Genomic DNA, 72,089 nt, shown 5'->3' with positions numbered 1-72,089 from the left:
TAAAAATTCACCTAAAGTTTTAACAATAAATAACACACACTGCTTTATTTACATGCTTGATTCTATTTACATGATTTGGACAGCGTTGTGGCTAGTTCAAAAATTAAATATGACAATTCAATATGAAGAATGCCAATAATCATTTCATTTTTTTAAAAAATGTAGCAGCACTTCATGAATCAAATCTAATCAACTGAGAAAGCAATGAAATGTTTCCTTTACGATCATATAATTCAAAGACTATAAATTCTCTGAAATGTTGTGAAGGCTTAAAGTTAGTCCATTATTTCAAAATGTTTTTTAATCACACTAAATTATGAAGCTTTTAATTTCAAAATAATCATATATGAAATTGCACATCTCCTGAAGTGAAAAAAATTCATTTTCAGAATAATTTTTCATCTGACTTTTATTCAAAAGGTCAGCTATGTCTGAGAGAAGAAAAATGTATTATAGATATGCTAACAATACTGTATCTTTTCTTTTTCCTTTTTATTTATGCAATACATTAACAAATTACTGTACAAGAATCACATAATTCAGAGTTATAGAGAACAAAACATGAAAGTCACTTTACATTACTATAAACCCCTGACTCTCTCTCCTGGAAGAAACGCCTATGAACAATTTAGGGTATCCTATGCATTCTCATTTCTCCTCTTTCCCCCACCCCATTTTTTTTAACTAGCACTAGAGATTTATTTAATATAGCCACTAATCTCCAAAGAAAACTATTTACACATATTGACCACAAAATTTTACACCATCATTTCATTTCAATTTCTCAAAAAAATTAACATCTAGAATATGAAAATACAGACTGAAAAAGCAACAAACACTTGTGTACCCATCCCTTTGCATAAGCAATGAATACCAAAATATTTCAAAGCTTGTGGATACATTTCACAGTTGCTAATTCTTCCAACCTCCCCATCCCAGAGGCAGTTGCTCTTATGAAATGATGATTTCTCACTTATAGAATAATTATGTATCACTAAAAATGTACATTGGTTTGCATATCTTAACTTATATGAATGGCACTGAAACACCTGTATTCTTTTGCAGTTTTTTCATTCAAAATTATGCTTGTGAGGTTTGCCTATGTTAATTCATATAGCTGTGGTTCATTAATTTTCACTACTAAATGGTATTCCATTGTGTGTTAGGGGAGGGGGTGGTTTTGTGTACATACATACATCTAGGTTGGTTTCAATATTCAAAAAGAAACATACACCCCAATGTTCATTGCAGCACTATTTACAATAGCCAGAACATGGAAGCAACCTAAATGTCCATCAACAGAGGAATGGCCAAAGAAGATGTGGCACATATATACAATGGAATACTACTCAGCCCTTAAAAGGAATGAAACTGAGTTATGTGTAGAGATATGGATGGACCTGGTGTCTGTCATACAGAGTCAAGTAACGCAGAAAGAAAAAAACAAGTATCGTATACTAACGCATATATGTGGAATCCAGAAAAATGGTACAGATGAACCTATTTGTAGGGCAGGAATAGAGAGACACAGACATAGAAAACAGACGTGTGGACACGGGCTTGGGGAGGGCAGGTTGGACGAATTGGGAGATTAGGATTGACATATACACACTACCATGTGTAAAACAGATAGCTAGCGGGAGCCTGCTGTATAGCACAGGGAGCTCAGCTCTGTGCTCTGTGATGACCTAGAGGGGTGGGATCAGGGGGAGTGGGAGAGAGGTCCAAGAGGGAGAGGATATATGTATACATATAGCTGATTCATTTAGTTGTACAGCAGAAACTAACACAACATTGTAAAGCAACTATACTCCAATTAAAAAAAAAATAGTGCTACAAAAGCTTATACATACAGTCAGCCCTCTACATCTGTGGATTCAACCAACCACAGATTTGGAAATGCCACAGATGAGGAAAGCTGTCTGTACTATGCCATTTTATGTAAGGGACTTGAGCATCCACAAATTTAGTATCTGAGGACGAGTCCTGGAACCAATCCCCCACATACTGAAGGATGACTGTATCTCCTTTATTGTGCCAATGTTTCCCTAGAGCCCACAAGGGGAATAGGCTGGGCCAGTTAGTGTGTGTGTCTTCAACTTTGCTAAATGTGGTCCAATTTTACTCCAAAGGTTAAACATTTACCTTTTCACCTGAAATGTTTGAGAGTTCCCTTTGCTCCACATGCTCAAAAATTGTTACTGGGCTTCCCTGGTGGTGCAGTGGTTGAGAATCTGCCTGCCAATGTAGGGGACACGGGTTCGAGCCCTGGCCTGGGAAGATCCCACATGCCGCGGAGCAGCTGGGCCCGTGAGCCACAATTACTGAGCCTGCGCGTCTGGAGCCTGTGCTCTGCAACAAGAGAGGCCGTGATAGTGAGAGGCCCGCGCACCGCGATGAAGAGTGGCCCCCACTTGCCGCAACTACAGAAAGCCCTCGCACAGAAACGAAGACCCAACACAGCCATAAATAAATAAATAAATTTTAAAAGGTATGGGCAAACAAAACACTGTTTAAAAAAAAAAAATTGTTACTGTCAGAATTTAAAAGTTTTCATCAATTTGGTATGTAAGAAATAATGGCTTTAATATACATTTTTCTGATTATCTTTGTAAAACAATACCTTTCGAAGTTAAAATTTAATGCAAAAACCTGCAAAGGTCCGATATCTACTAATCTCTTTTGCATAAAAGGAGAAGAGATGAGCACATTCAATACAATTCTACATTGGTTAACAGAATAAAGTAATGTAACTTATCTATAATATTACTTATCTATACACTTACCTTATACCTCTTTTCTGTGGCTTAAATTCTGTTTTTAAATTATTTTAAAATTGCTTTTAAAAAAATTCTCATTTAAATATGTTTTTTTAAAACACATCTAATAAGTAGGGGGTTTTGTCCATTTGTTTATTTTCTTGAATCATTTGGATTATTCTTACAAGTCATATTCTGTTTCTATCTGGACATGGCTTTGGTGGAGAAAAGGACTTTGATGACCTCCTATTTATATTTAGAGCTCTCTTTTTCTCTCTTTTCACAGGTGGATTATTCATTTTGAAAACTATCCACATTTTCCCGTTCGTGTACATACACAGTGCCATTGAAGTGCTTTGGGTGTATGAAACAACTCTACTGACAGGCCTAACGACGGGATGCCTCTCAACGGCACCATATGGTCGCCTTATCTTTCCACTCTGAGTTCACATTTCCTTATTAAGCTATTCTACAGGAATATTCTCTACATTTTTGTATTTATATAACTATATATATAACTTAATATACTATATAGTATATTTATACTAAAGGTTGTAAAGGTAAATATATGTATGTATACTCTATTATTCCTGTTTTGTATATTCTACCTTTTTTCCAGTATTCCTATACTCTATATATACTTCAGCCTATGCAGTTGAGCAGTCCTTCTTATAAATCTTTTACCAGCAAGATGAGGTTCCTATGTACCCCTGTTACAAAGTTCCTATCCACATTCAATAGGAAAATAAGTATTCCCAGAGCGTATTAAAAACAAAAACAAAACCACTAAAAGTTCTTCAGAAATTTACAATGTTAAAAAGTGACGCAGGGCTTCCCTGGTGGTGCAGTGGTTAAGAATCCGCCTGCCAATGCAGGGGACGCGGGTTCGAGCCCTGGTCCAGGAAGATCCCACATGCCGCGGAGCAGCTAAGCTCGTGCGCCACAACTACTGAGCCTGTGAGCCACAGCTACTGAAGCCCGCGTGCCTACAGCCTGTGCTCCACAACAAGAGAAGCCACTGCAATGAGAAGCCCACGCACCGCAACAAAGAGTAGCCCCCGCTCGCCACAACTAGAGAGAAGCCCGCGCACAGCAACAAAGACCCAACACAGCCAAAAACAAATAAATAAATAGATAAATTTATTTTTTAAAAAAAGTGATGCAAACAACTTTTCCTATGTGAAAATTGGAATAATGCGCAAACCGGCATGGGCTTTGCTCAGGAATCACATAAAAAATGATGTAGTCATCAACCCTCACCACTGAGAGAGGATGCTTTGGAGAACAAACTGAACGAGACTGGTTGCTGCCACTTAACCACTGAACTAACCATTCAACTAAGGGCTAGAGCCCTGACAATGTCTCTGCCTAACTTCTTCCTACTGAAATCCAATGGTTTTATTTATACTATGCTTCAAAGTAATGTGTGTGAACACACACACCCACATACCATTTTTTCCCACCAATTTTTTTCAGGACTGTTTGTTCAGATAATTTGAAACAAACAAACAAAACCTCTACAAACTGGTTCTTTGGAGAAACATTTTGATGAGCCAAGCTAGTTCTACCACTGCTGCTAATTTGGTCCCCAAACTGAATTCATATATCAATATATACAACTTACAATATTTTACATTTTTACTTTGTGATAAATGCACACTGATTTAAAATTATATGCACTGATATTTTCAAGTTCCTTTACACCATGTTCTGATCATGTAATTCCTGACATACACAGGAACTATCTTTATATTTGCAGTCCTAGATCATTCATGTTGGCAAATAGCCTACTGGTCATATTGCATAAACTGTCTTCAAATTTAGGTTTTAAAGATGGAGATAAACATGGCTTCATAGTCCTACATATGCAATAAATACCTGTCAGTTTAAGAAAATGAGCCTCAAGAATGAATTACATCTGCATGTCAGAAAACTCTAGCTAGAGTTCAGTTTACGAAAAAAATGAAGACAATTAACATTTCACATTGTCAACAGTGTAAAATGGTTAAGAAAACACTCATTTGTTGTCACTTATTTTAAAACTGTATTGCTACAGAGATTAGCATGCCATGCAAATTTCATGAACCTCCGCATTTTGTGCTCTAATTTTTTTTTTTTTTTAAACTACTGGAGGGTTTTTTTCAAAATTAAATCCAAAACAGCTAGGAAAACATGTTTGGCCATCTAGTATAATTTGGTTCATTTTCTTAATGCAATGATATATACCATTATCAAAATAAACCACGTATAATGAGAAAGGGAGGGGGGCAGTCTTATATATCTAGTCAAATATCTATATTAGGTGCTTATCATTTCTTAATGATAATATTACCCTAGACAAAGAAACTGTGTTGGAGTATAATGCCGACATAGATAAATCCATTTTTATTTTGTTTCTCTTTACAGATGCAACATGGCATATAGCAAAGCAAGTTTTTGCTCAAGGAACCTTACACATATACCTCCTGAGATCTTTTTCTGCAAAGGTTTTTTGCTTCAACAGTACCACCCTATCTATTCTCTCTTTTTAATTCAGTCCAGGATCATTGCCACTGAAGCCTTTCCTCTACTTCTAATTTAAGACTGGCTTTCTCTATACTTCTGGTTTAGAAATAATAAAAGAGAGAATTATTTTTAATTAATTAACTATTTTTTTATTGTTAAAAACTTTGAGTTAAAATTCCCTTATTTTATACACAAGGAAAGATGTAGAGAATTTCATCAAAATGACCCAACCGGCGCTCACGTTTCTTCTCTGCATCCAATCCTTGTCTCATAATGCCTTGCTGTTTGTCTTTAAATATAGCGTGTCTTCCCAACCCCAGCTTCATTCTAAAGTTTAATAAAAGCCCACTAAATCAATATACCTAGAAATCTGTTTTCCTTCTTTTACCTAAGATCATACACAATTGTAAACAAATTATCAACTAATTTTTTGATCAGCAAACTGGAGTACTGATCCCCGCTTCATTTCCTCATTGTATAAAACAGATGACTCACAAAATTCATCATCACAATTATAACTATTTCACAAACAGTATGAGAAAAAGCCATACGTTACATTCCTGAGCCTCTCTATGAAATTAAGTCCCTCTATGTAAATTCGATGTTGTGATGTTGGCTTGTAATACATGAACTAGGATACACTATCCATAAGCATGCTTCTATGTGGGAAATCTTGTACACGGGATGAACATAATTTATTGAAGATTTCCTGGAAGGCTCTATAAATTATATCCATCACATCAACCTCTGCTAAATTCATTTGTTACCAGTGAGCAGCTGAGTCACATCATGTTTTGGTGTGAGTTATTCAAGTCTTTGATGCTGGGCTGCAGCTGAGTCTTGTGAGACAAACCCACTGTCCTCACGTCTGGATGAATTTCTGTCAAAGAAACTACAAAGCACTTTTAACTACTCAGTCTATGTTCTACTGCTGTTTTTCCTTCCTTTCCTAACAAAGAAAGAAAAAAAAAGAGTAAGACATCAGATAGGAATGGGGATCCAGTAAGAATATATATCAAAATCATTTGCAACTGTAGAGTTCAATGTAACTATCAAGGATTATAAACTTGATGATCATAACCATGTGAAAGAAAAATGACTTTTGTCTTCATTCTTCACTTACAACATCCCTACCTACAAAAGCACAAATGAGTTCATTTAAATCTTTTTTCAAAGGATCATGTTTCCTGAGAAAATAAATGGTATTTCTAGGCTACATTCCTAAACAGATATCCTATGGTGTCTACCTAGGCAGAGTTTGAAATTCACCCAAATCAAATAAAAAAACCACATGAGTACAACTCAAAAAAGACAAAAAAACAAGGCACAGCTGTACCAAACTTTATAGCCAAAGGACCTGGTCAAAGACTCAGACATGAAAAAAATTGATGGAAATGTGGCTTGACTGACTTTGTCCTCTGGGGCCTCTAAGCTTCCCATGTGAGGGCTAATCCCCCCTAGACCTAACACAGTGGTGGTTTCATTAAAAAAGAGCATTGGATAGATACTCATCTTCAAGTCAGAGATAATCAATCATCATCTTGCTGGCCCTATTTCAGTCCAAAGCTAGACCTAGGAGCCTAGAGGTCTTTCAACAATCTAATCTTCAACTGAAAGTAACAGAAATTTAGAATAGCTTTTGACCTACAAGCAAGTTTTGCGAGATATATTTATAGTGTTGTCAGAAGCATCTAGGAGTCTATGAGATGATGTATTTGAATGAGTCTCACTTCAGCTAACCTTCCTAGGTTTTAGCAGTTATCTCCTTGCTAGTAATCAGTGCCTCAGCTTAGTAAAAGTGAAATTATCTGGAAAGTAAGCTTGAGAAACAAAGACACTCCCTGACAATATTTATAGGCAAAAATTCCAGCTAGTACAGAAATCTCATATTCATCTCTTTAATTATCAATACACACAAAAAAAGAAGGGGTCTGTTCTAGATTTCTTAGTTGTGACAAAATTCCTAGCCTTCACCGTTGGTTCATAGCTGTGATATTTCTTAAATAAAGCCTTCTGTCTCACTCTATTTTCCCTCTCTTCCAGTGTTCTCTAGCTTCATGTATGCAGTATTTGTGTCTTCCTCTCTCAAAATTATCATCTTCTTGATGATGGACCCATAGCTGGGATCTCTGTAGTCCCTGAAGTGTTACATTCTCTACAACAGAGAAGGTAACCATCTATTGGGAAAGGGACGATTTACTTTTGTTTCCATTTCCCCCAGTATGAGGCTTGGAATTTCACCTCTATTACCACTTTAGATACAAATAGTTTGGACTTAATGTAAGTTATTCATTTCTATATGATTTATCTTTCAAGTGCCTTTTCAGAGCTCCTGAAAAGATGTATTTCCTGTGACAGTGTGAAAATGAGTTGTAAAGTTAGTTACCAAGGGCAAAATGGAAAGAGTACTGGATGAAGAAAAGGCAAAACATGGGGTGAGGAAACATTGTGGGGAGGAGGCAGTTGTGGGCAAAAGATGTGGACAATCGCCACTCTCACTGTTGACCTTTCAAACTCATACACACACCCGTAGCAGAAGATTCATCAAGATCCGAATCTTCTCTTTGGAATAGAACATCGTCTTACCGAAGACTAGTGGGATTCATCATACATGGATGTAGATGGTGGGAGAAGTAATTCTGAAGTTTGAGATATCTGAAGGGAGGCAGACCCAGATGAGTGATTCTGGGCAGAGAGGGAACAAAGAGAAACTGGAGAAGAGAGTTTACCTCCTTGGCAATTTTGCCCGCTGTCGGCAGTACTTTTCCTTGGATCAGACGACAATAGCAGAAAGGACACAGAAGACAATTCTACCACTAAACAGTAACAACAACAAAGCCACTAAAGCAGCCCACTGTGTATGGGGGTGCTTCCCAAAGCCAGGCACCAACCTTTACCTACTGTACTAGCTGTTACTGTTTGATTTCTATCGAAGTTTAGGTCTACTCCTCTGCACTTCCCTCTGAAAAATGCTTTTCTAATTATGTTTCTGGTGGGTGTACCAGTCTTGGGACGCTAGGATTCTAAAGAAAGACATGATCACTGACCTATGCTGGGCCACGCTTGGTAGTGGACCTCATCATACACAAAAATAAAACGATTCAGAAATTGGCAAAGGGCCCAAGCAATTGGAACACTCTCTAGTATTTTCCAATCTGGCTGTAGAACAAAAGTGGCTTTATCCTTTCTAATAGCAAAACTATAACACTGTGAACCCTAGGGATGCAAATGATTGTAACCTTCACCTCATGGAGCCACATAAACAAAGAAAAAAGCAGGGACAAGAAGGGGAGAGAGGGACTCTGGCAGGGTTTGGGCATATACTTCTTAACCCTAGTGCTTTCCTAAGATTCAACTCAATGCTCCCTTCCTACACTTGGTTACATCAGTCAGTAATTCCATCTTTTTACTCACTTTGAATCTAAGTTCTTCAATTACAAACGTGCATTGAACATCTCATTGACTCCTCACAACATCAAGCCCCAATTTTATCAATGAAGAAATGGCAACTTAAGAAGGGTAAATATACAGTTAAATAACTTTCCTCAAGGTCGTGCAGCTAGTAAGCTGCTGCCCAGGTCCAACTTTCAGGCCCCGAACTCTTAACTTCTAGGTTTGTCAACCGGATCCTTAACTATCCTAGGCTTTGTTCTTTAAGGTTAACTTTATTGGCTTTTTCTTTTTTTTTTTTTTTTTAATCTCAAGAGGCTCAAATAACAAAGAAAATCACTTTGACTACTGCTAAATGCCATAAGCAAAAGCATTTTCCCACTGGTCCAAGTGCCTAAAGACTGCTGGAGGCTATCTGGTTTAAAACTCAATCTATTCTACGTTAAATTGGGCTTGTTAAATTGTTTACTGATTCTACCATGTGTATCTTGCTTGTCTGTTTAATATGAGGCTTTAATTATTTATGCATGACAATAAAAACATCATAAATGATACATGATTCCAACATTAATTTAAACTTTAAATCAGAGACAGTGCAGATTTAAGTCAGGGCACATGTACTTTTACACCTCTGTCCTCACCATAAAAAGATAGGAGCAATAGGAGGGCATTAGAATTAATACCCTAGAAAAAAAAAATGACAGCTTTCATAATTCTCAGGAAGGAAAAAAAAAAAAGGAATACTGCATCATTCCAAGCACAGTATAAAAATTCCTTACATGCTATTGCTACTGATATGTAAAAGCTAGGAGTTGAAATATCTGCCAAATGTGTAATCTATGAAAGAAAAACACTGTTGCATCGTATTTGTTCAGCCTGATACTACTCATGCAAAAAGGGTTAATCGTTCACTAGAGCATGAGCAATCAACCATTTTAGAACACTAAAATTACATTTGCGTTACACCTAGGGAAACAGAATGTAGTAGTTACCTTACGCGCAAGTCTCTGATGGAGTCAGAAATTATATATGAATTGCCTGAGCCCTGTGCTCATTTAAATCATGGTGTGTGACCACATAATCATATTCTCTTGCAAAGAAATAGAAAAGTATTTTTGTATTCGTAATCACTAAACAAATTAAATCTGACCTAAGTTTTATCACAAATTTTAGGATATTTCTATTCAAACAATAAATACTGATTATGAGCAATGTCTGGATATAAGAGAAATCAACTTGACCCAAATAAAATTAGCAAAGTACTGTCCCCAGTTGTAACAAAATAACAGTCTTTTTGCATCTACATGTCTCCTGTCTATAAAGCCCAGGATGGTGTAATGAAACACTCTTGTTCTTTCTCAGCCAGGAACAAGTTAAAGCTGACCTCAGATACCATAACATGGTTTCCAGAGAGGGGAATTCAATGCCCTCAGCTCTTCTGGAAAGCTGATAACGTTTCAAGGCAGACAGCAGGGAATCTGGCCCAGAGTGCTTTCTCTTTGGGTTTCATACAAAGATGCTGCCAGGTTGGATAGTGCTACCCATAGTAGGAAAGTAGGGCAGTATTCTTTCATGAAAGGCTACAATTAGACGAAAATCCTTCTGCATGCAAATTTTACTGGCTCCTTTATTTATCTACACATTTTTAATAAGGGATTGGTAATGTGTGCATGAGGTTGCCCTTTTTATCAACTGCTATTACCTGGCATCATTAGCTTAAGTTTTCTTCCTTCTTTACTTTTAATTATTCATCCAAATTAATGAATACTTTTAATTAATTCAAATCTGGGAACATATGAGGTAAGGCAAACCTCATTTATTTCTATGTAATCCCTAGCTGAGAAGTCTAGGATACAACTCACAGTAGGAAATCCCCAGAAGCCACCAAATGGTTGTAGAAAGATGGTGTCCATCTGGGCAAGCAAGTTCTTCATAACACAAAGCCACAGCATTGCCATCCAAAGCATACAGATCTCCTCTCGGTCAAAAAAGAATAGTACCTGAGTTTCAGAAACCTGTTAGCTTTTGATGAAGCTACTGATTCATGTTTCTGACAAAATCCCAATTATGAAAATACACATTCAAGAGATATTACGAGACAAGCTATTCAGTTGTTTCTGAAAATCAGTGGTTCTCAGCTTCTGTATTTTCTGTGAAAATACACATACACCATCACTGGGAGTCATATTAAAAATGTGTATTTCGGAGGTTCCAGAGATGCTGATTCAGTAGGACTGAAGTCCCTGTTTAACAGACATCACAGAGGATGGTGAGGATCACATTTTGAGAAGCACTTTTAGGGTCCTTAAGCTTCATTCATTTACAAAATCATATCAGAGAATCTACATCTGAACTAATTACTGTAATTTACCACGGAAGTGGCTTCATAGAATTGCAATTCATTGTCTTTCTTGACTTTTCTTAAAGGTTATCATGTGAAGTGATTCTGTGAAGAACCATTTTACCTTCTGCAAAGCTCAGATTGACAACATTATTCATTTCATGTTCACTGTTCTTTTTATAATGAGCAATATATTCCTCACAGCACTGTCTGAAAAATAAATTGTTTCTCCAAACAATCTGCTAATAAATTGTTAATCTGCTAAAAATAAATTGTTTCTCCAAACAATCTGCTACTGAGGGTTATACTTTATCACAACAATATTTACTTGCCTACCTGAAAATACAAGAAGAAACTTTGTTCTGAACCACAGTAACTTTCATTGACTCTTTACCCTGATTTTAATACCGTTTGTTCATCTTTAATCATAAATGTATCAAATCCTTTTTGGATGCAATTACATGAGTAGTAACAACTAAGATGGCAAAGGCAGATGTCATTTTGTAATGAATGTCTATTCATCAGGGCTGGAGATTTCAAGCAAGTTTGTTGACCCATTTACATAAATATTCAAAACCACAAACTGAAGTGGTACAAGCACAAAGTCAAGACAGCTTACCAAGGTACACCAATATGTTTAATATATTTATACACTTAGTTCCAGTAGCTCTGATAATGGCCTTTATTATGTTGTCCTGCTCTACCCTAGTAATATGATTACTAGCCCTAGTAATGAGTAGATACATTATGTCTAACAATGCTTCTCATCTCCTTCCCTGTAGGTGGGATTTTATATTCCTATTTGTACTTTATTCAAACCAAGGGCCATGACAAACTAGTACCACTCATCTAGATTCTGTCCACCTTGTAACATGTCTTCCTATGCCAAAACCTTGTACACACCACTGCCAGATTACTCTTTCTGGGGACTAATTCCAATAATACTCAGATTATTTAGCCTGGCATCAAAGGCCTTCTACAATCTTGATACAACTTGTCTTTCAAAGTCAATTTCCCACTATGCCTCCCATAAACATTCCAATCCAGCCAAACTCATTTTCTACTTTCTTCCCCCTCTTGCTGTCCCAGTCCCAGGTAGAATGCCATTTCGTTGGTCTTTAAACACTTCAATTAACACTTATCCTTGAAGCCATCAAAAACCCTTACAAGAAAAGTAATTTCTTTTCCCTCTATAACTCTCATAGCGCCTTTTTTGTTTTTCCTTACCACGTGTACATTTCATTCGCATTATTAGGGAATAGGTCTTATTCCCCCACAAGACAGAAAGCAGGATGCGTTATTATCGTAAGACAATCTAATATATTCTGTATCACACGGTGGGCAGACACTCAACCGTTTGTAGAATGAAGTGAACAAATTGCCTCATTTTCAAGAAACTGTTCACCAATTGTATTTGTCTCAGCAACATTATATACACCAAACATGCAAAGTAACCTGAGGGACACCGTGCCAACACAGGAATCAGTCAAGCAGGGCATGTATGTGACCTGCTGGTGCAGCGTTCCTCGTGTTCCTTGCGGAAAGTTCATGGATTCAGGGTCAGCAGCAGGTATACCTGTCTCCCTTGCCTCATGACACTCTGCGGGAGCCCAGAGCCCTCTCACAGGGTCAGACAGCTGACTCTGAAAGACAGTTATCTCCCAGTTGTGTTCTGCTGAGTGCCTTTTGAGCATTGTATGCTATGGTAGAATTTTGTCTCCCGCCCTAAACTGCCAGCTCAGCCTACGTGGGAATAAGTAGTAGGCTTCATACCAAGCCTTAAACTCGCAGATACAAGACATAGGACACTAGCAACAGGACTCATCATGTCAGGCATCTGCTGAGAAAAGCACTAGCCCCTGCCCCGGCATGATGGACTGTGGTCCAAGTCTAGTGGCTGACCGGGGCTATCAGCAAGAAGCTGTAACTGGTTTCTGTGGTGTTTGCAGGAGGCAACTCTTTGCAGAAAGAAGCTTGCAGGAGGATCAGTTTTTACACGAATTCACTCTTACCTTTCATATAGTCGTAGTTCTAAAACAACCTGAATTTTATTTGTTGTATAAAATCTGTATATTAGAGGACAGACCCAAGTTTGTACCATGCAAGCTACTCCCAGAACCTGATATATTTGTGTGAAACACCAGCTGGTGGGCATGAATCCTTTTCACTGCAGTAAAACTGATCAACAAGCTGAATCAGGAGAAATCCTAGCTTGGGTTGGTGCCTCGGGTGTCCTGATGACTCCACTTCCAAAGACACACAGTGGACCTTTCTCGAGATCTTCCTCAGGATACAAATGAAGGGGCTATCTCCTAAATAGTTTCACGATAAAGGGAAGTATTAACATTCACCTCCTAAGAGCTATCAAGACTTGTAAGTCCAAAGGATTCTGTTTTATCGTTGCTTTGAAGTCTAGAGAAGTAAGATTCAGGTTGTTATCAATTTTAATGGGCTAAAGATCAAAAGAACCACCATCTGAGTCAACCACGTATCTAACGACCGGCCCCATAGAGACATAGAGCATGTGGATTATTAACCAAAGTGCTCTAGGAGAAGGACCATGGTGCTCACAAACTATGGCCAAACTCATATCCTTATGAAATCCCCTCCTCGAAAAGCAAGAACGTAAGAAAGATAAAGATTTGCTCTGATAATAGCCAGGAAGTACAGTCAGAGCAGCTACCCTCTCCTCACCATCCAGAGGTAAGATTAAAAAGGGAAAGGACAACTTTGACTAATTTATGCAGGTTTATGGTTCAGGTGGGGGAAAACTATCAGAAACCTAAGTCCAGAAGTCCAGAGAGGGGCAGAAGCATCATCCCAAATCCCCAAGAGCAGGACTCCTGGCCATGATGCAGCAGAGGACCCAGCGAGGAATAGGGAGAGCCGCGAATGCTGAAGCACAGGTCCCCCAGCAACTGCAGCAGGGAGAAAGGAGAGGAAAAGGAGGTAAGGACAGAGGCCTGAGCTCGGACACATCCCAGCTCCCTGGATGATGGTCTGAAAGGTGCAGTCACAAGACACAGGACATCCTAGAGCATACAAAGCCCGGCACGCCTGCCAGGGCCAGCACCCCCAACCCCAGTGACCTCTGGCCCCTAAGCAAACCTTGGTCTGCTTAGTCGCTCCGAAGACTTAGAAATGGAATGCGCCTTTTCAAAACACATTTGCTGCTTCTGTTAAGTCCTTAACAACTGAAAAAAAAAATTAGTCATTATTTAGGATACATAGTTTCAAATAAATATTCAAGAGAACTCTGTTCATAATATTCTCAATGCTGGCAATGAAGATAATTGTTCGAAGAAGGAAGTAACCTGAATTTTTATCAATGAAAAATATATATCAAAAGGAACAATTTTTTAAACAAAATCATTGACTCCTTCCCTCGTTATTCGTAATTAGGAGGTATCAAATATTGCTATGTACAGTCCTCAGAAATTCTTAACTCTGTACACTGAAAGCACTGTATTTCTAGTACTATACTGAATATATACAATTTTTTCCGATATGCAGTTTCTGTAAAATTGTACAGCTTGACTGTAGCAGGATACAAATTCATAATTAAGATGATCCATGTTCCTAAGTTGATCACAGTATGTTTTCTGCTTTTGAGCAAAAGATGTAAGTTCTCATTTTCTTGGTTTACCAAGCTTTCTTTGTAAACTTTCTCTTTAAAAATTTAAGTACCTATTTGTATGGAAATATGTTAATATAAATGTTTCAGACATTACATGAAATTTCTACAAATCTTATATGTTCTGGTATAATGTTATAAGTCATAATTCTAGTTATTACTTTAAAATGTATATCTCAGAAATAACTAAATTTCCTTGTCAATTGCATTACTATGAACTTTCATCAAATCTTTAACCGTGGTCATTTTTAAGTCTTTTGTCATTTACAGACAGTTCTGGGTGTACTCTGATGCTTTTACAAATATGTTCCTATAAAAGGGTTTCATCTTCAAGGAATTCATGGAAAACACTCTGACAAGTACAGGTTTCTGGTAACTGACTATACTGCTGAACTGAATGAATAAGCATTTTCAGAACTCTAATGAAAAACTGATGAACTCATAAAAGTGCTAACAAAAGATCAAGATGAAAAAAAAATTAATTACATGGGACTGAGTGAACTGATGAGGATGATTATAATTTTTGTGACTTTCTGTTTGAATTAAAAAAAAAAAAATCCCCCCCCCAAAATAAACAAAAAATAAAAAATAAAAATAATACCACAAAAAAAAAAATTTAAGTACCCACTACTTTGAAACTTATATTGAATTCCATGTTGTCTCTGTAAATTGGCAGTATTCTATTTAAAGGGGGGGAGGGGTGGGGAGAGTTAGATTTTCCAGATGTTACGACTTCAAAAAAAAATCTATTATCTAAAAACTCTCTGCCACCAATTCAAAGTAGCCTGGCATTTCATTTACATTAAAAAAAAAAATGGAAAATTTTACTGAAGTACTTTTGAGTGAGTGTAAGACAGACGCTGATCTACTACTCTCTATTGCGTCACAACTGCTCAGCTAAAACTTTCTCTGGCCTTTAAATTAACAAATGGGGTATTTGCAATGATACAAACTCAAATTCTCCTTGCAGTTTTCTCAAGAACTGGAACATCCCCTATGAATAATTTATTTGTTTTCACCAAGATAATACTTTATGAAAATAAGCTTTTAACCGCTGGAAAAATAATCAGACTTTGATATTTCCTTTTTAAAATTTAAACCTATCCATAGGTATCTCAATTTCTAAAATACTTGAATATTATGCTCTCCTGTGCCACATTACCATTCCCTGTAGCGCAACATTTTAATAAGGTTTCACAATGATACCAACTCATCTGATGAAGCACAAGATAGGAAAGACAATGAAAGAGAAATGGGACAGGCAGAAGGACAGACGCTTATCTAAATTTTGTGGTATGGACACGAACATTCATGGCTGCCCATCAAATTTGAACAGCTTTTCAACGTTTTGATTGTTCCCCATGTTATGAGTCCCACCTTCATAAAGCAGAAATAACAGAACTTCTGGTGTTCCTGTGCAAGCATGCTGGGCAACACAGAGCAGGCTGCAGCCCCAGAAGTATTTTATGCCTAGCTCCTGACCTCTTTCCTCCAGGCTTGGCAGGATCCCATCCTGGTTCCTTTTGCAAAAAGAAAGACTCTATCATACATGGTTTATTTGTGGTTCTCTCATGTGTTTTCTTTTTTTATTTCCCTTTGCCATTTTTGAGGCTAAAAGAGGTCTCAGCACATAAAATTATCTGAACTCTTATTGCAGCAGAGAACTGCATGAGAAATATCACCCACTCCTAATGCATGATTTCCTAGCTACTGCAAATTTTAATACAGCATGTCAGTCTTTTTCGCAGTATTTCATGCTAGAATAAGCACACAATGAATGCGTGTGATAAGTCAAATGGGTTTTAGATCAATAGCTATAAATAATTAAAATCTACTCTCTGCAGAACATTTGATGGGATATTTACACAGTCTGAAAGCATTGTCCCTTCCCAGTATTCCATCCTCTTCTTCTCTACCTGATGCCCAAATAAACAAAAGTGAAATAAAAATATGCAATAGACATGCCTCACTTGAATGTATACACACATACTGAACACCACGTATAACAGTGCCAACATTATTCTGAGCAACCGTTTGAGCAGTATGGCTGATTCAAGGGGAAATTCAGTCCAAGTGAAGAGAAGTCTTTTTTACTTTCATGATCTTTAATTAGGTGGATCAATAGAATAGCTGTCACATTCTGGAAGGCCATTAAATCCACTAATTAGGACTTCCCTGGCAGCACAGTGGTCAAGAATCAGCCTGCCAATGCAGGGGACATGGGTTCGAGCCCTGGTCTGGGAAGATCACACATGCCGCAGAGCGACTGAGCCTGTGTGCCACAACTACTGTGAGCCACAACTACTGAGCCTGCGTCCTGCAACTACTGAAGCCCGCATGCCTAGAGCCCATGCTCTGCAACAAGAGAAGCCACCGTGATGAGAAGCCTGCGCACCGCAACAAAGAGTAGCCCCCACTCGCGACAACTAGAGAAAGTGCGTGCACAGCAACGAAGACCCAACGCAGCCAAAAATTAAAAAATAAAAAGAAATTTTTTAAAAGACGAAAACATTTTTAAAAATAAAAAAATAATATAAAATCCACTAATTAATCAAAAGTAAAGTTCAAAGCTTGGACTATATTTATTGTACTTCATTTTCTACCATTAGCACTTAGGACACTGAAGAGATTTCACTTCTAATTATATTCTTGTCTAATTAATTCTATGATGCCATAGTCTTGTTTTTATCATAAAGCAGTTACATATAATACCCACAACCACTAACACTGAGAAGGCACCAGGGTCAGGCACTACTGACCAAATTAGAACCCATCTCATTGAAATTGGGCCCACTATTCATCCTGGACCTCAGTTTTTCTCTGCTGTAGAGCATGGAGGTGTTAGTTTATGAAGCATTCTGGAAAAAAAGAACGCTGCTAAGCGGTATCACGAGATCATGGATTTAAAGTATCCCAGAATCAATCAGCTGGAAAGATCGTTTAGAAGGCCAAAGGCATTATAGAAATACTGCACTGAAGCATATTACTAATCCTTGTCCTCTGTTTTTATTAAGTTTAAAGTTACAGTTCCTTTCACTTTTATTATCTTTATCGCCCCCTGCCCAGAAAAAGAAAAAAAAAAAACCCACAAGACCTCTCAATTTTCTAATGTATGAAAGAAAAAAATATACATATACAGGAAACATGCATGTAGGTAGCTCTATGTCAAAGGATACTATAAATTTTAATTCAGAAATAGCTTTTGAGTGTAGCCTGTCTTTATTACCCTCTCCACCATAGCACACACCTTGTCATCCATTTAGCCAACAGGAATTTTTAAACACAAATTAGGTTCGAGGTACACAGAGACACAGTGATTAACGGGCATTGTCCTTATCCTCCAGTAACTTAGAGGAGACAGTTAAGAAAACTGTGAGATCAGAACAGCAATAAAATAAGCAAAATGTGATAGGACAGTAAGGATGACATATGCCTGGTAGGCGTACCTAACTCACATTGAGGAAGAGGTAGGAATCTTTGAGGAGGTGACTCTCATGTAGGTCTTGGAGATTAAGAATTAACCAAATGAAAACCCAGGTCGGGGGTGTGGAGGAGGGCAGCGACCACAAAGGCAAGGGGATGGGCATTCCAGGAGGAAGGAACACCATGCATACAAAGTTCAGAGAGGATGAAAAGCCTGCTTTGCTCCGAAACAATTTTTTAATGAAGGAATCAAGTTTTGTCTTTTGGTTTTTTGTTTGTTTGTTTCTTAAGGTAGGAATAAGACTTGGGAGTTCAAACGTTAAGAGCATACCAAAAAAAGGAGCTCAAACTATATCTTGTAGGTGGTGAAAAGCCATTGAAAAAAATTTAAAACAGAGAGTGTCATGATTGAGTTTTGATTTTTCATGGTTTGGGCAACAGCATGGCCAAAATACCCTATGTCCTGCACCACTGATTTCAAGATAGTGTCACTGACATCACTACACATGTGGATCTATTTCTGACTTAAGACTGGAGAAGAAGAGGAAAAAATAAAAAGAATATTATGTTGAGTGTTTACTGTGTTCCAGGTAATGTGCAGAGTGCATTTCTCCTAATGAACATCTTTACACATCTCAGGGCTAGCTACACCGTGTACTCCTTGGAGGCTGACCTCGTGAAAAATCCATCCTTACTACATCACAGTAGTTTGAACAGAAAAGTTTGCACAGAATTTTCTTAATGTTTTTTCCTAACAGTATTGCTTAGACTCCTGTATTCTACTTCCTGTAGTGAAGGTGTGATACTTTAAAATTTGGAGGCAGTTGGGGACGCTTACACAAATTCTGTCCATATCCTTAAAGCTAATGTGTTTTTAAGTGCTCTGAATTCCATCATGAGTCTTTTGGAAAAAGGCAATTAATGAGGGAGGGAGGTAATAAGGTTAAACAGAGGGTACTTGCAGAGAGTGGTAATTTTAGCACAATTGCCCTATTTTTCATCCCAGATTACTTAAATGACAAAAATAAAACAACAAAGCACTCGTCATGGAAAATAAAATGTGTTATGTGTCTCTTCACTATCATTATGTGGTAAACTTTTTCAGTGTAGGTTTCTGTCCAAATCCCACATCTAAATACCATTAACAATTCACTCCATGAAGACTATGATCTCACCCTGGGAATGAAGCAAGAAGAGGCAGAAACAAGGAAAAGGAGACTGCCAGGAAGCCAGGCCAAGGACAAAAATATGTAAAAAGAAGGAAGTGATGGAGAGAAGAAATAATAAACCTTGGGGAGAAAATGCCAAAAGGAAGATTTTTTAGAATTTTCTGTTTCTGAAATCAACAGGCTGAAAAAATAATCAGAATATGGGGCAGCTATTTAGTACTCTACAGGGTCAGAAGAAAAATTTAACTTAAAAATGAAATATTTCTGAACACTTACTATTAATAAAGAGTATCAAAATTTCCAGGGAATATTGCCAAGTTAGGTGCTTTCTATGACTTTTTTTTAACTTTTGAGGACTTTTGTAATAAATATATCACTTTGGGTTTACCATTTTAAAGCACAACATACAATTTAAATGATTTCCTTCTGCTCTAAAGTACATTTTTTTTCTGATACAAATGGTGCTAACTTTGTCCTTTACCTTGTCCATTTAGTATTTTTTGATTCAGATAAAGTTTTCATAAACATTTAAGCTATCAGCCCACAGTTGAAATTTGCTCAGGTATGTCAATGAAGTCAAGATAAAAATTTTTAAGGAGCCAAAATTGAGGCTAGTTTAATGAATACATATGCTAGTGTTATTTCAGCAGAATTTTACCTTTTACAGTTCAGAAGTGTTATTAATATATACTTAACACTTACCTATATACTTAGGTGTGTTCTATTAATCAGCAAGTTTTTTTAAAAAACCTTGCACTTCTGTGATTCTACTAGATAAATTTTAAAACTAATTCTGAATCACTCTAGAACCCAACAAGCTGTGACTTAAAAGTTAAATTGCTCTCCTCACAGGTCTGGTGGGCAGCGTATTTTTTTACACGTCAATTTTAATATGTTACTCTAATCCAATAGGTAAACTAGTCAAAGGATATGAAATAGCAAATACAAAAGAAAACCAACACAGGGGAAACACATTTTAACCTAAAATGACCTGTACTCTGAAAACTACAAAAGACCAAAGAAGAAAATTTAAGATGATATAAAAAAAATGGAAATATATTTGGATTGGAAGAATATTGTTAAAATGTCCACACTACCCAAAGCAATATACAGATTTAATGCAATCCCTATCAAAATATCCCTGACATTTTTCACAGAAAGGGAAAAAATAAACCACAAAACACCTAGAATTGCCAAAGCAACCTTGAGAATAAAGAACAAAGCTGGAGGTATCACACTCCCTGAGTTCAGACTACACTACAAAGCTACATTAATCAAATCAGCATGGTACTGGCACAAAAACTGACACATAAGTCATTGGAACAGAATAGAGAGCCCACAAATAAACCCATACACCTATGGTCAATTAATCTACGACAAGGGAGGCAAGAATAAACAGTGGAGAAAAGACACTATCTCTAATAAATCGTGACAGAAAAACTGGACAACTACACACAAAAGCATAAGATTAGAACATTTTCTCACACTATATATGAAAACAAACTCAAAATGGATTGAAGACCTAAATGTAAGACTGGAAACCATAAAACTCCTAGAAGAAAACATAGGCAGAATGTTCTTTGACATAAATTGTAGCATCATTTCTTTGGATCTGTCTCCTAAGGCAAAAGAAACAAAAGCAAAAAAACAAAACAAAAAAACAAATGGGACTTAATTAAACGTAAAAGCTTTTGCATGACAAAGGAAACCATCGACAAAATGAAAAGACAACCTAGGCAATGGTAGAAAATATTTGCAAATTATATGACCAACAAGGGATTAATATCCAAACTATATGAACAGCTCATAAAACTCAGTATGAAGAAAAAAAACCTGAACAACCCAATCAGAAAATGGGCAGAAGATTGGAATGGACATTTTTCCAAAGAAGACATACAGATGGCCAACAGGCACATGAAAGATGCTGAACATCACTAATCAGAGAAATCCAAATCAAAAACCACTAAAGAGGTATCACCTCACATCTGTCAGAACTGTAATAGAGAAGAACAAATCTGACTCCATATTGGATCTATTCTTTAGCTCTAACCCTTGCGCTCTGTTGCCTTTGCTTAGTCATACTGGCTCTGCACCTTTGTAAAAGAACGTGCCCTATAGCCTGAAATATACATTATAGCCCATTCTCAAGGCTCTGACCTTTAAAGGTTTAACACTTTTAGATATAAAAATTTGCAGAACAGAAAACAATTGCCTTGTTGGAGATTTATAGGAACATTGTGACCAGAACTACATGGACAGCTGCAGGAACAAAGGATTCTTGCAGCAAAAAGTTTTCAACAAGGAGCCATATCTCCTCCCCTTTTAGTGTAAAAGGAGCCTGAATTCTAACTGGGGTAAGATTGTTCTTTGGGATGCATTTCCACCATCTTCTCAGTCTGCTGGCTTTCGGAATAAAGCCACTATTCTTTGCCCCAACAACTCATCTCTCGATTTACTGGCCTGTTGTGCAGTGAGCAGCATGAGCTTGAACTCAGTAACAAAATGGCTATCATCAAGAAGTCTAAAAATAACAAAAGTTAGCCAGGTTGTAGAAATAAGGGAACCTTAGTACACTGTTGGTGGGAATGTAAATCAGAGCAACCACTATAGAAAACAGTATGTAGGTTCCTCAAAAGACTAAAAATAGAACTACCATATGATCCAGCAATCCCACTCCCGGGCTTATATCCAGAGAAAATGAAAACACTAATTGTAAAAGATACATGCCCCCCAATTTTCATAGCAGCATTATTTACAACTGCCAAGATATGAAAGCAACCTAAGTGTCCATCAACAGATAAATGGATAAATTATGTGGTACATAACATATACACAATGGAATATTACTCAGCCATAAAAAAGAATGAAATTCTGCTATTTGCAACAACATGAATGGACCTAAGGGATATTATGCTTAGTGAAATAAGTCAGACAGAGAAAGAAAAATATTGTATGTTTTCACTTATATGTGGAATCTAAAAAATAAAACAAATTAATATATCAAGACAGAAACAGACTCACATATATAGAGAACAAACTAGTGGTTACCAGTGAAGAGGGGGAAGGGAGGAGGTTCAAAATAGGGGTAGGAGATTAACAGATACCAACTACTATGTATAAAATAAACAACAGGATATATTATACAGTACAGGAAAATATAGCCATTATTTTAGAATGACTTTAAATGGAGTATAATATATAAAATGATTGAATCACTATGCTGTACACCTGAAACTAATATTGTAAATCAACTATAATACAAGAAGTATAATGTAGCTATCAAGTCTCTACCTATAGATTGTCTAGATTGGAAATCTGGGTTTTACTTAACCTAATGCTTAATTTTCATGTCAATAAAATGTTGTTTATAATTTTACCCAAAAAAATCAACTAAAGGAAAACATTTTAACCCAAATAATTATAGAGTACCAGATGTCATTTTCTATGCATTAAGTTACTTGATATAAATAAGTATGTGTCTATGTTGTATAAGTGACAGTATTAGCATTGGTAAGCATATAATTTATTCAAGAAAGATGTGAGTATAAACTGTCACAAATTTACTAAAGGCAACAGACTATACTACTAAAATCTCAAATGTTCACATATCTTGAATTAATTCTACTTCTAAGAAAGTTTTTAAATTAATAATGAAATTATACATCATTTAAAAATTACAATGTATTCAGTATTGTCTTATGTAAAAGTTACTTTTTTTGAATAATGCCATGTTACCTTGCCTAATGACAAAATATGGATACTGATTAATTTCATTTTTATTAATGATATCCAGTGTTTTACATATCGATTCTTGTCATAAAAAACTGGAACTGAGTAAGTAGTCTAAGTACAGAAAAAGAGATGATTAGTGAAAAGTGTATTTTTTTATTATTTCAAAAATATTTTGAGAATAAGCAAAACTGAAAGTTTTTCCTCAGATGTCATAGTTTGGTTATACTACCTATGACAAGCAGTTTTCCTATAATATGAAGAATCTTGAAACTAAGATGTTAAATTCAAGGGTCTAGATCTGTGCCTCTAATTAAATGAATATCATCTAGTAGTTTTTCTGTTGCTGAAGTGCATGACATGGTTGGAGATCCTAACATCTCACTTCTTCCCAGAAATCCAAAAGTGCTTAAAAATATAAAATTTCAGGAGTATCACACAATAGCATAAACTAAAAGACCATCAATCTTGTACAGATTAATGAAGATTAAGAAAAATCACAGACACAAGGGCCCAAGGTCATTAAAACATTTATCTTCCAGATCACATACTGCTAGAGCAAGGAAAACACTGATGACACAGAAATAGTACACAATATTTATTTGAAGTTTTGAGCATTTATTTTTGAATAAAAAATTTACAAAATCCCCAAATGTTTGTTGATAATATTGAGTAATAAAACAATGAGTGAATTTTGACTAGTCAATGAAACAATGAATGCCTCTCTCTAGTTTGAGCTGGAATGAAACTGAGATACAACTATCTATCCCACTGCTTTTTCTTACACAAAGGTGAAAAACTTGCCCAAGGAAACTGAACTGACAGACAATATTCTTCTACCAACTGATGAAGATGGAATTTGAGTTTCAACTCCTTTTCCCCAACAATACTCTGTTCTTCATTTTGATACACAGAAGAATATGTATGTCTTCTAACAATTGACTATTATAGAATATTCCTCCTGATTCTCACACCCATTTACAAAAAGAGAATTTTGTACAGAGAATGTGAGATTTGGATTTTACTGACTTCCTAAGAGCAGTTGACAGTGTTGATCACAATCACTTTTTTTTTTTTTTTAAGTTATCAGCCTATCCACACACTTTAATTTTACCAGTTGGGATCATACCATGCATGCTACTTCCAGCCATCATCAGTACTGCACCGTCATCATCACACTTCTTAGGGTAGTGTGTAAACCGTGGTGCACAGTCACTTTCTGAAATATTTTTCCAGGATACCCTCCTTCTCCTAGTTCATCTCCTTCCCCATTGGCTGCTCAATGTTTCCTTTACTGACCTTTATCCCTCTGCCATGACTTCTGACACCTACTACCTGAAATGGGGCCAACCTTCACAGGTTGAAGGCACAGTCCTTCACAATACTACCTTCACTTCAGACACCAGCCCCAAGTTTGGGATCCCCAGGCCACATACACTTCTGATCAGCTGGCTACAAATTTGGAGGTTTCCACTACCTCCTTAGGATTGAAAATTCACTGTAACAACTCACAGAATTCAGGAAAGTGCTATACTTACTATTACAGTTTTATATAGCAAAAGGGTACAAATGAGAATCACCCAAGAGACAATAGAAGGAGGACAGGCAGTGTCTTAAAGACAAATTTTCTATTGTCCTCTTCTTGTGGAGTCAGGATGTGTCAGTCACCCTCCTGGCATATCAATGTGTGACAGTACAGAATATTGCCAACCAGTGAAGCTCACCTCAACTTCAGTGTCCAGAATTTTTCTTTTTTTTTTTTTGGAGCTTTATTACATAGGTATGATTAATTGAATTATTGGCTGCAAGGGTGGATTTCCAAGGTTGGGCTAAAATCATAAAGCTCAAAGTCCTAACCTTCTAATCACATGGGTAGTCTTTCTGGTGTGGCCAAGCCCCATTCTGAGTCATCTAGTTAGCACAATCCACCTTCGGAGCACACTAAGTGCCACTTAATTAGCATAAGCTATCAGGGCCCACCATGAAAAACAAAGACATTATTACCACTCAGGAAATTCCAAGGATTTATAGTTTCTACCTCTAGGAAGCCAGGATCAAAGCCAACCAAATTCTTTATTACACAGGATCCTCTGATTGTCCTTCAAATGTTGATGTTTCCCAGGATTCTTTCTCATTACCATCAGGAGACTAAGAGAGCTCATCTTTTAAAATGAATTTTGTTGTCCTCTTTAGACAGATAACTCCCACCTCTCTGTATCAAGATGGACCCTCTTCTGTTCTCTAGATCAATCCTCAAAGTGTGGTGCCTAGACCAGCAGTATTAACATCACCTCAGAGTTTGTTAGAACTGTAAGTTCTCAGGCCCCACCCTATATATACTGAATCAGAAACTTGATGGTGCCAAGTAATCTGCATTTTAACAAGTCCTATAGGTAATTCTGGTAAGCGTAAACGTTCGAGAAACATTACTCTAGATCTGTACCCCAGCTGCTTTTTGGATGTCTAGACATCTCAAACACAACCAGTAAAAAATCGTAATTACCTTTTCTCTCATAGCATATTTCCACTCCTATTTCCCCTGTTTCAGGAAATAGCACCATTAATGGATTTACTGAACAAATATTTGTTTTATTTATTCAGTGCTTATTACATATTACTAAGGACAGTCTCTATTCTCATGGAGCTTACCGTCTAGTAGAGTTAAAAGACAGGATTGTAGTGGGTAGTATAAGAGTTCTGGCCTTGTGAGAGATGGGGAACTAACAGTGGGGGACTGGGAGAATTTCCCAGAGGAAGAGAGATTTAAACTAATACAAGATGGCAAAGAACTGGGACTTCCCTGGTGGTCCAGTGCTTAAGACTCTGCCCTTCCACTGCAGGGGGTGAGGGTTCCATCCCTGGTCAGGGAACTAAGATCCCACATGCCATGCAGTGTGGCCAAAAGAAAAAAAAAAAGAGTTTGAGCACCTCAATCCCATTATTTGTATTAATTAATTAATTAACCTTCCACATGTGCTACTGTACTGATATTTTATGCTCGTTAGAAAACAAACAAAAAGAAAAAGGCCACAGAGTTAACATAAATGTTAAAAAAAAAAAAGATGGCAAAGAATTACCTGGAGAATTAAAGAAAAGGAGGGAGAGCATCAGACGGAGGAAACCACACGTGTAAATGCTTAAGGGTAGATGGGCTGTGTCATATTTCAGGAGCTGAAGGAAGGTTACTGCGGCTAAAGCATACTGAGTGGGAGAAAGGGAGAGATGAGATTGATATTTCATCTGGAGAGAGACTGTGCTTAACCTTGCAAGGCTTTAAAGGATTTTGACCTTTAAGAGCAAAAGTGAAGAGTTATGAATACAGACCGGTATGATCAGATGTTTTGAAAAGGTCACTCTGGAAAAAGTGAGCCAATTGAACAGGGGAAAAATACGGGAATGAGGAGCCCAGACAGGAAGCTACTCCTCTAGTCACCCATAGATACGTGGAGGTAGCTTGGAATAGGAGGGGACGCGGACTGGAGAGATAGATCAGTTTTGAAAACACTTGGTTCTCCTAATTAAACAACTGTTACCCTTGACCCTTCTCCTATTCTTTTCATATGAAATCAATCTTACAGTTATGCCATTTTGACAACCTAATTTTCTTTTATGTCTCCAATTTTCTGATTCCTGTAACTATATCCTAGTCTAGGTTAGATCTTGCAAAAACCATCTATCTGAGCAACTTTCAAGGCCATACAGCAAGACATGTCAGTAATATGTTTCGATCCTATCACTCCCTGCTTAGAATATTTTTATTTTTAAGCAACTGGAAGTAGAATAAAGTCCCAGCTGTGTAACATGGCTTAAAGGCCTTCATAAAACTCAATGATGCTCGTTAAACCACATCTTCTAAAACTTCTTACCTCCAACTCTGTGTTCTAGCCATACTGAATTGTCCTAAACTTCTCCACCCAAATTAGGTTTCGTTCCCACTTGCTGTTCGCTCTGCCTGGACACTGCCCCACAAAAACCCACAGATACTCCACACCACACCTCTCAGCCTTCAGCTCTTGGTATAGATGTGACTTGCAGACCCTGGAATCCTTCCCTGGCCTCTGGATAGGGTAGAGTCGCTCATCCTTTGTTCTCTATAACACTCAGTAGCTCTACTGTATGACTTATCACACTAAGGGATGATACCTATTTACTAGTCCCTTTCTCCTGCTAGCTTCTTGAACTCAGAAAATATACTTTGTTCCTCGCTATTTATGCTATGCCTTGATACATGGTAAACTCACAACAAATGTGGGTAAATGATTAACAGTGTCATAAGTCCTAAATTTAATCACAGCTTTACTTTTAAACAACTGTATAATTTTAGTTAACACTACCCTTGAGAACTTTGATTTCTCCATCTTCAAAATCTAGATAACACCCTGACTCAAAATTGTATATGCTTTAATTGAGAATAAGGGACACAGTTTTTAAACTGTAAATGTATCAGTTTATATGGCATGCTTATATTTAACTTCTTGGTACCTTAATTTCCTCTTCTATAAAATAAGGAAGGTTTGACTAGAACTTGCCTTTAATTGCAGCTCAATAGACACTGAGTAACTGACTAAATGAATGAATGAATGCCAGACAAATACTCCATAATTTCATGGTCCTTTGTCAAAAACTTTGCAACTAGTTATTTCTTGAGTCCTTAGGATACTCTACCATTGAAGCCTTTTTCCCTCAAAATCCCTGATTGTTACTAGTATTATTCATTTTCACTATAATTTATTCAACCTCAAAAAAGAAAATTAATATCCCTACACTTCTTCTTATCCAAGAGTGAGCCTCTGGTCGGGAAAACAAAACAAAATACTATGCAAAAATACAGTCACTCAGTATTTTTTATTTGTTTTCTCCATTTAAAAAGTCAACTGCCTACACATCTATACCTCACTTTTGTCATACTTTCCAATATTCATTTAGAAATACCTTGCACTAAGTAAAATAATATAATCTCTCCGTACAAACAACTAGTGTAACAAAGGAATCAGCAGACAAAAAATTGTGTTTCACAAGACTTTTGCAAAACATAGGATCTAAAACAAGAATTTAAGAAACAGTTTAGCTGACCCCACTGTGCTCCCTGTATAAAATCAGTTTAAATATTTAGCATGTAATCATAAAGCATCAAGTCAGAACGAGAACCCCTGATGCTTTCATCAATGCTTTTCTCCTCTCACTGTGATCTCTGGTCAACCAAGAGTCACTACTTCCTAGAGCAGCAATGGAAGGGAGATGACATCACACAAGCCTCATGTGCTTCTTTAATCTCTGCTCATCTGTGCAAGTAAACCTACTTCTTAGAAAGCTTTTTAACAATTACAATCTAGTTGCCAGTTTTCCTCTTCCTTTCAGAGAAATGCCTTCAAGCAGTTGGTGAAGGCCACAGTATTCATCATTATGCTAATTTACATGTCATATGGTATATTTGAAGCTTTTAACCCTGTTTTATACCTATTTCACATAAAACACATTTGATGTTTATTCTATGTATATACCATAGCTTTGATTTCTCATTAACTTCAAGACGCTTTGGAAAACAGAAGATAGAGCGAGAGAGGATGGTCTTCAGAGAGAGAAGATTCCAAACATCAATTATTCCTTAAAATAAGATTATTTATCAGGGATATTTTCTCTTTAATTATGCATATTTTAAATCTTAGGTTTATTAAGATTCTCAAACTCCTGCAGGAGAATCTGAAAATGTCTCTTTACTTTGAGTTTAGATCACTAGTCTAACCCATATGCACACTCCATTAGGGGTTCCCCCAGTTTTCTCCTGGGCTGGCTCACATTCATTATCTAGTGAAGCCCCAAGTATGGGAAAAAGGATCCTAAATAATATACGACAGACAAAAGCAAATTGTAGATAGTTATTATTTACTTTCAGGCTATATAGTGAATGAAATCCTCAATCTAATAAATATTTATCATCTGCCTTCTGAGAATCCATGTTTTTGTGGCAAATCTGGATTTAATTTAAAGTTATTATGACCAGGTCTGTTGATATTAACACCAGTTAGGATTTACCATTCTAAGAGTGTGCCTGCTTTTAGGTATTGAGAGTCTGAAAAAAACTGGTGCAAACAAGTGTACAAAGAATATTCAAAGAGAGAAATGCATGCATTAAGCTAAATCAAGAATAGCTGAGTATTTGCATTGTTATACAGATCTATGTGGTAACCCCAGAAATAGCAGGGAGCAGATGACATCATGGAAAGTAAACAAATGGTTCAAGTTCAGAGGGAAGCGGAGGAGAGGGGGAATATTTGGCTAAATTTTTTTTCCTGCTTCAAATTGATATTTAAGCCCTTGATCCAGCGAACAATCGATGTGACTAATCCTTGGGACTATGAGGAAACTGACATTTGATTTACCAAACTGCAGGAATTAAAAGTTGAACACTTCAAAACACTCAATGATCAAGTTCTATAGGTAAATATCAGTTGTTAGTCAACTCCACAGGGAGGATGATATTTTTCTTGTACTTTCAGTCCAACTATCGATTGGCAGAAGACCAGCCTTAGAAGTAATAGCAAAGGTGTGGCTAAGAGGAGCTTGGGGCAATCTGGGGACTCTCCAGAGCACTTGACCTCCCACTGCATTCCTCTGCACTTACAGAACTGAGTCTTGTTTGGCCCTGCAAACCCAGAGGAGAAAGCCTTCTTAAACCGGAGCAGAGTGCTGGCAGGACTTTCCCTGGAGAAGTCTTTGTATACTACTACTGCTACCGTGCTAACTCGCCTGCTTGCTCCCATCCGCTTGGCTAAATGTCATGCCCTAACTGTTCCTTCATACTAGGTTTGAGTGCCAAACTCTGCCTCAGCCCCATGTTCTTGGAATTTGTTACTGCCTGTGCTGGCTTTCTGGCTTGCCGCTCCCAAGCCAAGTGAGTCCCTGCCTGTACAGTCTGACTACACCTTTGTTTGTGCGGCATACCGGGGCTGAACATCTGGAAAATTATGATAATGAGCATGATAGTAATTAGTACTTGTAACTGCTTTCAATTTTCTTGCTTAAATTTTTTTTTTTTAAGAATTAAGGAGGAGTATATTTGTTTATACGATAAGAAAAACAGCAGAATCAGATACCGTTCTGGTGTTGGAGCACTTACATAAGAAACAGTCCCTGTAGGATCTTAAATCCCTACAATGAAAAGAATTTGGAGCACCTTTAAGTATGTACCTTAAGAATGTATTGGATTTTATTTGCATTTGAGATATTTAAGTGCTCCAAGTGAGAGTTGCAATGTCAACATATTTATCAACCCAGTTTGAATTATTTATTTTCTTAGGAGAATTAGCTGTAAGTGGAGGCTTTTCAGAATACTGTCATCTATAAAGCACCTATTTGTGACCTGGGACTCCAGACCTTTGTTCCTTACCTATTTTGCCCATTCTCTCCCATGACTACTGGTGTTCATTTGTCAGGGGTTCCATACTTGATTGCACATTGGTTTGAATCACCTGGGCCCTACTCCCTAGAGACTTAATCCTGGGCATCCAGAATTTTTCAAGCTCCCTGGTGATCCTATTAAGCAACCAAGGTTATAAATCTCTACTGCAGTGCTTCTCAAAGTGTGGTCTCTGGGCCAGCATCATTGGCAATACCACATGTGTAAATTCTCAGACTACTCTTCGCACATACAAACTCAGAGGTGAAGTCAAGCTGTGTGTGTGTGTGTGTGTGTGTGTGTGTGTGTGTGTGTGTTTATAAACAGCTTTGAGATATAAGTCACATGCCATACAATTCACTCATTTAAAGTATACAGTTCGGGACTTCCCTGGCGGACCAGTGGTTAAGAATTTGCCTTCCAATGCAGGGGGTGTGGGTTCGATCCCTGGTTGAGGAGCTAAGATCCCACATTCCTTGCAGCCAAAAAAAACCAAAACAAAACAGAAGCAGTATTATAACAAATTCAATAAAGACTTTAAAAATGGTCCACATCAAAAAATCTTAAAGTATACAATTCAATGGCTTTTATGATAGTGTACAAAGTTGTACAATTACCACAATTTTAGAACATTTCTCTCATCTGAAGAAAAAAGAAACCCCTGCAGGCTCTAAATCACAACCCCTCAAATCCCTTCATCCTCCTACCCCTAGGCAGCCACAGATGTTATTTTCTGACTCTACAGATTTATATTTTCTGCACATTTATTATAAATAAAATCAGACAATATGTGTTCTCCTGTGACTTCATTAAACATAATGTTTTCAAGGTTCACTCCTGTTGCTGCACGCATCAGAGCTTCATTTCTTTTTATTGCTAAATAATATTCCATTGTACGGATATACCACATTTAATTTATCTATTCATCAGTTGATGGACCATTGGACTGTTTCCACTTTTTGGCTATTATGAGTAATGCTGCTATAAACGTTCATGTGCAAATTTTTGTATGAATATATTTTCCTCTTTCTTTAGTATATATATCTAGGAGTAGAATTGTTGGATTGTATGGTAACTGTTTAATCTTTTGAGGAACTGCCAGACTCTTTCCCTAAGAAGCTACACCATTTTACTTTTCCACCAGAAGTGTAGGAGGGCTCTCATTTCTCCACATCCTTGCCGATACTTCCTATCTGACTTTGATTCTAGACATCCTAGTGGGTATAAAGTGGTATCTCATTGTTTTTGATTAGCATTAGCCTGATGGATAATGATGTTGAACATTTTTTCATGTGCTTTTTGGTTATTTGTATTTCTTCTCTGGAGAACTGTCTCTTCAAGTTCTTTGTCCATTTTTTAATTGGGTTGTCTTTTTAGTGAGTTATATTTATTCTAGCTACAAGTCTCTTATTAGATACACATTTATTAGATATAATTAGACTTGCAAAACTTTTCCATTCTATGGGCTGTCTTTTCATTTTCTTTATAATGTTCTTTGAAGCATAAATGTTTTCAATTTTGATATTCAGTTTCTCTTTTTTCTTTTATTATTTATGCTTTTGGTATCCTAAGGAACTACTGCTTAACACAAGATCAAAAAGATTTATGCCTATGGTTTATTCTAAGTGTTTTTATAATTTCAGCTCATATGGTTTACTTTGATTTTTTATATGTAATGTGAGATACATATATAATTCTTTTGCATGTGAATATCCAGTTGTCTCACCAACAGTTGTTGAATAATTTGTGTTTCAATAAGCCTTACAAGGAATTCTAACACCTGCTTAATTGTGAGGATCATTGCACTACGTATGCTAAATCTTCTCTTTAATCACTGTGAGACCCTTCTAAGCATGGCATATAGGATGCTCTATTCCAGAAAATTTTCAATTCTCTCATGAGAATCAATATAGATCAGTTAAGTGTAATACTGTAACTATACATCCATAGGTAGGATAAGAATGAAAATAATATTTAATATATTAGTTCAGCATCTTTTTTCAGAGCTAGACAAAAAGATCATACTTTGCCGTATTCTGAATATCATGTGTTTTCCATATTTGAGTATTAATGTGCATAGCAATTCCCTGCCCAGCTGACCCCGTTAAGAAATAGGTGTAATACTCTGTATTAGCCAAACTATCTCGTGAGACCACTGCAAGATTGTTCATGCACAAAGTTGGATATGTGCAAAAATCCAGTTAATTGTCCTCCACCCTACTTCTTTTTCAAGGGAAATGGTAAGGGTCTATTTTGTAATGAAAGTTATTGTTCTTGGTATGATGAGGATGATATATTTTCCCAAGCCAGCTGTAGTATAGTTTCAATTCTGCCAGATTGAAAGTGAATTGTTTAAACTCAAACATGGCCAATACCAAAGCCATCTGTCAGGCAAGTGAGATTTTCTTGAAAACACTGTTTCACACTTGCTACCATCTTTAGCAGGTTGGGGAGCTTCATTTGGTTTATACCTCTTCAGAGAAGGTACCTTATCCCACCGTCTTTCAATATCAGTACCACCAAAGTGAAGTTAGATATGTGTATCAACTATAATAACGGTTATTATGGAAGGCTGTATATTTCTGGCATTGAACTAATCTTGACACAGTAGGCATTTTTGCACCATTTTACAAGCAAAGCCCTGTAATTTATCCATAGTCACCCACCTAGAGGGTGATAAAGATTTGAACAAAGGTTCTTTAGACTCCAAAGGTCTAGCTCTTTCCACTAAACTGCCTAATTTCACATATGTATATGTGCAATAAAACTGTACAAGTGTTAGCCAAAAAATGTCTAGTTTAGACATACAGGGTCTTCTTACAAGTTCATTAATTATTTGATATGATATGCTTTACAAGCCTGGCTTCCATTCTAGAGACACAGTAGGCAAATAAAGGGGTACACTTTTATTCCTTAAGCTCAAAATTATCATGATAGAAAAGGAATTTATAATGATAGAATAAAAGAAATGCCTGGCTTCCATCTGGACAGAAGGTCAACCTATATCCCATTTGTTTGCCCAGGCCAGTCATAGTTTACTTCTTCTGTCCAGCATAATTATTAACAGCATCTCCTTTACTCTCAAAAATTTCCCATTTTATATGACAAATTATGTGGTCACTTCATATCATGGCTGGTATGAGCTACTCACCCAGGCACAGCCTCTCTCTAGATAACTACTTAGAACTATAACTCAGTGTATCATAAGTGCGTGCCTGCCTAAGTATTTTCCTCCTACCAGCTTACTACAAAATGAAAAACATACAATGTCTTAAAGAAATAATTCTAATAGTATCCTCAGATGACCTGTATTGGGTAATAACATGGAAGAGAATCTGTTGCCTGGCCCTATTCCATCAATGTGAATTATTTATCTGAATACCAAACAACTGTGAAAACTGAGGAATAGGATTAGTGGCTGAAATGGGATGAAGCATGGGTATTTACTTGAGGGGAGCAAGAGGCTTTTCCGTGAGGATCCCTGGTAGTTCTCAATTAGCTAAAAGGAAACCTTAGGTTCTGGAAGAAAGCATGATGACTGGAGGGGCAAGAAAAAGACATGAGTCTAGCTTAGTGAATGTCAAAGACTGTAGTATTTTTTAAATGTAACTCTGGAACCCAGTACCACCTCTGCAATATTGTAGTTCAGTGGATAAACTTATCAACTGACAGTGCCTTTCTTCAAAAATATTAAATAAACCAAAATAGAAATATCTTCTTTTAGAAGAGTGTTGACTTTATTTGGATTTACTTATCAAGCTGTTTTCCCATCTCTGAATCTGACTTTAACAACCAATAGCTGACTTGGAGAGGTTCCTATATTTAGAAAACTAGTTTCCTAATATATTCCTAGAAAAATATTACATATTGTTCTCCACCTTGGTTAGGGGCTGTCAGGGATAAGCCTGCTTGGAGCAAGAGTGTATGTAACTAGGCACACGTACAAGAAAGTTAGTGTGGTAAATCTATCTGTGCTTCCTCATAGATCATCTTTATTTATTTTGGCTATCCTAACGGAGCTTCAACACAACAGTAAGACTAGTTTATTAATCATTTGCCTTGTAAAATTATGTCAAGTTATCTGATTTCCTGCTTTGAAAATGTCAAACTTTTCTTCCAAAACGCAGCCAATTTGCAATTACCTAGAAGGGGTTATAGCATTTGGGCTTGGCTTTCTGCAAGGCAAGCTAGGGCAGACTCACAAGATTCCAAGAAATCCTCCTTTGACACTCCACCTCCCCCTCCCTGTTGATAATCTGTAGAAATCCTCCGGCAGAAGAAGTCAGAAGCCTTTATTCTTCCCAATGTGAAATTTAATGAGTGTGCTATACCATTATATAATTTAAACATTTATATTTATTTAATTTAAATAATGGTACAGCACAAGTTCATGTTTGCTCCAGCTTCTGCGAAGGATGACAAGTATGGAAATAATATTTCAGTGCTGTGGACTCTCTCAGAAAAGCACCTTGCTTTCTTCCAGAAGCGAAACTGAATTCTGTCTGGAGTCAGTTGTCTTTCAGACTGTCTTTCCTGAACAAACAAGAAATGCAAAGCTGTATTTTAGAAGCACTGGGCCAAGATCAAAGATATGATGAATTGTGTCACTCTCAAACACTGGGCTCCGAGACCTGTTTACTAATGTCACATACATCAGTGTTGCTGACAATAAGCCGTTCTGCAGGAATAAGGATGAGGATCCTTTGTGCAGGGGGTGCTTTTCATTTTCCAGACTGTACTCACCTCTGGAGCCTCAACCAAATACTCAGACAGTTTAAGAATTCCACTGGCATTTGCTCACAAGTTAGCTCTCTGTTCCGCTATGAAGAGAGATTAGAATTTTCCATTTTCCTATCAGTATATCAGACTTACATGTAAAACATTTTTTCATTACATCAACAACCTCCATTCCTTCAACGAATGCCCCATTTTTTGAGCAGGTATTATGCAACAGACTCTCCTACCACTGTTAGAAATTCAAAGATCATCAAGATTAGTTCAGTTCTGAAAAACATACTGAGCACATACTATGCCAGATGTTGGGGAGGTATAGCCTATACCAAGGGAAAATGAGAAGTCCCGCCATGGGGGGTTATATTCTAGCTGGGGATGTAGGTTAGGAAAGCAGTGGTTCAAACAGTGCTGTGATATAAGCAGACACAAAGTAGTGGGGGTTTGCATAGAAGAGAGTAGAGGAGCTCAAAGTCATCTCCTGATCAGTGTGTATCTTTGAAGGAATAAATAAGAGGAGAGGTCTGCCAAGCAAGTCAAGGAGGTAAGCCATTTCCAGGTAGGAGGAATGCATGCATAAATGCAAGGAATAGCTTGTGTCTCTTCCATGTAGCTGCAGCCCCAACTTCAAGCAGGCAGGGAGGGGAGGAATGAGAAGAGGTGCCCCTGGAGAAAAGGGCAGAAGCCATAAAGGGCTCCTCTTCACATGAAGTCCCAGGGAGACCATGAAAGGATGTTGAACAGGTCACTAAAATCGTCCCATTTGAATGCGAGATGCTTGTAGTTGTGTGGAAAATAGATTGGAGTGAGGTGAGGTGAGGCAAGACCATCACAGCGATCCCTAAGGAGGCAGGGCTGCTCTCAGCACCACACACAGCACAAGGTCTCACTTCAGAGCACAGCCTTGCACTGCTTCTTCTCTGCCACTTCTCATAAGGCCAGCTGAAAGCCAGTACATTTACAGAAAATTATCTAATAGAAAATCCAGAGAAGCACATAGCTAGATGTCCTAAGTCCTATCCTTGAATTAAGGTACATTAGAAAGCCATTAGCTGAACACTCTGCAGAAAAATCTGAGATTGATTATAACAACAACAAAATGTCCATTTGCTATTGAATTTCTCTTGGAGACCTGGTTAAAATGCTGCGTGTGTCTTCTAAGATCCTACGTTATGTGTAATAATTTTTGGGGTTTAAAAATGAGGAAAAAATTTTCAAAAGGTTGAGTTTCTCTTTTTGTTTGAACATTTATTTATAAAACCTAATTTTGCTCTGGCTGTTGTACAGCTCAGACCAACTTTTCCCCTCTAATAATTACAAGTATAATACTAATTTCACCTTCAAAAGACAGGTGCAGCTTTTTTGTATATATTTTAACTACTTTTTAAATATATGTGACTCTTACTGTAAATTAATTCATGCCCATTTTGAAAATAGCTAGTGTATAAATATGAAATCAATTATATCATCCTCACATTGATAATTCCTACAGAATTTTCTTCTAAGGTCCTAAACATGACACCCTAAGTAATACAGCAGAACAACCCAAAAGGGTAACTAGCTTCAAGAGCAACCGGACTACTATTTTAAACGCTTTTCCTTAATGTACTTCCCAAGATGAAAGGTTACATCTGAAGCCTCAACGGTTAGCATCAGGCCACAATAACATTTCTAATTTACTTCAAACAGAACATTTTGGAAATCTGTTTCCATGATCGTGTTTTGAAATAACCACTCAAATAGAGGAATTAAATTCATTTTTATCCACCTCCAGAGTATCTTAAAAGTTACAGCTACTCTATAGATGTACTTTCCTGAAGAGAATTTATTGCACACCAATATGTGAGAATAAAATGTGCTTATCCCATCTAGTATCTCCATCAGAAAGCTATTACCGTGCACTTTAAGTTATTTTTAATCCAACCACATGAAGTTTTTGTAGACACGACCCTGAATGATCCCAAGTCCAAGGACAATTCTAGAAAGTACTGTTTCAACATCAACATTTTGATAAATTTTATGTCATTTAACTTTCGTTAAGAGAATTCAGCATCAACAGCTTATCAGTGAGTTTACTACGTGTTTGTCTTTTACTGTACAGCTCACAAGACCACAAGTAATGTTGTGTAACCAGTGTCAGAGGCCCCTCACTTCTCACATTGCGTAGACCACCTCCCACGCAGGCGGACATCTACCCTGAATGTAGGGGGCGGATATTAGTTGGGTACCTTCATACTGCCTTTTCTTAGTAAGAAGTCAAAAGTCTTGCTCATCCTATTTATAATTTTATCATCAACTAAAGGATACTTCTCGTACACTGTAGATGGTTTAGTTCTTCTCCAACTATTTTAACTTAAAATGTATCAGTCCCTACCTCCTGACTGTTCTTTCTTTCTTGGAATGAATCTGGTGCCCCAGGGCTTGAAGTTAGGTATGCGTGAGAGGGTGCTAACACATTTATAGTCTCACACTTGCTGATCCAATTCCCCCTTCAAAGGTCCTGGTTTTCCTTCTGCCCTTGTCTTTCCTCAACAAGTTAATATAAAGAAGTTTTAGGAAGCTATGCAAGATTTGAAAGAAAGAGGAAAATAGTTCAAAGAGAAAAAAGGAAGTAGAGAAGACTTCTTTTACCCAATATTAGGTTTCCTGAAAAAGTCAACTCTCCAGCCTCCTTCTCCCAGTGTGAGAAGTCACTCCTGCTTTTATGTCACACCTCCCCACACACACACACACTTTCCCAGCCAGTTCCCACACAGATCACGGCGAGCTGCTATCTGGGGCTCCATCTACATGCATTAGGAGCATCTCTGTTTCTGAGCCCCTGCACCCACTTTCCCCTAGTCCAGTGAAGGTTTTCTGGCTCATCTTTGCTCACCCGGAGTGCACTAGAGTAGGCTCTGCTCCCTGACCTTGTGTTGAGTAGCCCTATCACCACAACTACATCTTATCACCACAACTACGTCCTATCATCACAACTACGTCCTACCACAACTACGTCCTACCACCACAACTACGTCCTACCACCACAACTACATCCTATCACCACAACTACATCCTTCTGCTCTACTGGCCAGTTTCTTCAGCCAAGACTCAACTTTATTTAACAATACATATTAAAAAGTGCACTACAACACATTTACAAATTTAACCCCACTGTCATCAATGTAAAATTAAAATATCCACTGCACTGTGTGTAGCCTTCTCTAACTCCCGGTCCCTCCTATGCCTGGATAAGGACGTGGCTAAGTCATGACCCGGTCCTGTCCTGAATAGCTCTTCTTCTTCTTTTGTTAGCCAGTTCTGTTTGTTGCTGAGCCCCTTCTGCATTACATTTTGATCCACATTTCATACAACTCCAATGACCATTTATTTTTTGTCGTAGAAAAAAAAATTAGCTGATTTGTAATTGCTCAGTATTCTGATTCACTGTTCACAGATTGAAAAGTGCTTCTATAGAGCTACCATTTCAGCTCTTATATTACTGAACACACCATTTATTATTTTGAAAATAGTGGCATTATGGTTTTCCAAATACACAAAATAGTTCTCCTTCAACTCCCTCTGGGAGAGGTCCAGAGTTTTATAAATGTTTCGTTAGGAGAAAGAAAGAGGGAATCATGCTTTTCTGATTCTACCTGGTTGAGTTTCATCTAATACACAGCAATCATTTTAACTATCAATAGAAAAAATATTTGCAACAGGAGCATTAGTGGTAGAAATTAAAGATTTCTTACTCTTGCTCCCCTGACATCTTGCCTCCTTCACCTTATGTAGATGTTGCTTAAGCATTTAAAATGTAATTAACTGTACCATTTAAAAATGGAGCAACATTTCATGTATAGCAAAGGAGGAAATGCTGATCGTAATGAGAACAAAGAAAACATAATGTAACTACCACTATCAGCAGGAATTGTTGATAAAGGCATGAAAACCATTTAAAGCCCATCAAGAGATGAGCCTTTCAGTGGGAAGGGTTGAAAAGCAGGCAATAAGGAATTGCTACTATGGTACAGAAATACTTTTCTGCAACTTACAAAATGGTCAGGGAACAAAAACACAAGGGTCTCTGTGAAACAGTGTTTAAAAAAAACACACATGAAATTCATAAGGATTAAATTCACTGAAGGATTAAGAAATAGACTGTAAGTGAAACATGGAACAGCACTTTTATTCCAATTCAGTATTCTTTAATAAGGGTATTAGATTATATTAAACTGAATATTATAACCCAAGGTCTAAGTTAAACTAAGCCATAGAAAAAGTGATAAATGATTGTGAAGTGCAACCATTTATGAAGTATTAAAAGGACATAGCTGGTATTTGCATCTAGCTGGTATCTGAATCTAGCTTTTAAAATTTTTTTAATTGTAAGGGACACATATAAAGTTCCTGTGACCTTGAGAGCCAGTTTTGAAAAGAACCCTTAGAGTCAGATGCACGATTTTTTCCAATTGTCAATTTCAGTGTCCAGAAAACCCTTACTGGTTCAACATGAAGTCTTTCTTGCACATGATTCCCAGCTAATGCTTAACTCAAAGAATTTCAGATTTTTGAACAATTTGTTCTACTTGAGAAGTAAAGGTATGTCAGATCATAATCAAACTGCAAGAAAATTTAGCACAGCCATGAAACCCTGCAGGTAATACTCAAGGCCATTGGATTCCAGCTCTTCCCCAGATACGGGTACAAAAGGATGACTTCTTCCCACAGGAACATGAAGATCGACCAACCTGAAGTCTGCCTCACAAAGTTCAAGCAGGTGAAGGACCCTATTATTTAATGCACACAACACCCCTCTAAGGAGAGTTTTACAATTTGTCCCACATTTACAGCCAAGAAAACTGAGCCTTGGATAAGTTTAACTCACACAGAATGAAAATGAAAGAAAAAAAAAAAAAAAAAGCAAGAAGTCTCCAACTGAAAATCCTGTGTATTTTCCAATATGCTACCTAGAATTTCAGTGCCCTACAGTCCCTAATTTAGAGATAATCTAAGCTTGCAGGACTCTGGGGAGGCTGTGTATGAAATTACTCGTTAGGAAGAACCTGAAATAATTCATCATGTACAAGTAAGTAATAGGAAAAGTTACATGTTGAGTCATTTTATGTGTCACAGGGCCAGACATGCTTTGAATATGTCAACTGCAATATTTCATCTGTATTTTTTTCTTCTTAGTTTTCCTCACATACTTATTAAACTGGTTGATCACAGGTATACATAGCAACATAAACCCGTTATTTTAAGTTTAGTATCTATAAACAGTAACAAAATGTCATTCATTGGCAGTTTGGGGATTTCTTGTTATCTTTCGTGTTTTGAAAGATGGCCAACGTGTTTTGCCTCACCTAGCTTTCCCTAAACTAAAGACAACACGGTTCTTAGCACAAGCCCCAATCTTGTACAAGCAGAGACCTGAAATAAAAACCAGAGTAGAAGAAAGTGTGTAAGAAGTGGCTTTCCCTTTATACGTTCTACAAAGTCTCCTAAGACTTCATTGATGGGGCAAAAGAATTTTCCTGATGGGGCAAAAGAATTTTCCACTAGTCAAAGAAAATAACCAAGCTATTAGTGAGAGAGTGAAGAAATTGTTTCAAAATTCCAAGTCAGATGTCTGGGATATATTCATCTGAAAAAAAAAAATCAAGGGGAGTTGAATATAGATGCATATGTGGAAAGAAAATCATTCATGCCATGCAGCATGCTGGACACAGGGTATATAAAAAGAAATGAGGCAGCTCATGTCCTGGGGAAATTCTTTATGGAAAAAAAATTTGAACTATTATAATTATAGTACAAATTGATATGTGAACTATTAACAATACTGGGGAAAGTGGAATAGTAAAAAAAAAAAAAAAGAAAAATGCCTACGGATATGGGAAACATCTTCACAAGTGAAACATGTTACACGGGTATGATAGAATATGCCACACCAAGAAGAGAGATAAAAGAGGAAACAGCAAATGCAAAGGTACCAAGTTGAAAGGCCAGGATATCATCAGGCAATGATAGTTTAAGTGAGCATGAGGAGGGGAATAGGAGGTGAAGGTGAGGAAACGTTGAGACAGTTCACCCCTGTGAAGTCATTATCCAAATCCCAGGAATCGTCTTCAACAGGTCTTGACAGCCCCGAAGACACACAAAAATAAATTCTCATCTTATCATCAGACAACCTAACCCAAAAAATCTAAGGTGGGATCCCAGAACCTGAATTCAATCTGCCCACAGGGTGAATTTAATGCTGGGTAAATGCAGGACATGCTGTGAGAAATACCATCTTAAAGTTTCAAGGTGAAAAGCTTTTAAGTCCCATGGGTGGTATGGATTGGCTCAGGGAATCCCGAGAATAGGAAAAGTTCCCAACACTAGTGGAAAACAGATTCTCATTTCATTACTAATCTACAAGGAACAAGCTCAAGGGCTTTGGAGATCTTATCTTACTGTAAGTTGGAGTGGCAAAGATTCATCGACTAGGTTTAGAAGAGTAATTCTTAAGTTTCAGTGTACATAAGAACTGCCCAGAAGACATGTATACAAGTGCAGGTAGCTGATGACTCACTCCCAGGGTTCCTGATTCAATAGGCTTCGGTAAGGCCAAAGACTCTGCATTTTTAATAAAAAGTTACATATTAGTGATTCTGGTATCAGTGATCCTCTGAAGGATGTGACTGATTATCTGAAGACACAGGGAAACATGGACCCAATGGCATCCTTATAAGCATTTTTGTAGCACTGATATTTTACAAACTGATTAGACATCTAGTCTGATTTATAGCAGGTCCAGCCTATTCTAGGCCTTCAATAGCTATTAACATTTAGAATGTACAGATTAATGTACAGGTAACAGATTAACTTATTATCTGATTATCCTTTACCCTCATACAATGATCACTTCATATACAAATGCTTTGCTTCTTCAGCATTACAATTTTCTGTTGAAAGAGTCATATTTCTTTTTGTTTTTTTGTTTTTGTTTTGTTTTGGCCACACCGTGCAGCATGTGGGATCTTAGCTCCCCGACCAAGGATCAAACCCTTGCCCCCTGCACTGGGAGCTTGGAGTGTTAACCACTGGACCTCCGGGGAAGTCCCAAGAATCATTTTTCTTGATCACTGTCTTAAAAGATTTTCAGGTAATTAGTGGCGGAAACCTCTTTTCTTTCATCCAAGTTGCTTCTTAGTGAGCCATGATCTCTAGCCCCTTTGAGATTTGTTTCATTTAGGTGAATGGGTATCTATTAGGCAACACAAGGCAATATTTAAGCTAATTCCCCATTAGAAACTATAAGAAATTCAAAGTACACTTCAATAACTCAATTGTACACAAATTTACAATATAATTAACTTACTGTCTGCTCTACCATAGAAAGATTTAAGGTTTGATTTCCCACTAGTAAAAACTTGAGTTTACCATTATTGTTCTAGATCAGAAGCCAGTTTCAGAGTATACTTTACTGGAAATGTGTAATTTATTAGCTCAAGAAATTGTGTAATTTATTAGGTCAACAAATTATGGAATAAGAGACCAGAGTGGGAACCTAAGCTGTGTACCCACTGCAAATGTGGGTGTATGAGACTAGGCATGACGGCTGCCACGCAAGGAAAAGAGTTCCTGCCAGAAGGTCCCAGTTATCTCATGGATGAGTTTAGCTGTAACTGGGACCCCAGTAAGTACCACAAAGGCAGTCATCATGTCTACCTTATTCACTACTCTATCCCTAGCATCTAACATTGAGCCTGACACATATTAAGTATTTAACAAGGTATTTGTTGGGTCAAATCCTGCTCCCAACAACTGAGAAACAATGAATAGCATTTGGTCTCCCATACAGTGTACCTGATGAAGGAGCTCCTTTTCTGTGAGGGAGTCCAAATACAGAGTTATCAAAAGGCATGGCTCAGAGAATAGAATGAGGCAAGATATTCATGATCATGGGTATTTATTTCCTGCTCTGAAGCCTGAGGAAAAAAATGTTACTTATACTAGATTTCACTAGAAACCATGTATATCAATTATGATTCTAAATTTTTTTTAAACTTTGCTTCTAAATGTGATTTTTCACTAACGCCGTATATTTTTCCTCCACTGACCTTCAAAATAGTACATTTTAGACTTACTTAGAAATGGTTCTTATGCTGCAACAAGAACGTGGTAGTAGTAACTTTTGCAGTTAACCTTTCTTGGGCGCTCCAAGTATCTTTCCATGCCACAGCAATATATTCATTAATCTACACCAAAGAGTTGTAACCATTTGTAAGGCCTCATGAAGCAAAATGACCTAGGTCATTATTTCCATCAGTGCTCCAGAAACTTAACATTGATGAACATTTATCAAGTTAAAAAAAAATTTAGGTAGTAAAGAATAATCAGGAAAAATTATGTGCTTACAAAAGTTAATTCAGTATAACTATAAGACAGAATATCAGAGGGAATTCCCTGGCAGTCCAGTGGTTAGGGCTCCGTGCTTCCACTGCAGGGGTCACAGGTTAGATCCCTGGTCAGGGAACTAAGATCTCATGTGCTGTGAGGTGTGGCCAAAAAGTAAATAATTAAACAAATAAATAATTTTTTAAAATCAGACATTTTTATGAGATGCTTGTCAGTGTCTAGGAATTGAAAGTTATGTATAATTCCTACTTAATTGGCCCATTATTCTAAACTTATTCTCTTCCTTAAAACTGAGAGAATTTTAAAAGTTTCTTGGTTTGATTCAGAACATGGAACTATACTGAGTTCTTTAAAGGCCTTTTGATAGTTGCAAAGGGGGCAGTTGCCCAAGACCTAGTATCTTAAAAATTAGAAACTACAGAGCAGACATTCCCTCTTCCCTACCAAGTGACTTTCTCATGATCACCCCTGCTCCTCAGAATATATCAGGGAAAGCAATTAATTCAGAATTGTCCCATAGTAGATGAGAGTGTAAAATGGTGACAGGCATAGAAGTTTCTTTTCTCTGTTGCTTTTGCCTCTTCTCTCTTCCTCACATATAGGAAAGAAAAATGAATAGGTTTAGGTAATAAAATTTTCAGTTTGGATCTGCTTCAAGTATAGAAAGGGCTGTACAACCCTAATTGGGACCAGCATCATGAGGAGATAAAGGTTTTTATAAAGGAATTCATTTGCCAGGACACTGTTTTATCCTGCATGGCTTTAATAATTTAGGCCAACATGTGATTTCATTTACAAATACTGACATAGTATTTTGATTTAAAAAGAAGGGGCTTAACGAGTCATTGTATCATCACAAGTTGATGCTTTGAGTATTTCAAACTAGAAAATGAGAAATTACACAATTAAAACTTTAATCTTTTGAAAGAGAAAATGCAATAAGATGAATAAAGGTTTTGCTCTTTCAGTCAGATCTATGACTCATCTAAAAAGACATAGAATGAAAATGACACATGACTCCCATTTGTCTGGTACAATTCAATTAACTTATTATATTCCTAAGGATTTTTACAAATTGTTTCATTCTGGGTTCAAAAAACCTAGTGAGCCAGAACAGAATATTATGGTGCCCACACAACATGGAGTAAGTGAAGATAAGCAAGTTACAGCTTGTTAGAAGCAAGTCTCAGATTACTATCATTTCATCATTTAAAGAAATGTATTAACAACTTGTTATATTTACAACATTGGGTTAGACCCATTGTAAGAATCAAAGAGATAAGCAATCTTGGCCTTCAATAAAACCTCAATAACCTCCAGTTCACTTTGTTTCCTCTCAACAATGCCCCACTCCTCCAGGAGTGAAGTATTGATAGCTACAAATGTGAAGGGCGCAAACAACTCTATCAGAACTTGTTCTTGGGCTTCCCTGGTGGCGCGGTGGTTGAGAATCTGCCTGCCAATGCAGGGGACATGGGTTCGAGCCCTGGTCTGGGAAGATCCCACGTGCCGCGGAGCAGCTGGGCCCGTGAGCCACAATTACTGAACCTGCGCATCTGGAGCCTGTGCTCCGCAACAAGAGAGGCCGTGATAGTGAGAGGCCCGCGCACCGCGATGAAGAGTGGCCCCCGCTTGCCACAACTAGAGAAAGCCCTCGCACAGAAACAAAGACCCAACACAGCCATAAATAAATAAATAAACAAATACTTAAAAAAAAAAAAACTTGTTCTTAAGTCATTCAATTTTTAATAAAGTAGTAATACTTCAAATTCCATTTGTATATAACTTTTTTAAGTCAGAAGAATCTAAACACCATGCAAAATAAAAATAGAATTCTTGAACACGTTTTACATGCAAAACATACTGGAGCAAATATTCATTGAGATGATTACTGAGATTGGACCTTAAAAGACGTGAACCATATAATCAAGTGTCCTATCAACAAGATTAGCAGCCAGTAATTTGCCACAGAAAATTCACATTCAATTCAAAGACTAGAGTTAGTAAATCACTAAGTAGTATCATTTGGAAAACTCAAATTGTCCTTTGGTTCAATTTAATGTACTAGGAAATGGCACTGTATGACATCTCATTCTTGTAAACAATTTCATTTAGAAATCCTTGTAATTTCCTTCACAAATTCTACATTGGAACTACAGTCTGTTAAAAAGCCATTTCAGTAACCACGTAATGTTCAAGCTTTTGAGAAATTACAGAATGTTTCTTAAGAAATCTGCTGGGTTTCCTAATTTAATCATGATCAAAAGATTCCCAGAGGGTAAGCTTATTTTTAAGAGTAAGTCTCGAAAGTAAATTAACTATTTCCTTTGTAATGTTCATTAACTAAATTGTATCTCACTGCCAATTACCATGTTCTTCAAACAGGGAAAAAGTCCATCATCATTTATAGACAGCACAGAATTCTCTTCCATATTCCAAGAGATTTAAGAATATACTGGAGTGGAAACAAAATACCATCACAAGGGAGAGGAACAGAAGCCAAGTTGTGTTTTGAAAAAACCCAAGTTTAAAAAACACAACGTCTGCAACTTAATACATGGCATTCAAACTGGGGAGGGGGATTCATGACTGTACACTCGTTTATGTACAAAAAGTACACAGTCGCCCAGGAAAGTGAGGCAATATTCTTGTCATTAGGGAAGCCTAAAGAGAATTCCTTTCTGTACGTCTGGTTGGCCACTAGGCTCCCAAGAACAGAGACTTTGTCAGCTACTTTCTTTTATTTATAGTAAATACCCTGATATTGAGGTACTTGCAGAGGAGCTATAAGTTCCAGAGAAGTCATGACTTAGTTCTCTTCATCTGAAACTTCTAACTCAAACGTACATATCTGAAGATTATTTCCCCCTTGATAACGAGTGCAGTAATGCACTATTCACAAATTCATAGAGGTCACTTAAATGTTGGTGGATTCTTTAATTCTATTAATGATAAAGTAGCAGTTACCTAGTTCCTGTGGCCATGTAGGTAACTCCTTCTTCTTATTCATGTTGGGAAAGAAAAAAAAATGTTAATTCCAAGACGTTCACAGCTGACATCCAGGATGGCATGTAAGCGGCCCCTCACTTGCCTACTCCACCTGATACGTAGTGGTTGCTCAGAGACCCATGCTGAGAAGAATCTGGGGCTGCATCTAGGCAGAGCCATAATGAGTGCCCTAGATGCATAGCGACTTTGTCTATCCAGGTGAAAAGCAGCAGGTACATGAAGAACCAGTCTTAAATGTTGTAGATTTATTACTTACATCAGTCAAACTCAGTGAAAAAAAAAACACAAAATCTTTATGTCATATTTTTGGTGTATTTTTGAAGTTAGTAGCACTAAAAGAAGTACTTTTCCATAAGCTGTCAACCTGCAATTTGAATATGGTAAAGAATGAGAGAGAATGCTAGGGTTGCTAATACAAAAAATATAGAAGTGAAAAAATAGAAATAAACCAAATATTTAACATTTAAGCATAGAAAACCGATGATGTAGTACTATAAAAAGATCACTTGTTTCCCCAAATATTTAATAATGTTTAGATTGCTAACAAAAAATAAAGAATCTGTTCTGGAATTTACTTTTATTAATTGGCAGTTACTGAACATGCTTTATTTAAAAGTTTTTAGATGCTTCAAATATGTGAAATGATGTAAATCCTTACATTTTAACAAATTTAAGTAATCATGCTATGCACAAATATGTCTGAGTTCATTGTCAATTTTATTTGCCTTTAAGTTCTTCCAAATAAAATAGCCCTATGGCATTATAATTGCAACATAAATAACCTATATTAAAATTAGCTATATAAACACCATTTAAGGTAATAATTAGAAATTTGCATATACAATTTTGGATTATTTATTAAAAGGTACAAGGAAAAATGTAAATATACCTGAATAAAATGTAAACACAGAAAACTTTTCTTCATTTCATTTAAAGCTGAAACATGACAGAAAAGTTACCTTCTCTTTGTAGCTTTGAAGCTGTACATGGCTAATAGTCTTATTGTAAACAAATATATTTTGTGGGCAAGATAAAGGGTCATGAGCATTCATTTCTTTTACTGACAAGTTCCAGTACAGGCAAATTCTGGCTGTAGGTGTCATTAGGTACTAGAGTGTGTAGAAAGATATAGGAATAGAAGACATAAGTGAGAAAACCCAGAAACAGAATAAAATAAAAAGGTTTGGAGTGTCTATGTACCTTGGTTATGAGTACTGTCAATAGCAGTGTTTATTACATGCATGTTATGTTTGAGGCATAGTGCTAAGTATTTCTATGCATTATTTCACTTATTTCTCAGACAATAAGCTAAGTATGAAGTTCATTTTTTAGAAACAGCTTTGAAATATAATTCACATATGATACAATCCACTCAAAGTGCAATCTAATGGTTTTCAGTATAGTGACAGTTATGAACAACCATCACCACAGTGATTTTAGACCATTTTTATCACCTCAAAAGAGAGGGCACACTAATACTATTACCATGACTTTGTCAAAGAATTCACTGTATGTATTTTGCCTAAAATTCTATTGGTGGCCTTTAGAATTCATCAGCAGGAGTTACTCCAAAAAATTTAATTAAAAAAAACTATCTTGCTGGCAGGGGAGAAAAGAGTAAAACAGACCAACCAATTGTGCAAAATGCAAATATTGAGGTACTTTCCAATTGCTCCAGAATAGAAATGCTGTGTTCTCATTAGAGGCATGACTTCCAAAGTCAGGACCAAAACAAAGAATAAAAATATAGTTAGAAGGGAAATGAGGATGTGTCACTACAGAAATGCTTAGGCAATTCACTTATTCAACGGCATCAAAGACAAATTGAACAAACATTTGTTGGGCATATTCTGTGTACTGTATCATCCTTGTTACTAAGAAACAAATATTAAATGCATTGTACTAGAGAGTACACTATAATTGAGCCTTTGCAATGGAATAAGTACAGCTCATCCAAAATAATCATAGAAGCTCCCCTTAAAGAAAATTGTAACTTGACAACTATAATTGGACAAAGATTCAAAATCAGAAATGACAGTTATAATTTGTGATAGATTCAAAATCAGAAATGAAAGAGGAGGCATTACCACCGACACTGCAGAAATCCATAGGATCATAAGCAACAACTATGAACTATTATATGCCAACGTTATCAGGTAGCCTAGAAGAAGTGGATTAATTTTTAGAAACATACAGCCTACCGAGATTGAGTGAGAAATAGCAAATCTGAGTAGACTAGCAACTGATCCAGGAGAATGATAAGATTATCAAAAAAACCTCCCAACCAAGAAAAGCCTAAGAAAAGATGGCTTCACAAGCAAATTCTACCAAACAGTTAAAGAATTATTGCCAATCTTCCTTAAACTCTTCAAAAAAAAAATTAAAGAGGATGGAATACTCCCAAACTCATCCTATGAGGCCACCATAACCCTGATACAAAAATTAGATAAGGACACTACAAGAAAAGCAAACTATAGACCAATATCCTTAACGAACAGATGCAAAATTTCTCCAAGTATTGTCAAAACATTTAATTGGCGAGTTGCTTAATTAGCAAATATTATAAGGATTATACATCATGACCAAGTGGGATTTATCCCTGAGATTCAAAGGTAGTTTATATATGCAAATCAATAAATGTGATGAAACATGATATTAATGATAAAAATCATAATCTTCTCAATAGATACAGAAGAAGCATTTAACAAAATATAACATCCGTTCTTGATTAAAACTCTCAACATATTGGCTAACATCATACTCAATGGTAAGAAATCAGAAGTTTTTCTTCTAAGATCAGAAAAAGACAAGGGTGCCCACCCTCACCACTCTTTCAACATAGTAATGGAAGTACTAGGTAGATCAATTAAGCAAGACAAGAAAATACAGGCATCCAAACAAAAAAGAAGTAAAAGTGTAGTTATTTGCAGATAATATGATCTTATATATAGAAAATCCAAAAGATTCAACCAAAAAACTTTTGTAACTAATTAAAGAATTCAGTGGAGTTGCAGGTTATAAAATCAACATAAAGAAATCAGGTGCATTTTTATACACCAACAATGAAATATCTGAAAGAAATAAAGAACATTATCCCATTTACAATAGCATCAAAAAGAATAAAATTTTTAGAATAAATCTAACAAAGGAAGTCGAAGACCTGTACAATAAAAACTAAAAAACCTTCATGAAAGACAGTGAAGAAGATACACAAATGGAAAGATATCCCATGTTCATGGATCAGAAGAATATTGTTGAACTGTCCATACTACCCAAAGCTATCTTAAGATTCAATGCAATTTCTATCAAAATTCTGATGGTATTTTTGATAGAAATAGAGCAAACAATTCTAAAATGTGTATGGAACCACAAAGGACCCTGAATAGACAAAGCAATCTTGAGAAGAACAGCAAAGTCAGATGCATCACACTTCCTGATTTCTAGCTACACTACAAAGCTATCAGAATTCAAACAGTATGGTACTTGCATAAAAACAGACATAGATCCAAAGGAGCAGAATAGAGAGCCAGAAAGAAACCCACACATATATGGTCAACTAGAATTTGACAAGGAATCCACGAACACTCAATGGGGAAAGAATAATTGCTTCAACAACATGGCATTGTAAAAACTGGATAACTACGTGCAGAAAAATGAAATTGGACCCCCACATCACACCACTCACAAAAATTAAGTATATTAAAGACTTACAATAGACCTAACACCATAAAACTCCTAGAAAACATAAAAGAAGCTCCTTGACATTGGACTGGGCAATGAATTTTTTGGATACAACACCCAAAGCACAAGCAACAAAAGCAGACAACAAGTGGGACAACAATAAACTAAAAAGCTTCTGCATAGCAAAGGGAACCATCAACAAAATAAAAAGGTAACCTACCAGGTGGTAGAAAATATTTGCAGGTCATTTATCTGATAAGGGGTTAATATTCAAAATGTATAGATAAATTACACAACTCAACAACAAAAAATCTGTTAAAAGTGGGCAAAGGATCTGAATAGACATTTTTCCAAATAAGACATCCAAATGGCCAACAGGTACATGAAAAGATGCTCAACATCACTAATCAAGGAAATTCAAATCAAAACCACAATGACACACCATCCCACACCTGTTAGAATGGCTAGCATCAAGAAGACAAGAACTAGCAAGTGTGGAGATAAGGGAACCCTAGTACACTGTTGGTGGGAAAGTAGATTGGTTCCATCACTGTGGGAAACAATATGGAGGGTCCTCAAAATTAAAAATATAACTACCTTATGATCCAGCGATTCCACTTCTCAGTATACGTCCTAAGGAAACGAAATCATTATCTCAAAGAGATACATACTCCCATGCTTATTGCATCATCACTCACGATAGCCAAGAAATGGAAACAACCTAAGTGTCCATCAATGAATGGATAAAGAAGTTGTGTATATGGATAAAGAAGTTATTGTATATGGATGCCATGGAATATTATTCAGCCATGAGAAAGAAGGGAATCCTGCCATTTGTGACAACATGGATAGACCTTGTGAACATTATGCTAAGTGACACAAGTCAGAGAGATAAAGGTGAAAACTGTATGATACCACTTGTATGTGAACTCTTAAAAAAAACCAACCTTGTAAAACCAGTAGAATGATAATTACCAGGGGCTGGGAGGTAGGAGAGGTGGGGAGATATTGTTTAAGGGTACAAAACTGCAACCAGTAGATAAGTCCTAAAGATCTAACGCACAGCACAGTGATTATAGACAATGATGCATTATAAATTTCAAAGTTGCTAAGATACTATATCTTAATTGTTCCCACCACAAAAAAGAAATGATAATTATGTGACAGGATAGAAGTGTTAGCTAACACTACAGAGGTAATCATATTTCAATATATAAATGTCAAATCAACACATTGTATATCTTAAACTTACACTATGTTATACAACTATATTTCAATTAAAATTTTGATTTCATAACTATTACCTATATTACCATGAATATCAAACATGAGTATAAAGAAATGAAGTGGCACATGAATATCAGTGTTCCAAGACATTTTAAAATCTACTCATCATCATCCCATTTTTTACGTTACTCTAAATTTTAACTTTAGTCCAGCACACATTCCAGCATGATCTAAGATCCTAGCCCACTCATATATATTAATAACCACACTTGTCTCTTGGATTCCATACTTATGATTCAAGACATTAGCCATACAATGACTAAATATGGGTAAACATCTAATGCCCAAGCACATCTTGCACTAAAGAAGATCTTCTATTTAGTAACATTTATCACATACATACAAACCTGTGCTTCTAGAAACAGGTAAAGTCAATTTTTTCTAATGATTTTCCTTCATGCTGTTTATTTCTTGGCAGATTCATCATCTGAATTAATGGCTCCTAAAGTTAAGGTAAGGACTAATATTCTTTTCAAAGGCTACAGATGCTGCTCCTTATTTTTCTCTGGAACTTAATGTCAATAACATTAACACCTCATCACCCTTTAAGAAAGGTCAGAGTGGGACTCAGGAAAAAAAAAAAATCTAAATCTTTGAGATGAAACCAAATATTAGCCTATTCTTAGAAATTTTACACAAAAATAATTAAAACCAAAAGCCAGGAAAAATCGTAAACTAGAGACACTTTTTTTTTTTTAAAAACCAAGAAGAGGAAACAGGAAGTGACCTTTGCTCAATGGTGCCAGCTGGATAGAATGTCCTCCTACAGGTCCCCTTTCCTTCTTCCCTTTATCTATCCTGAAGTTTCTTTTGCTTATGCTTCCTACAGGTCCACCAACAATTTAAAAAGCACAATGGGCTGTTTTGTGACAACTTCATAATAAATTTAGTTATGATATTTAGAATTTCTAACTTGAGTCTAATTCAGCACTTGTGTATATTAGTCATGAGTTAATGCATGTAACTGCTTTTGTGTTGCTTTTTTTAATTTTAAATCTTGCTCAGCATATTTATTTTGCTTTTGCAGGCTCAAGTTTTTGTTGTGTTTTTTTTTTTTTGTATAATTTTTATTTGAGTATAGCTACTTTACAATGTTGTGTTAGTTTCTACTGCACAGCAAAGTGAATCAGCTATACGGTATACATATATCCCCTCTTTTTTGTATTTCCTTCCCATTTAGGTCATCACAGAGCATTGAGTTCCCTGAGCTATACAGTAGGTTCTCATTAGTTATCTATTTTATAAATAGTATCAATAGTGTATATATGTCAATCCCCATCTCCCAATTCATCCCACCCCCCCTTCCCCCTTGGTATCCATTGGTATCGTTTGTTCTCTACATCTGTATATCTATTTCTGCTTAGCAAATAAGATCATCTATACTATTTTTCTAGATTCCACATATATGTGTTAATATACGATAATTTGTTTTTCTCTGACTTACTTCACTGTGTATAACAGACTCTAGGTCCATCCACATCTCTACAAATGACCCAATTTTGTTCCTTTTATGGCTAATATTCCATTGTATATATGTACCACATCTTCCTTATCCATTCATTTGTCCATGGACATTTAGGTTGTTTCCATGTCTTGGTTATTGTGAATAGTGCTGCCATGAACATTGGGGTGCATGTGTCTTTTTGAATTCTGGTTTTCTCTGGGTATATGCCCAGAAGTGGGATTGCTGCGTCATATGAGAAGAGTGTTATTTCTAGGGTCCTAAAAATATCCCAGGATTCCAAAGAATCCAAAATTTCCCTTCTTCACCGACTAACCAGTCATAATATCCCTTGGGGATGGCAATTCATATTATTTTTCATCCTTGCACAAAAGAAGGGATATGAGAAAATAATGTCAGCCAAGAGAGAAGAAACATTGTACACTAGACATAGAGAGGAAGTAGTCAGTGAGTTATATGAAGTTTGCAATTACAGAGAGATTACAGGAAATATTCCTTAGCATCCAGACTGTCAGTGATGGCACTGAGAGAAGACCAAAGTGCATGCCCTGAATTCTCAGCAGTGGTGGGCAATGAAGGCTCCCGGTTAGGATGGAGCAGCAGGTAGCAGCAGAGAAAAAGGCTGCCTCTAGAGAGGAGGTTGAAAAAACTAAAACACTCCCGTTCTGTGAATTACTAGGTGAAGGGAACCCTCAAAGATTGCACATGCTTTCTGTTGAAGGAAAACCACTGAAGAAATGTTCAAACATGAATTTATAATATTCTCTCCACAGTTCGCCACTGATTAATACCATTTTAATTAAGAACTCCTTACTACATGGAGTTTTCCATTAAATATGGGAAATTTAGCTACCAATATTACATAGAATCATAATTCACCCTCAAATTTGTCCTAGAGCATGATTTCAGCAACAATCTATTTTAATGTGTCAAAGATACACAACCATCGATTACTACAGTAACTAAATCTGACACTAGTATGAATGTTTCCTAAGCAGAATGGTGGCTTTAGAAGTGGCTTTAAAACTTTTTATTTTCTCCTTTAGAAAAGATTTTCTTTGTCTACTAACATAAAAAAGACATTTGCCTGCTGAATAGAGCAGTTGAAGACTCACCAGAACTGTATAACAATTCACATAGATTGTAATATTTATAGATATGACAGGTCTCCTGTTCCCTCAATTATCTTTGAAATTTACTAACTTATAAAAAGTTATACTTCCTATATCTACATATAACTTTTGAAAGAATATATCAGGTTCCAATAAAATTTGATGTACGATTTTAAAACTTATTGCTACAGAATGTTATTCAATGCTATTTCAATTTTTTCATGTTTGCTTTCATATCTTAAGAAAAATAATACCTAGAATTTTAAGCAAAGCACCTCCACTTCCACTCACCCCCAATAAAACTGTGGAGTGAAGATTTAGGAAAGGTAGCCCCATGCTAAACTTAAGAAGTCTTTCAACTTGTATAGATTTAGAACTGTGTTCTCCAAATTCCAAAGATTCCGCAGGGGTGTCTCAGGGTTTCTTTCTACTAATATCTGATTTTTGTTTAAAACAAATATCTATTTCTAACCTGCAATTTAAAGTAATTTATAGTTAATATATACTAGAAAATTTTAACACACTGGTGACCACTCACTTGTGCTATCAGACTACTTAGTTTGGAGTAAAATTTGCAATCATTTGCCGTTTCTCGACATGTGTGTGAAAGTCTTGTAAATACATCCTTTAATGCAATAGTTATTGATCAGCAATAGCTTTTTAATTGAAGTCTGAGCTTGCACCCCGACATAAAACCAAACACGCCGAAGCTTTTACAATGTTTCCTTACAGGGCAAGCAAGGCTCAGGTAGAACTGTTCATATGTTCAACTCATGAAGCAATAGCATGAAACATAAGCATATGTCTCACTCATCTGAGATATTTTTATTATGAATCGTTTTAGTACTTATAAATTCAGGTATTTCTTGAATGACTATAACTTTTTAATATTTTCTTCAGTGAAATGCAATATTCCTTGAATCTAATTACTGATTTTTACTGTAGTCAAACAGAAATTATTATACAGAAAAGTACCAATTCTAGAAAAAGGTAACATTTCAAAAATGTTAGTACTAGGATATAATTTTATTAAGGCTCAGTCTATAAAATGTGGACTTTCTGAGGTAGTTACGGGCAATGAGTTCCAGAAATTACTTAACCAAGCTAAAAGTCACTGGTTATCTGAGGGCAAGATGCCAGGGCAAGTATATCAAATAAAAATAAGATCACTATTGTTTTCTGATAAAGCAGCACACCACATGTTAGCTAACTATCTCTCACTGTGACATAGCTGTATTATCTTATCTTGCTAATAATTAACAAGTATTTTTGTAAGTCATATAAACTGAATGTTACAACTTTGACTTGAAACATCTTTTTAAACCTCTGAACTCAACATGCAAAACAAAACATTTTTCGTTCAAACTTTTGAACATGTATTAGATGTATTGCTCATTCAGGCCTAATTCTTCCCCACTACTAAGCCCAGGACAAAGCCTCTGTGTTCTCTACCCAAGGTCTTGTCTGTGTTGAGGTTTTCCATTCTGGCAGGTGGGAGCAGACCCTGTTTTTGTTCCTGTGTGAGCACCAGACGCTGTTACCCCTAATTCTTTTGTGTCATTTTTTCCTCTCTGGCATCCAGGAGTTTTCCTACCCACGTTTGCTGCTCACAGATTCATACTTTTTGACAAATTAAAGATTTTAAGCTTCTATTTTATAGCAATATACAGATCCCAAAGATCATCCCTGAAGACTATACTGCCTTTCCTTACATCAATTTTTCATCTAAGTGTTCCTTATGCAATCTTAGTAGCCACCTTTAACCCTTATAAAGCGTACTTATTTTATTCTACGTGAATAAGAAAAATTGTTTTCTTTCAAATAATGTTGATGGTAGTTTCACAATGTAAGAGTGGTCCAGTATGTCAGATCACACTTAAAAATTCAAGCAATATTTCTGGGTAACCACAGATTCTAAACATGCCATTTTCCATCTTCTGAAGAGAGTTAAATTGATTGCTCATGAATCTCGCCACATTATCTTGCCTGGTATGAAATAAAATTTAATTTGATCAGTTGGCTTGAAAACTAGTGTTAAAAATGATTAATAATAGTTTATAGATTTTCTCTCTCAGCCTGCCCAATTTGTGCAGCGAAAGTTTTTGTAACTTGTTAACAGTCAAGATGACTCCTTTTGAGGTTTAAGATTGGGTACCTGTGGCCCTAAGTACTATATTCTGAAGGTTCACACATTCGTAAAATAGATTGTGATAGTGATATTAGCTCATTATTGTGTTGGTTGATAATCTGGGTCTACTTTCTTGAACAAAGAGATACAATTTTGAAACAAACATTTTTTTTCCCTCTACTTCCTAAATTTGGGGATGGCACATGATCTTATACTTCATTTAAACCAAGGTATTTTATAACATTCACAATAACAATCCGTTGACATTGATAAATGCGTGAAACGGTTCTTCAAAGAATTTCAGCATGTATGTTTATTGTGAAACAAATTCTGGAGGCAGCCAATCCATTTGTGTGCCAAATGTACTTCAATTTGTCATGTCTGTTTAGCACTTAGTAGCATTTTCACAGACAGTAAAAAGTAATTATTTTTTATTTTAGTCCTCACAAAAACTATGTAAGCGCTGGTGTTATCATTACTTAGAGAAGACAAAAAGGGGGCTCAGATCCGCCCAAGCCACAAGATTAAATAGCAGGTGATGAGTCGAGAACCCTGTAATCCTTGTTCAATTCCAAGTACATTTCTACTGCAGTACACTGCTCACAGAGCTACTATCCAAGCTTAAAAAGAGTTCTATCTAAATTCAAGTATATCATGCTGGGATCTTTTGTCTCCCCTTAAGAGATTCAGGCTATTAATACCATAGAAAATCACTGGTGCATTAAGATACGTATTAGCCAACCTTAAAAGCATACACATTGAATAACAGGCAAGATCCATGTAATTTTCAGATCTAGTACCTCTCATTAAAACACTCATTTCTACAATGTCTCTATGTTGATGTGTTTTTTAAAAAACATTTTAATGAAAAGATTTCAAATAGGGTAGTATCGAAAATTGCCTTCCATGCATAATTATAGCAAACTGACAACTTTTTTATATAGACTAAAATTTGAAATGCAACTCATTTCAGTGATTTTCTCCTAAGGTTCATCTTGTATGATTTTCTAAAACATTAGAATCCTTTTAACATTAATGTGTATGTAAATACATTTTACATAATGAAATCGTTTTTCAGGTTTGTAATCATTATGTAACTCACAACAGCATTTTTAAAGCATTTTGTCTCTGAAATTATATCCACATAAAGAACAGTATTTCCTATATTGTACCAAATAATGAATGAGTTATTTAAGAATAATAAAAAGGAAAAAAAGCGTTTCTAAGGAGGCAATTCAATCTCAGATGGTTTTCTGTCTCATATTACACACATTTTTCTCCTGAGGATGATGACATTAGCATAATTCCTGTTTCTAAATATGTAGGTGTCTTCACATCCTTACTGGTCCCATCTAAATGGGTGATACATGCTCTCTACTTGACATAAGAAATCCTATGTCCTTTTGCTCTTATTTGACCATCATTATCTAAATCGGCATTGCAAATCCATCATTATCTGCGTTTATCCTATTATTTTAACCTGATATCCTCATCTTTCACTTTGGGGTACTTGATAGTTCAAACAGCAGAGCTTTATTTCTTGCACATGCTTCCCATCTCTGTGCCTTTAAGCGGGACTTTTCCACCATCAGGGCTATTCCTCCTCCATCACTGCATGCTGAAATCCTGTTCCTCTTTCAAGGGCCATCATCTTTAACTCCCTCCTAACCCACCTCTCACAGACATGCTAGCTAGAGAAGAAAAGTGGGGATGGGAAAGAATGGAACTAATACTTGTTGAGTAAGAAGTACTTGGAGCCAGGATGCTGAGCTCAGTGATTTATACATATTAATTCAGAAAATTTAAAAAAACTGTAAGATAAAAACATATTAAAATAGAAGGTGGAAATGAAAGTTTATCAGCCTCCTGGATTGTTGCTTACAAGTAGAATTCTGGGTAACTTTCAAGAGTCAATTTAGTCATCCCTACTGCCTGCAAAAAGTCTGCCAAATTTCCAGGCAATCTTTCACTTTCCCTGTCGGAACCACATACCTTTACATTCCACTATTAGAGTTTTTAATCATAAAAGCTTCTACATAGTAAGTGCTCTGAGTAGGGTAGCTTTAAGTGCTAAATTGGCTTTAGCGTAACAAAGATGTTAGGTTAGAGAATAAGGTATAGATGTTACCCTTATTCTCATTCTGTACCTGAATTAACTTAAAACCAGAGAGATAAACAACTTATCTAAGGTCACTGAGCTAGCTAACCTGGTTGTCTGGATCCTAATCCTGTGTGCTGAGTAAGTGCATTTGAAATAGAGCCCCAGGTTTGCCAGAGTTGGGAGGATCACTGTGGCTGTGCAGGAAGCGGGCGGCTCAGGAGTTCAGTGACATGATAATGACTTCCACTAGCCTCCGCATCCCTGATGGGCCTGGCAGACAGTGCCCAGTTGATGCTGGTGCTGGAAACAAATGAACCAACCATTCCTCCTGTATCCAAGTCTTACCTTTCACTTTCTCAAAAAGAGACTGAATTAACCAGTATACTTTCCTCATCTTTTATTATCTTGATTTAATCCAAGTACCAAACAGTAAATCTAGGGAAAACTGTCTGAAAAGAAAGTTTACCTTATTTAATATTTATCTATTCTTTTAAAAAATGTTAATAAGACTAAAGATGAATGAGGTTGTGTTTTACCAAGAACTTTAATATTTCTAGATAAAAGCTTCAACTACAAGTTTTCCTAACATCAAAACAATATTGTTCTCATCTTCTAACATTTACAGGAAGCCTACTGAGTGAAGCAAATTGGAATTTATCAAAGATACCAGCTCTAATCATACTCCTGATTTAGCCAGATTCTTTCACATACACCACAGACACTTATGAGAGCAGTTGATGACCTATTTCAAATTCATTCAAAGATACTGCGAAGTTGGGGCCTAGTCCTAGGGATAGTCTCCAAACAGGGCATCCATTTACTCCCAAAAGAAGACAAGTAAAACACAGAGTCACAAAGACTGAGTGTTGAAATAAGAAGTACTAAATCCATTGAGTGTGGTTGTAAACCTACCTTCTATATCTTGACCATAATAATACTCGTGTGTTGTTTTTTTGCTTTGTTTGCCCTCAAGTATATGTTAGTGATTTTTATCATGTCCTTTAGTAAATCTATCCCAGGAATAACCTGTTTGTTGCACCCCAGAAAAAAAGGGGTTAATTTTTGCTACCCAGTGCGCAGTGAGGATCAGGTTAGCCACTGAGGAAAGTCTAGGGGTTGGAGATGAGGACACCTCACACATAAGTGTGCCTCAGCTTTGGAAAGAGAGCTGAGCAGCTGCGATGGAAACCACGGAGACACCAGGATTACACGTATGTTTCATCATAGCTAGGTAAAAGCTCATCTATGGACTCTGTTAGTATATCAAGTTTTATTACTGCAAATAATTTGTCTTCATGTATCTCATTGTTTATAATTCTTGGAAATTTAGAGAAACTTAAATGGATATATTTTTAGTATTATGATTTTAGTTTTCATTTCAGGAATGACTATATATCCATATAACTCTTGAATTTACATAGAGGCTCCCCAGGTATAGGGCATGAGTTCAAAGTTAAAAGAGGACTTCTCATTTAAGAGAAAAGAAAAAAAAGAAAAAAAACAAACAAAAAAAAGATATAGGTATATAATCAATAAATACATCACAAATCTAGAAACAAAACAAAAAAAAAGAGAAAAGCAGAATTGTCAAGAAAGATGGATTATAGTCAGAGATGACTGTTGAGCACAAATACTTGTAATATTTCCATCTTATCTACCACAACTGGCTTTATTCTCCATGTTAATTTGACTAATAAGTTACTTATTTAAAAATTAATGTAATTCTATTTTAGCCATAAAAATTTCAAAGCTTGCTTCCTGAATTAATTACATCAGAACAGAGCTCCATTGGACAGCAAGCACTTTATGTGCAAAGGCTATGTTATTTTTTATTTCTTCACTTATCATAGCACCTAACATGTAATAACACTTAAATGTTTGCTGGAAAAACATGTCATGGAAATATAAGGATAACAGATAGAAGGGTTATTGGTGTATGCCTCGAAAGGTGTCCTACATGAAGGAAAGCGGTTGATGGAACATTGAGTGGAGTGGTCTGAAAATGACCTGGGAGCCCATTCTGGGTGGCCAGTATAAGAAACCTTTTGGAGGGCTTCCCTGGTGGCGCAGTGGTTGAGAATCTGCCTGCCAATGCAGGGGACACGGGTTCGAGCCCTGGTCTGGGAAGATCCCACATGCCACGGAGCAACTGGGCCCGTGAGCCACAATTACTGAGCCTGCGCGTCTGGAGCCTGTGCTCCGCAACAAGAGAGGCCGCGATGGTGAGAGGCCCGCGCACCGCGATGAAGAGTGGTCTCCACTCGCCGCAACTAGAGAAAGCCCTCACACAGAAACGAAGACTCAACACAGTCATAAATAAATAAATAAAAGAACGTGAATTTCTTTAAAAAAAAAAAAAAAAAAAAAAAAAAAAAAAAAGAAACCTTTTGGATGCTGGAAAAAGAAAGAGGGGCTGCTCTCCATACCCCAACTGGAAGACTGCACCTAAACTCAGCTTCCAAAGGAACCAACGTCTCCCTTCTCCCAGCATGAGGGGCCACAATATCCCACTGGTCCAAAGTCTCCTGGTCGTGAGCAGTTGGCATTCCCAGGTAACTTATTAAACAGCTGATACCCCAAATCCAGACTACCTGGTGTGTATTATCCCACAGGTGAGATGGTTCTCAGAACTGTACCACAAGAAAGGAGAGTAACTGAAGCGGGGGTGAGGTCTGTCCATCAGAATCTACATCCACACAGCTGTGCCCCATCCTCTGTGTGCCTCTCAACCACATGATGCGGGGATCACAGAAACTCATGCTTTCCTTTCTCTATATGAAATTTCCCTTTTCCCAGTAAAGCCTATTTCTTAACCTGTGCCACTATTATAAGATGGAATTAGTTCAACTCCTGCAACATAACAGATAGAGACTTAAATGGATGGATTTTACAAGACAGATACTATCATGTCATTATGTCAATTCAGTTCAATTCAATCAACGCTTTACTGAACATTTCATACATACAAAGTTCTGGGCTAGACAGTGTTGTGAATACAACCTTTAATACTTTATTTGGTAAGTTACAATCCAGTTGTGGAAAATTTTGAAAATCAGTATTTAATCAGGTAAAAGAAGGTATTATCAGAAGTAAAACAGAGCAATGAATAACTGATTCTAACTAAATAGTTGAAGAAGGATCTCTTGGAAGGTTTTGCCAAGGAAATGGATTTGAAGAAAGCATGCATATTGAGAAGGACTTCAACCAAGTACGAGTATTCCAGGAGTTATATACAACCTGAGCACAAGAAGATAACTGTTTCCTGAATAGTCAGAAGTTCTGAAAGTTTCTGGAATAATGTCAGAGGGCTGGACTGGGAGTGTGGATTGGGATGATACTTGTTTATATGGATATGTGAGCTATTTACGTTTCATTTAAACAGCAATCTTTTTGTATTTAAGGAAATAGAGACAAAAACTAATCTTTCTCTCCTTGCATAATGCATAGGCCCTCCCCCCAAACAGAATGCCAGGTGTAGGTTAATGTAACAATAATAATCAATACCACGTGAATTATAAATTATCCCACCAAATCCTAATAAAAGCATCTCTTCCTCTGGCAGGCAGAATGCTGACCTGCAGAGACATTTAACTTCAACTCTTAAAGTAACTATAGCCTGTGGAAGTTTAAATCAGTACAAAATTTCTGGAGAGCAACTTAATATCTACCAAAGATCATAAGAACGCTCCTAACTCTGACCTACTAGTTCCAAATCCAGAAACTTACCCCAAACAATTAGAAAAATGCTCAAAGAAATAAGGGTATTTTTACAGAGCTATTTATAACACATTAGAAATATCCTAAACATCACATATTAGAAAATGGTTGAAAAATAACATGATACATCCATACTACTGAGTTATCATACCTCCATTGTTTAAAAATCACACTTTTGAGGGATATTTAACAATATGGGTTCATAACATGGATACAATACTGAGTTGAAAGTCCAATTATAAATAGAAGTAAACAGGAAATAAAGGAGAAAAGCAAAGACAAGATACATATGAAAAAAGGGATATAATAGTAAAAGCTTAGAATATCTCTGGGTTATTTGATTGCTTACGATTTTAACTTTTTGCCTGTGCTGTGTGAAGAATTGCCTGCTTACATTTCTTTTTATAGGAGATGTGGTTTAAGTCTATTAAGAGAAGAGTATAATAATAATGTTGGATCTTCAGGGTATTAATGGGCTTTCTAGGGAAGAAGAGACCGCCAATGTGTTTTCTACACAGGAGGTGGGATTCTACTTGATATATTTTAGAAGTAGTAATGAGACCATATAAAGATAGTTGAAAGCCCCAGACATATTTATTATCTTCTTCCTCTCATAAAAGTTGGATGACTATTATACAAATATCTTAATTTCAGAGAAAAAAATATATTTACTATTCTAATCTACCTGCTTACTGTTCCAGACAATGTAATCATGGTGGAAAACTAAAAACCTTGAAAAACTGAATGGTGAGCATACATAGAAAAAGATAGGGGGGAAAAAGACTTTCTAAAAGAAATTGAAAGAGAAGATGGATTTTTCTTCTTCACTGGCTTTGTCAAACAGCTTAGCATTTATCCTCAAATTATACACTTTATTGCTTTACATAACAAATGTCACTTCACACAAGAACACCAACCTTGCCTTTCCAATCTCTTGGCAAAATCTGATGACCTATATATGCCTTGCAGACTCACAGATTTTCTCTTTGAAGATTTGCCAACCAATTCTATTGGTTTGCGGTTTGACTTTTACCATGTTCACAGCATTGGGAATAGACTGATTTTGGTGCCATTTACCAAATCAGTACTTCTGTTTTCATGTTGGAGTGGGTCGAGGCAAGACCTGTCACACTTAGGGCCAGGAGAACAATTTTGCCTGAGCCTCACATTCAGTAAAGGATTTGAATTTAGACTTTTGGTGTTATCCCCAAATGACTTTATTCCTATTACTTTATGACTATACAGATATTACAAATTTTGTTATGAAAAAGGCTTAGCTGTAAATGGAAATGCGGTGGGAATATTTCACATTGCTCATGTATCTACTGTACCAGAGTAATTCCCTTTTGAATCACGATTGTACACCCATTTTATGAAACAGCGAGGGTAACCTTGGCCTCTCATCTCAAACAGGTGAAGTCACAGCTTATCCAGAACAGGGTGTAAAGAGTCAGGCCTCGACCTTTCCACTTAAAGTTCTGGCAGAGACAGTAAGATGAAAGGAAACAAACACCTGCACAAATAATATTAACACTTATTCTTCTCAAATATATTGAGTCAGTTTTTCTAACCTAAACTTAAGAATCCAAGAGTTGAGGACAGAACAGGAAGCAGCAGCCAGAGTAAGAGCTTGTATACCCATGTCTCTCTGAAGCCACGCTGCACATCGCCCCCGCCTCCAGGATTACACCCAGAGGGAAAGGAGACAGATAAAGCAAAGTGGTCCTTAAAAATCTGGATACTCAGAGAAGAGTAGAGTGCCTGATTATCTTTCTAGAAACCTGGCAAGTGACACCTTGGAAAATGTTTCATATGTCCTAATGGAATAAAAGTGATAGCGTTGAGATTGCTGAAAAGGTTGTCTATGCTCACCGATGGCCCAAAAGCAGCCCAGAATCTTCTGTGGCCTTGAAGAGAGGAGTCACCTGAAACTTCCAAGGCTTTCCATGGAGAGGACAAGGTCAATGGATTTCAAGATATCCAGGTCACAACTCAGAAAAAGTATTTTTGAAATTATCCACAATTTTTATAACTCTGTTTTGGTATTGCCAACAGTCTCAAAATGTTAAAGAGGCCCTGATATCAAGGTAGCATGATCCCATTTTATTCTTTCATGGAAAATGTATTTGCTCAGTGGTTAATTGCTATTATCTCATGGGATGTATTGATACCAATGCAGTATCACCTAGTTACTAGAATGGAATCTTAATAAAAAGGAACTTTACAGAATGTGGATGAAAGAACAGAGTGTTATGTATTTTTTCAGTACCAGATCTGGTAAGCAACAGGCTATAGTCTCCATTCCAGAACTGGTATGGCTGGAATGTACTAAAATCAATTCTAAACTGGATAAATATGAAAGAGTTAGATAACAGAATATCATCATCTTTATAGAATGAATTCTATATAGAAGAAAACATGACCATTTATATATTATGTTTCTTACATTTGAGAGCAACCCAAATATGTCATTGAGATATTTACTGTCACAACATCTTGAGAGATTAGAATTTCACATTGAATTTTATAGGTAATCAGTTTCAAACCCAAGTTTAGAACCCTGAATCTAGAAACAGAGATTCCCTACAAAGTTCCCTCTTAGGACCTTATCAAACTACTTAAAGTTACTTCGCACTAAAACCATTAGTCATTTTTCACTCGACAGATTCTATTGAATAAACAGAATTACAACCTAGTGAAAGTTTTCTGCTTGTTCCACCATCAGCTTCAAAAAAATACTTGTGGGGATATTTTAAGTAACCTTTCTGTCTACATACCTTTCCACAAGTTCTCCAGTTAAAGGACCATTTCATGAAATACTGCTATGTTGGTTTATGTCCTCCAAGCTTTCCTGCTTGCACTCTTAAATATCAAAATGTAAGAAGATGAATGGACTGCAAGCCTGCTTAGTAGCATTAATCCATGGTTCTGAAACTTCTGAAATTTTCATTCTTTGAATTGACTTTTCCTCATTGATTATTGTTTGAAAAAGCAGAGCCTCATTCCCTACTGGTTTCCAAACCTAAAAGTATGTAACCACCCCAATCGTTCATCTTCCGTGCTGCAACAAGAAAATGTAGAATCAGCTGATTTTTCCAGGCTCCCCTCCACTCCCACTCTAAGAATTTTAATATCCCTGTTTCCACAGCTGCCGGCTTGATTTCTTCAGCCTTGAGCCACTGCCCATACAGATGCTAGAGTTTACTGAGCCATTACAGGGGAAATATTATGTGAACCTATTCTTGAACTATTTCCACTGACAGTATTGACAGTAAGTAAAAATGTAGGATTTATGTGGATCAGAGTCCTAAAATATTTATAGATTGAATAGGCAACAGAGATATTTAACCAAATGAGATATTATTTATGTACCCCAAAATAAACAATGTTTACAGAACATTTTTTTCCCAAGACTACTCTTACTGTTATCTTGGCCATTTTTATCAGTATATTAGATAATTCCTTTCAAAAAGGTAATAGAAAATATCTATATTGTGACTCTATTATTATATTATAGCTATTATGATAGAGTGTAGCATCCATTAGACAAGAGGATTACAGTCAAAAATCTATATGGATTTTGTACAACACAAAGAAAAGAACTTCTCAATCACGGTAAGCCCATCTCAAGATGGCTTTCACGAACTTAGTCACCTCAGACCTCTACTGTACTTAGAATAGGTATTTGCACATCCATCGCTCTTAACATTTATCCTTCAGATAATACTTGATATTTATTTCCACTGGACTAAAGTAATATAGAGAGAGCTAGCTCATCCACGATGTCACTATCAAATGTCAAGGAAATGAGGAGGCCGAGAAGATGGTACTCACTAGAATTCCTTAAACCAGAGTTGACGCTAACAAGCAAGCAAGACCTGCTAGATTACTTCATCACTTTTTAGATGAGATTGCCCAGTGCCTCAACCACCTCTCTGAAGATTTTGATAAAGCATTTTAAAATAAACAAAAACATGTTTTAATTACTATTCTTTCATTTACAAGCCTTCACTCATTTTTACCAGAGTAAGTTTCTGCAATGGAGCTGGACTAAGGTAGCTGTGGCCATTATAATTTCGGTAAGATCTGTGCCAATTAAGGTCGAGAAGGCCTATTGATCCTCATGTTATAACTAAGTTAATCAATTTGTAAAAAAATTTTATGAAATGGTTTGAAACAGTAAACCCTAGAAGATCTTTCTAGATTGGGAAGTTGATTTTATTTCTAAGAGAAACCATAATGCCACAATGCTATTACGACTGTTGAATTTTCACTGGGCATTTTTATATACTTTAATGCAATAAAAACAGCCTTTGCAAGGTTAAAAGGGTAAATTCCCTCAACGTTAACTATGCAGTAGAAAATAATTCTATAAAATGTTTATATAAAATATTTTTCATTCCCTATCGAAGTGTTGATATTGCAAATTTATAAAGAATAAAATTTTAAAAAACTAAACCATAGAATGTCATGAATAAAAAAACATTTTTTTCTATGTATGTGTGTGTCAGCACACAGTGAACATCTTTGTTAATTAGGAGTGTATGTCAGATACACACACACTCCCCTCACACTGGCTACAGAAATATCCCTTTACCTTAAGGGCATCCTACATCATTATTATATACACACTTAATGTAAAAATTTCAACTACTTTTTTTTTTTTTAAGTTTTGAAAGTTTTATTCACATGTGGTACAAATTTCCTACTACAGAGTAAGTTTACTTCCTACAGATAATATTATCAACTGGGAACATGATAAAAAGAAGAGAATTAGTACATGTCTTTTTCTAAGTCCCATCTGGGGATTAAATGAAATTGAACCTATTTTAATGCATATGAGCAATATTGAAATGTACTTTGAAGAGAGTATTTTATTAAAAAGGACTCTAGTTCTCTCATTCATAAATTGAAGAATTACTTTTCATAATATATTACTCCCTGACATTAAAGGTTTTATGTAAGGCCTTAGCCTGCGGAATCTTCCACTTATCATGTTCCAACACATTGTACTGGTTAACATTTAAAGTCTCTACAAGCTCACGAGGCATTTTAGGCCTGACTGTCATTCCTCTGCTGCCTTACAATAGATTTTCCTCAGGAATGAAACCCAGTGACCCAACTGACACCACCAAGAGAGTATGAACTCATTAAGTCCAAGTAGATCTAATTAACCAAACCAGTAATCCCTTAAAATATTTTGCTTCCCAGAAATCTTCTGTTCCTAATGACTTAGCTTTACTGGGAGATCATCCAGAATCACTTTCAATAAAGCTGTTCCAAAGAAATCTGTCTAAATTAAAGCTGTCTAAAACAGAGCTCTATCCCTGCCCTCTTGGAAGAGCTTTTTACATATTTTAAGTTTTTTCCTTGTGATGAATAAAGAAACATTAGGGATGATCTTATTATTCAGTATCACCTTTCTAAGTTCCCCTTTCTTCATTCTACTCTATTTTTACCCACTTCCATGTTTTTCTGCAGTTTTTGCACTTGCCTCTTTCCCCATCTCCATCCCAAATGAATCCCGATTGTGCCCCAATTACTGCATTTAGTTCTGCCTTTTCCTCTTTTTCCCCTCCCCTTTGCACTTTTTTATTTCATATATACCTAAAACGTTGTAAAATCTTACTCCCTTTCAGATTCTCAGGTGTATCCTTGTCTGCAATTATGAGACTGCAATTATTCACCTTCGGTTTTGCTGACCTATCAGCTTAACCATCTCAAAATCCTTATCATAAGCAGTCAGGAAGTGATAGCTAATAAAGATAATAACTAATATATACTCAGTTCTTAATGTGTGTCAAGCTCTCCTCTAACATGTGCTTGACATTTACTTTTTACAATAGATGAATGGCAAGATAGATGATGGATATAAAGGTACCTCAGACATGAATGGATAGATAAATCTAAAAATATAAAGATATATAGAATTTTCCGTACTTTTTCTATTAACTGTTCCTGCATCAATTATTTCACACCTATGTTTGTTTCTCACCGTTACTCCATAAACTTAAACTTACCTGTCATGCAAATTCTCTTTGTCTCACAGCTCTTAGATTATGGTTATAATAAGCTTTTAATTATTTTAAACACAAAACTTCGTGGTGAAATATCAGTCTTTGTTGATTGAAAGGGAGCAAGAAATGCTTTTTGCCAAGTATTTAAAATAAAAAAAAGACTCCAACCTACCATGTGTGTACACAAACCTACCATCCAAACCTCACATGCTGAGCCAAGAAGGCAGACTCTGGGACCCTGTGCCTAGATCTCCTTTCCTGCTGTGCCCCAAGCACTGTGGTTAAAGAGGGGGGAACTGTAACTATGGGAGGAGGGGACACATACAATTTTTTCTGGTGAAAATGGAAACAGAGTCTCTAATATAAGCCACTCTCTGCTATAATCAGACACTTACTTTCTTAACTCAGTGGCTATACACTATGTAAACGTATATCACTAGTATCCTCCTCCGCATTTAACTCAAACAGTATGAGACAGCTGACAGAGTTGCTACTCCCAATGCCCAGATCACTTTGTTGGCCATTGTCCTACACAAGGAAATTATATCTTCCGAGAGGAAATGGAAAAATAAGCTGCTAACCTAATAATTTAAAGGAGTGTTTTTGATTACTCTAGTTTCCCCAATTCCTCCTATATTTAAGGGTAAAAGTTACTTTTCTCCAAATCTTTCCTCACCACAGTAGTAAAAGATATGAAAATTGATATTTATAGAATATCAGGGGTAAGAGTAGGTGTATTAAAAACTAATTTTTAAAACCAAACTTGCATTCAACAAGTAACATTCTAACATAATCAAGTCCACAACAGCTAAACTGAATTTTTCTTACTTTAGAGCAGGGGTTCTTAACTGTGGTTATTTTGCTCCCCAGGGGACATTTGGAAATACCTGGGGACATTTTGGGTTGTCCCAACAGCTCTGGGCCTCTAGTAGGCGAAGGACAAGAGGGCAGGGATGTTAATCTTCCAACAATGCACAGCGGGCTCCTACCACAAAGAATCACCTGGTCCAACATTTCAATAGTGCCCAGGTTGAGAAAGCCTGCTATAGGAGGAGGTTTGCAGTTCATGTTTAATTATATTTTAATATTAGAACACGTGAAGCACAGTAAGTGAATCCAGTGAGTAGTTCGATACGAGAAAATGGTAATATTTCCCCTTTTGTCTTTAACAACCATTTGAAAAAGAGGGGAAAGATGTACCCAGGAGGGTAAAGGGGAAGATGCTATTTATACATCATGTTTATCCAATTAAATCCCTATGACACACCAATGAGAAGGCGGGAACATCACTAAGTGGTGGTTAAGAGCTCGAGATTTGTAGGCAGCATTCTGGATTCATCTTCCAGCTCTTGCTTTTTAGATATATACTATTTGGCAACTTAATCTCTCTGCGCCTCTGTCCCCCATCCGTAACACAGGGATAAGAACAATGTATTTCATAATGTTGTTGTGAGGATAAAATTAGTTAATGTAAGTAAAGGGGGCAGGGGATATCTAAAAGCATGTACAGGTGTTTGCTTTTATTGGTTTGATTATTCTTATGACTACCATGATTGCCACCATCATCGTTTCATAGGTGAGAAAATCAGGCCTCAGAGAAGTCTAGCAAACTAGCTTATAGGTGGCACAGTGTGACCTGGACTGCACCCCACTCCTGACTCCAAGCGGGGGTGATAGGGCGGCATGGTGTCACGTATCAGAGACTTGTACCAAGGCATTGCCCTGATGTCTCCTAGAGGTTCTGTCACGTCAAATTACTAGCCTGCTTGTGAAGTTGTGTTTTGTCTCTCAGTAACTCAGACTTTAGAACTTGATTATTTTGTCTTCAAAACTCATGTTTGTTTTGAATGCACTTGAGGATATTTACCAAATAATTCAACATCTTAAAGCTTAAATAATAATGCCGGTGATAAAGTGTTGGCTATAGCCCATTGCAGTTCATGCAGTATCCTTCAAGTTGTCTGAGGACAGGAATATTCACTCACATTTTGCTAGCTGCTTCTCCCTCCTGCTCTTCAAGGTCTCCAGGCCCGCCCCCCTTTCCCAGCTCCCACCCTTACCCTTCTCTCCACAACTTCAACCGTTTGGGAAGACAAAGTAAAAAGCACCAAATCACTGGTCTCAAATTACTAGGGATGTATTAGTTCAGTGCTAAACAGAGCAATTAAGACCACTCACATACGTCTAACTTATCTTTATCACTATGTGAACGCTTTTTCTGTATTTGGCAGTTGCACCGTCTCCTACCTCAGAAACAACCATGATGTTACAATTTGTTAACAAACACTCAGCTTTTATTTTATAATTCAGTCATCCCTTCCTTTACAGACATTGACTTCTACATCCAGATATTCCTGAGCAGTTACACCCCAATTTCCACCATTTTGGTTACAGCAGCTGAATTGAGTTTAACTTTATAATTTTGGCATTTCCTTCTTATGACATTACTGCCACTTCTAACTGCCCCCGATCATTCAGCGACTGAAAAACCAACCAAGCAAATGAACCACAACAAAGCAAAATTTTCAGATCCTCATGCAAAACCATGTAATTATTTTCCTGTCCTTAAGCCATAATGAAGATCATTTCCTTAGCCTAGATTACTTTGAATTTTCACACTTCTATTAACGTTTGCAACTTCTCCCTTGCTTTGGTTCCATTTTAAAAATCACAGGATAACTCTTTCTCAGCTACTACAAAAAAGTTTTAAGTTTTAAAAAATGAAATCCTTTGCATTATTTTCTATTCTTTCCCAATTCATCACTTGATAGTATGCATTCTATTCTTTCACGACTCTCCCAGGTTTATATGAAAATCAGATTCTTGCTCCAGAGCCACCCTAATATCACTGTGATTAGCAGCAAATATGACGAAAAGCAGTAAGAATTTTCATCTAACTAGGAGTAGGGGAGCAAAATGAAGAAAGGAGTTTACTCTCAAGCGAAAGTATGAGCGTTTCCGGCCGTATTTTTTTCACATTATATATCATATAAGCACTTGTATTAGTTTCCATTATTGCTGTGACAAACTATTGCAAACTCAATGTGCAAAAACAACATAAATTTCTAAACTCACAGTTCTGTAGGTCAGAAGTTCAAAATGGGTCTTGCTGAGCTAAAATCAAGGGGTTGTCCGGACTGTGTTCCTCTCTGAAGGCTCTGGAAGAGAATCCATTTTCTTGCTTTTTCCAGCTTCTAGAGGCTGCCTCTATTCTTCGGCTCAGAAGCCCTCCCGCCATTATTGAAAGCCTGTAACCACAGAGCAACTCCTTCTCACACCTGCCTCACTCTGAACCTCCCGCCTCCCTCCTTCGCCTATAAGGACGCTTGTGATTACATGGGGCTCACCTGAATCATCCAGAATATGCGCGCCATTGCAAGGTCAGCTGATTAGCAACATTAATTCCATCTGCAGCATTAATTCCCCTTCGCCTTGTAACACAACATATTTGCAGTTTCTGGAAATTAGAATGCTGATGTCTATGGAGGAGGGATTATTCTGCCTACTATAGTGCTTGTTTGTTTTGGGGTGTGTTTTTTTCTTTGCTCAGTTGTAAAGCAGAATAATTAAAAATTAGATAATAGAACTGTAAATTTTTTTCCTTCTCTCAGTATCTCTAAAAATCCCAGCTAACTCACTGGCTCCCTCCCTCTCTCTCTCTCTCTCAGAACAAAAATAACAAAAAACTTTACAGAGTAATTAGTAGGCTTTTCATAAATTGGTAAAACAAAACAAACAAACATGAATGTCAAATAAATGCTGAATGGAACCAAACTGGTTTTAGCATTTAACTGTGTTTTGTTCTCATAAGCATTTTTAAAACTTTAAATATAAGTAATACATAGTAGAATAATTAAAATTACAAATAAGTAAAAGAAAAATTATAAAGTTAAAATCATTTCTAAACCCAGTACAATGGAAAGCAGTTATCTTTTTTTATATACATTCATTCAGGTCATATTATCATGGAAATATTTCTTTGTCAGTAATTATATATTTAAAATTATGATGACTAAATAATATTTCACTATAATTTACAGTGCATGTTCTGTGAGGCTTGGGGCTACTTTCAAAAGATGTGATAAACATCTTTTATCACCTAAAACATACTCA

The sequence above is a fragment of the Balaenoptera ricei genome, chromosome 9 (genome assembly GCF_028023285.1).
Source record: "Balaenoptera ricei isolate mBalRic1 chromosome 9, mBalRic1.hap2, whole genome shotgun sequence".
NCBI lineage: Eukaryota > Metazoa > Chordata > Mammalia > Artiodactyla > Balaenopteridae > Balaenoptera > Balaenoptera ricei.
This window is presented reverse-complemented; position numbering follows the sequence as displayed.